At 43.9% G+C, this 64,599-nt stretch overlaps 1 protein-coding gene across 1 annotated transcript; it reads left to right on the top strand.

The window, feature by feature from the left end:
* The first annotated feature begins 25,685 nt into the window (after positions 1-25,685).
* Positions 25,686-47,010, top strand: LOC139764407 (glycoprotein-N-acetylgalactosamine 3-beta-galactosyltransferase 1-like). The gene is made up of 8 exons (XM_071690967.1): positions 25,686-26,018; positions 33,586-33,752; positions 35,982-36,102; positions 37,538-37,646; positions 41,030-41,273; positions 42,282-42,417; positions 44,290-44,450; positions 45,881-47,010. The coding sequence occupies exons 2-8, from the start codon at positions 33,597-33,599 to the stop codon at positions 46,088-46,090; spliced, it is 1,137 nt and encodes a 378-aa protein (XP_071547068.1). The 5' UTR covers positions 25,686-26,018; positions 33,586-33,596; the 3' UTR covers positions 46,091-47,010.
* Positions 47,011-64,599: the final 17,589 nt, after the last annotated feature.

The following is a 64,599-nucleotide window of genomic DNA, read 5'->3' as shown; positions in this document are numbered from 1 at the left end:
GCAGTTGTAATCCACTCACCCAGCTGACCACAGCAGTTGTAACCCACCCAGCTGACCACAGCAGTTGTAACCCACCCACCCAGCTGACCACAGCAGTTGTAACCCACCCACCCAGCTGACCACAGCAGTTGTAACCCACCCACCCAGCTGACCACAACAGCAGTTGTAACCCACCCACCCAGCTGACCACAGCAGTTGTAACCCACCCACCCAGCTGACCACAGCAGTTGTAACCCACCCACCCAGCTGACCACAGCAGTTGTAACCCACTCACCCAGCTGACCACAGCAGTTGTAACCCACCAACCCAGCTGACCACAGCAGTTGTAACCCACCCACCAAGCTGACCACAGGAGTTGTGACCCACCCAGCTGACCACAACAGTTGTAACCCACCCACCCAGCTGACCACAGCAGTTGTAACCCACCAACCCAGCTGACCACAGCAGTTGTAACCCACCCACCAAGCTGACCACAGGAGTTGTGACCCACCCAGCTGACCACAACAGTTGTAACCCACCCACCCAGCTGACCACAGCAGTTGTAACCCACCCACCCAGCTGACCACAGCAGTTGTAACCCACCCACCCAGCTGACCACAGCAGTTGTAACCCACTCACCCAGCTGACCACAGCAGTTGTAACCCACTCACCCAGCTGACCACAGCAGTTGTAACCCACTCACCCAGCTGACCACAACATTTTCCTCGAGGGTCAAAGGGGCGATGATCACCAGACCGACGTCCATCACCACACTCACCTTCTACCAACCAGTGACGTCCAGACACAAGACCTGTGTCCTACCTACTGCTGTGCATGACGTAAACAACCCAAGAACTAGTACTGCCCAGCTGAACAAGCAATTAGCTTAGTTTTACCATAGTTATGTGTGTGTCAACTGCTGTATTACTGCAACACATCCAATGTGAAAACATTCATCACTTAATGTTCACCATTGAATACATAATGTATGTCATCACAATAATACAGTAGTTCAGCCAATATGTAACTTTACATCACATAATGTTCATTAATGAATACATAATGTATGTCATCACAATGATACTGCAATTCAGCCAATATTTACCTTTTACCTCACTTAATGTTTAGCTGTTCACTCTGAATGTGTCATGTATAAACCATAAGACTTGCTCTGTCAACCTTCCTGTATTATGTAGACAGACGTCACACATGTACTTATCCAAAGCCTAGAAGCATCCAGCCCCACCTGGATCTTAACCTCTTGTGTGGTTAATTAACTAGTTATTATCATGACCCACCTGTTAGGTAAGTCCTCACGTGTTTATCTTCAGCCAGATGGCTGCCTGAATTCAGTAAACCGTATGTTATCTTTATATTTTACACACACACACACACACACACACACACACGAGTTCATAAACTGGGCGCGGCAAGCGGCCCACCCTCAACCCAGGGGTTCAGACCTCCTTTGGGTCTGATCGTTAAATGGGAAACTAGTTACGGCTGGTGTTTATGTGTCTGTTTGTGTTTGAGTATATACACATATAGGAGTAAAGACAAGGTGCATATATAAGGTTGAGAGCTTGGGCAACACTAGTGTAAAACTCTCTTCCTTTAATGTGAATGGTAATCAAACGCACAAAGGACAGATGTCAAAGAATCCCTTTCCAAATGCATGTGGAGTGCCACAGGGTCCTGCTCTGGGACCAGTGCTCTTCTTGATGTAAGTGAATAACTGGCCAGAAGTGTACCAGAATATGCTTGCAGGTGATGCATCTGTCGTGTAAGTGAAGCGAAAACCAAGCAGGATTGGATCAACTTACAAGGGGATTCAGAGAGACTCAAAAGTTAGTCTGATACATAGACGGTGAAATTCAACCTGAGCAACTGTAAAGTAATGAGAATGGGACAATATGAAAGAGGGCCTTAGTATGATTACTGTCTAGAAGAAAATAAGTGTCAAGATTCTGTTTGTGGAGTATTGGGAGCTGACGTATTAAACCATGTCGCCAGAGACCCACATTAGGAGAATGGTAATGAGATAAGCTACCTCCTGGCAAATATTTGAATAGCTTTCAAGTATACTCATATGGAAATATCTAACAAGCTGTTTATATCATACGTAGATCCAATACTATAATATGCTTCTCAAGTTTGTTTGCCACACCTAAAGAAATACAAAGAGCAAATGCGAAAAGTTCACTGAAGGGGAAAACCTAAACTTGCCCACCATGAAGGACAGATATGATTACAGTCTTTAAGGTTTAAACCAGATGGATGACATAGACAGAACAGTTCTCCACAGGATGTATGGATAGAACAACCTATGGACAGAACATGAGATTGAACAAGAAACATGTTTATAAAGAGGTAAAGAAGTAGTTTTATGATACAAGACTGGCAGATGAATGAAATAAACTCAATAAGGAAATAGTAACTGCAGAGAGTATACATATCTTTAAAATGTTGTATGATAGTAGAGAATGTTTAAGAGTTGGAGCTCCACTAGTGTGGAACTCTCTCTTAAAACAATGCAAAGAGGTAATCATGAATAGGTAGTTTCACACTAACAGGAGGCTGATAACAAGCTGGATCTTCAGGCAGGAATGAGGAGGAAACTACATCGAAGGACAGATTATAGAAGTGAAGAGGAACAATGGATGTATGTCCGGGAAACCTTCTCACAGTGGGTTGAGGTCACTAGTGGTGTACCCCAGGGGTCTGCACTGGGACCATTTCTCTTTTTTTTTTTTGGCTATGTGAATGACCTGCCAGAAGTAGACTGATGCTCTAATATGTTTGCAGATGATGCCATTGTCATGAGGGAAGAGAAAGGCAAAGAGGATTGCCTTAACCTAAAAGGGGACCTAAACTAACTTCATAGTTGGTCTGATACATACTTGATGAAATTTAACCAAAGTAGGTGTAAAGTAATGAAGTTGGTTCACAGTGAAAGACTGCCTCGATATGAGTATTCTCTCGTAAGAAAAAAGCTGCGGAGTATGAATGTGAGGACGACTTAGGGGAAGAAATCGTCCCCATCTGTCGCAAGTTTCCCACATGTGGGGAATATTAATGAAGATGAGTCGTCTGCTGGTGATATTAGAAAAAAACGTTTAAACATTTTGATAAGGAACTGATCAGCAATCTGCTCACCACCTATATAAGGCCAGAATTAGAATATGCTTCTTAAGCCTGGTGACTGCAGCTGAAGAAACACAAAGAACTAATAGAGAAGATACAAAGGAGGGCAAAGAAGAAGGTACCAGAAATATGGGGGATGAGTTACAAGAGAAAGCTTCGATGCCTAAGATTTGTCCACCATGAAAGAATTTAGAATTCAAGAATTTAAGTCTGTTTGATGATGCCAATAGTGAACAGTTCTTCACAATTGACCAAGACACTCGTTAGAAAAAATGTGAAGTACTTTTATAGTAGAAAGTATTGGGGAAATGGAATAAAGTGAATGATGAATAGTGAATATGGACAGCATACAGAAGTCTTGAGAAGTATGATAGTGGAGAAAGTTCAAAAGATGGGGGCCACTTGAGAACAAAAGTCCCTCCCAGCACGGTTCATATAGGCACACACACACACACACACACACACACACACACACACACACACTTACACACACACACACACACACACACACATGAAAGGTACTCCAAGAGGTAAAAGTCAACATTTAGAAATGAGTCAACAAACGGAAATGATTATGATTCTTGTCGAGATCCTTCTTGCTTTAAAGGAGTCAACATGTCCCTGCTCCTACGCTGAGTGCAGCTTTGTACCTGCAGGTGGTTCATAAAATAAATTCTGTGGTTGTATGATAATGATGATATCATAACCCTTGATCCCTGACAGACAGGGTGTCTGTGTTATCCCATTGCCCATTTTTCAAGGGCTCCTACAGCCCCAGGCCTGTACTACGTTGAGTAGCAGGGAAAGGTGAACCCCCTTGAATCGAGTTCTGTGACGAGACTGTTGCCTATTTCGTCAACGAAAGGTGACTTTGCGCTCATGGAGCCCGAAAACACACACACACATATGCATATATATATATATATATATATATATATATATATATATATATATATATATATATATATATATATATATTGCGTCACGCAGGAAATCCTAACATGCAATCTTTCGAGTCTCATAGACAAACATTCTACTTAGAGTCACACTTTCATTTCTGTTGTATCACTCATCAACTTGGTATTTCCGTTTAGCATGTGGATTTAATGTACTTTCATAGATTTTTGTGGCCCAATAGACATTGAGATCGCTGTTTGCGTGGCTTTATTAGGTCAATGAAAGAAATAAGTTGCTCAAATTTTTGTGGATTTTTTTTATGTATTACGTATATGTTTACAATATTGGTATATTATAAGATGTATTTTACAATAAGCCTGTATTTCTTTTCATGTATTGCGTACATGTTTACAATATTGGTACAGTAGGAAACATATCTTACAATAGGCCGGTTGTCTCACTGAAAGCAGTTTTGCCAGTTGAATACAACACGACAATCTGGCTATTATCTGAGACTTGGCGTTGTATCACTAACCAAGTGAACCTTTCTGTATAATTTGGACGTAGTCGCTTCACTTAACATTATCATAGAGAAAAAAATTTTCGCCAATGAAATTAGACGATTATTTTCTCTTAATACGTATGAATGAACGGATTAGCGTCTACTTCATAAAGAATATCAAAGTCCACAATCTTACGATTAGAGAAAACCAAATTTTTCCATAGTGTTTTACTTAGCCTTCTCATGTTTAACGCGATTTTCTTATACTTGATCTTGTTATATGTAGAATTAGAAGTCCGGCCTGTGTTCATTAAGACATTGGCTCAGGGACCGGGAAAGTCTTCTACAATGCGGCTTTTGTCACAGTAAGGCAGCAGGACGAAAGGAGCTGAGAAGTGGGACGCTAAATGTATTGGGCAATAGAAACCAGATTGAGGGAGTTGCAAACAGAGTTCGTAAAACTCTTATATTCTTGAAAAAGGGTAAATCACTGAATTAAATCAACATATGACTTGAAGACTGATTACCCTTAGTTAAATTAGGTTTCTACTCTGATTTAACTTAATATAGCCTAGGTAACGTTTGGCAGTGGGGGACAGTATTGAAGTGATCCGGGTCAAGTTATCCCCCTGTTGAAATAAATGTTAAATGTTAAATAAATTTTGTGGAATTGATCATCATAATAGGTGGAACGTATCAGAGGTACAGGCATTTACAGAAGCTGATTGACTAAGTCGAGGAGAGTTTAAATGGTTTGGGTGTGTGGAGAGAATAGAGTTAAACGCAGTGAATAGGCGAGCATGACGAAGTGAGAAACTGAATGAACGTATGACGTATTATCAGGAGAGAGAGAGAGAGAGAGAGAGAGAGAGAGAGAGAGAGAGAGAGAGAGAGAGAGAGAGAGAGAGAGAGAGAGACCTATCATTATGGGATTAATTATTAGCATCGGGCAATGTGAAAGTCACACATATTACCATAATTGAAGGTAAGTGCGGAGCCGTGTTATGACAGACGTGTGCACGTTTGACGTGCTATAATAATTCGGGAATGTATATAGCAACAGTGTTGTAATAGAGAACGTGTATATCAGGTCTGTTAGAATAAGGAATATGTATGCTAAACGTGTTAGAGCGGGAGAGTCTGTATATTAGATGTGTCATAATCAGGGAGAGAATGAGTGAGGAAAGATTGACCAAGAGGATATATGTGTCAGAGGTGGAGGGAACGAGGAGAAGTGGGAGACCAAATTGGACGTGGAAAGATGGAGTGAAAAAGATTTTGAGTGATCGGGGCCTGAACATGCAGGGGGGTGAAAGACGTGCAAGGAATAGAGTGAATTGGAACGATGTGGTATACCGGGGTCGACGTGCTGTCAATGGATTGAACCAGGGCATGTGAAGCGTCTGGGGTAAACCATGCAAAGTTCTGTGGGGCCTGGGTGTGGAAAGGGAGCTGTGGTTTCGGTGCATTATTACATGACAGCTAGAGACTGAGTGTGAACGAATGGGGCCTTTGGTGTCTTTTCCTTGCGCTACCTCGCACACATGAGGGGGGAGTGGGTTGTTATTCCATGTGTGGTGAGGTGGCGATGGGAACAAATAAAGGCAGACAGTATGAATTATGTGCATGTGTATATATGTATATGTCTGTGTGTGTATATATATGTGTACATTGAGATGTATAGGTATGTATATTTGCGTGTGTGGACGTGTATGTATATACATGTGTATGTGGGCGGGTTGGGCCATTCTTTCGTCTGTTTCCTTGCGCTACCTCGCTAACGCGGGGGACAGCGACAAAGCAAAATGAAATAATAAAAAAGATATATATATATATATCAGAGGTGGTATAATAGGCGAATCTTTATAAGAAACGTGTTTACATGTATATGAGACGTTCAATAATAGGGGTATGTGTATATTAAACATATGATAATGAGGGTATGTGTACATCGGACATGTTATGATTGGGAAGAGTGTGTGTTAGACATGTTATAATGAAGGGGTGAGTATGATAGACTCCAAACAATGAGGTAGTGTTTATATCAATCTCTTTACAAGAAGACTTTATATGAGTGTGGGTTACCATCACTCGGGATTGAGTGTATATAAGAGAGGTATTTCTATGGGCATTTTATGTACATTCGTCATATCATCTCAGGAGAAATGTATATGTGAGTCTATCATCTTTGGGGGGGACGTGTGTGAGGTGTAACATCTCAGGGGGAAATGATTACCATTTATGTGCTACAGAAGAGAATATGACATTCGTGCCCTAAATGTATGTATACACATACACACGCGCCCTAGTCTATGCCACGTACCCATTTCATCGACCAAGCACCTAGGGGAGGATGAACAGCTGGGTGGACTGTGTACCGACTACCGCAACTAGGATTCGAACCTATGTACTTGACCCTCCCAGCCGCCTTACGGTTACAGGACTCCCCCTCAGACGGATGCCCAAGTAGAAGGTCCAATTGAACAAAGCTGTTACACCAGTGCGAAGTTACATAGGCCATTGTCCTGGTAAGTCAGGCTACATGATCTTGGAAAGTGAATGATCTAGAAGATTGTCCCCCTGGTGAGGAAGATTGTGTCCCTGGTGAGGTGGATTGTCCCTTGGGCCAGGAGGATTTTGCTCAGAAAATTCAGCTGGTGATGGTGTTGTGGTTGGCTGGAGTGCTGGCTGTACCCTCACCACCTCACATCTCGAGGCTTTTTGGCTTTGTGAGGTCGGTGTGTGGTGGAGTGGTTGACCACAGAACGCTTGCGTTTCTTTCGTGTCTCTCTCTCTTTCTCTCTCCGACGGTGGAAGTTCGTGGGATCAGGTCTTAGGTAAGAAGGATTCATTATTCGTTGTCAGAGTTACAAGTGTTTATAGTCTTGGAATGATATATTAACTTGATATTTTACAATTCCTGTGATCACTGAAGAGGGTAGCATGATATTCGAAACTTCTCTTCCTGTGAAACAAGAACTAAACTTTCTGTTTCCCCTGGATCAAAGCTTTCCAGTTAAAAGTTTCGCTTCATCTCACCCTCAACACTGTTTCCATTCATAGTCTATATACTGAGCTGATTCCATTCATCTACAACTCTATCACTAACGTACTGTACTTTTCACATATCTTTATTCTACTCTATTCTTGTTTCGTTTCCTGCTTTGATCCCTTGTTTATCTTTCTTACCTGATTGTTGAATAAGAAGTCTTTCTATGTATGCCCACTTACCTAATTGTATAGTACGGGGTGAAAGTTATACTCTTGTATGCTCCCATGTCTTGAGCTTTCGCTAGCTTTTAGAACTTTTGTATTACTTTAATTTGGCTTATTCCTCACTACTCTGATATCATAAAAGTACTACTTTACCTCTTCTCTTACATTTTTTTTTTGCATAGCTTTTTGTGATGGGCTACGATTGCTTTCTCTCTACATCTCTAAGAGAACAGTACTGTCAGCATCGTCAAACTAGTTATGGAATTCGAAAGTTGTGATCAAGTTACTTTTTACTCTTTTCTATTCCATTAAGGGTATACTTATAGTCCCTGACCCCTCACTGTAACTTAGCTCTCTTTATTCTGGTACCAGATTTATTGCTCTCCTTTGGACCTTCTCTATTGTCTCTCTCTGTGCTTCTTTAATGTGGTGACCAAAACTAAAGAACATATTATAATTTTAGTCTAATACTCGCTGTAGCTACTTTGCCCAACACTTCCTTATACAAGTTCTTAAAAGTAATTCTAATATTTTCCGACAGACAGTTTGTCTCGTTTCAAATCCTCCTGAGGTGGAGTTCTTGCTATAGATTAGGTTCATTGTCAAATCCTACGTCCCTCTTGTAAACAGGATATAGCATCTAATGTTCCGCTGGATGATATTCGTACTGCAGCCTTCTTTCACTGTGTCTCGTTCTCATTACTGTGCATTTAATCGGGTCGAATTCGTTAACTCTGTATAGAATAACTTTAAAAGTTTATTTACATACCTTTGTGAGTAGATGCAATCCACACCGTTTTTAATTCTTGCTTATCCTTGGCTTCACCATCCGCAGACATGTTTAAGCAAAAGTCTAGTCGTCCCGGAAAGTCATTTACAGTGATTAAGAAGAGCTACGGTTCCAGCACCGAGCCCTTTGGTACTTCATTAGTAACTCCAATCTACTTCGATGGGGCTCCTCTGACATGCGATATTCGTTCCCTTTTACCAAGATGAATTTCTATCCATTAAAGCAGTCGCTCCCTTACCCATGCCTGAGGACCCACTATCTTCACCAAACCCTACCGTGTCAAATGCTTTCCGGGAGTCGAGAGACACCCGATCGACCCATCCTTCTGTTGTGTCGAACTCACAGCTCTCTCTCTCTCTCTCTCTCTCTCTCTCTCTCTCTCTCTCTCTCTCTCTCTCTCTCTCTCTCTCTCTCTCTCTCTCTCTCTCTCAGACGTCCGATACTTTTGTTACACGGGATCCCCTTCCCCCTGAACTCATGTTGTCTCTAACTGAAGCAAATAGTCATCGTTTTTTCCATTCTGATGATCGTTTCCAGTATGTACAGACCATACTTTTCAGAAAGCGCTGCTCAATACCCCAGTCTACATGGTTAAAGAGGCACGACATTTCCCGTATCTCATTACTACTGTGCCCTCTTCCAACGACATGGTGAGAAATATTCAAAGCTAATTATCGTCAGATGCAAAATTTTTTCGCATGGATGGATAAACTTGATCACAAGTATTGTGGTCCAGCGGGATGGTTTTTCACGGTAGATGGCACACATGCCTTCGCTGTGGTGGTTTGGCGCAACATCTGTTGGTGTTGTTACACCTTCCACACCTCACATCTGTTCTCACGATCTACACCTGCTCCCATGTTGTTGATCCGCTCCCTCGATGATGACGACATGTGGTCTTGCCTAACTCGTTACCACAGAGGAAGACACGACCTTTTTCGACTGTTCTCCAGCAGATGAAAGATTAGCTGACACGGCCCTCACCGCGGAAGGCCGGCCCTCAGTGTCTGCACTTCCTCAGGCGAATGATGTCCTACAGTTGAGTGAGGGGCAACTTCTGACCACCCGAATGAATGAACCCATGTCCAGCCCCTGGCCTGGTTGTCATAACCTCCCAGCGTTGCTCCAGACTAATGAGTCGAGCAGCTGTCACTTTGGTGAGGGATAAAGATGGGGGAGATTTGATTTGCTAATCATGAGATTCAAACAGACTGGCGCAGGGAGGTGAAGTTGCCCTGCGCATCTTTTGAGTCTGTTTTGAAGGGATCCAGCTTGCCTCTCGGTCTGTCATCACGTCGACATGATACGAACCAAACCTGTCGTCCAATTATCTTTCTTATTTACGTCAGTTATTCCTTATTGTGTATTGAAGAAGCACAGAAAGGTACTACTAGTGTTGTCATGTGTCTGCTCCTCCCGCGATACTCTCATTAAAGTCTAACATGAGCAAAGACGATTCAGAATCTACTTATCCGATGTGAAAACACTATTCTAAAGTTCTAACATGAGCAAAGACGATTCAGAATCTACTTATCCGATGTGAAAACACTATTCTAAAGTTCTAACATGAGCAAAGACGATTCAGAATCTACTCATCCGATGTGAAAACACTATTCTAAAGTTCTAACATGAGCAAAGACGATTCAGAATCTACTTATCCGATGTGAAAACACTATTCTAAAGTTCTAACATGAGCAAAGACGATTCAGAATCTACTTATCCGATGTGAAAACACTATTCTAAAGTTCTAACATGAGCAAAGACGATTCAGAATCTACTTATCCGATGTGAAAACTATTCCAAACTTGTCATCGACCTCCTCACATATGCTTTACTTTGTCCTCCACAACTTTCCCCTCCGCCACAGCCCAGCGGGAAGTGTCATCTGGAGAGGGTGGCCCATGGGACTGCGGCTTGAAACGGTGACCATCCACCAAACCAGCGAGGCAATCTCGTCCAGCCCCGCGCCCGTGGCCAGGCCCGCTCCTATCGAATCCTGACCAGCTGACGATTTACCCCTGGTGTGTTTGTTTGTTTGTTCGTTTGTGTGTGTGTGTGTGTGTGTGTGTGTGTGTGTGTGTGTGTGTGTGTGTGTGTGTAACCAAAGGAAAACGAGGAAGCTTTGGGAGGAAAGGCAAAAGAGGTAAGCTTGGAAACCAGACCCCGGTGCCACACCTAGTCAAAAGCATTTCGCTACATGGATGGCTACAGTACAGGATATCCCCAGAGTGTCTGGGGGGTGATAACCAGACGTTAGGTTGGACACGGCAGAGTCTCACCGATGACTCCCGTCTGGCAGAAGCCATACTGGTGGTCGTAGAGAAGACTGTAGGGTTTTAGATGCTCAGTGAACTGGAGTTGAAGAGAGAGATTCGAAGACACTTGGAATTGGCGTAAGCCAGGAGTAACAGGACGTTAGTTAGTTAATTAGTTAGTTGACTAGTTCGTTAGTTAATTAGTTAGTTAGTTAGATAATTAGTTAGTTGATTAGTTAGTTAGTTAGTTAATTAGTCAGTTGATTAGTTAGATAGTTAATTAGTTGACTAGTTCGTTAGTTAATTAGTTAGTTGACTAGTTCGTTAGTTAATTAGTTAGTTAGTTAATTAGTTAGTTTAGTTAGTTAGTTAGTTAGTTAGTTAGTTAGTCAGTTAGTTAGTTAGCTAGTTAGTTAGTTAGTTAATTAGTTAGCTGATTAGTTAGTTGGTTAGTTAGTTCATTAGTTAGTTAGTTAGTTAATTAGTTAGTTGATTAGTTAGTTAGTTAGTTAGATAGTTAGTTAGCTGATTAGTTAATTAGTTAGTTAGTTAGCTAGTTAAATAGTTAGTTAGTTAGTTAGCTAGTTAGTTAGTTAGTTAGTTAGTTAATTAGTTAGTTGATTAGTTAGTTAGTTAGTTAGTTAGTTAGTTAGTTAGTTAGTCAGTTAGTTAGGGCGGTCACCCATCTCTGGGTTAGGCCGTGTCAGTGTATTCTTCAAGCTGAAGCAAAGTTTTTTGGCTTTTGAGCCAAAGCGGAAAACCCGCACATCTCGCCTCGCACCCTCCTGCATGTTCGTGTCCCAAGCCTTCCAAGCATCTTGCCTCGCACCCTCCTGCATGTTCGTGTCCCAAGCCTTCCAAGCATCTTGCCTCGCACCTTCCTGCATGTTCGTGTCCCATGCCTTCCAAGCATCTCGCCTCGCACCCTCCTGCATGTTCGTGTCCCAAGCCTTCCAAGCATCATGCCTCGCACCCTCCTGCATGTTCGTGTCCCAAGCCTTCCAAGCATCATGCCTCGCACCCTCCTGCATGTTCATGTCCCAAGCCTTCCAAGCATCTTGCCTCGCACCCTCCTGCATGTTCGTGTCCCATGCCTTCCTAGCATCTTACACCATTCCACATAGTCCTACGTAGTGGCTCTCAACTTGAGTGGGTGAGGGGGGGGTGGTGTCAATGGCTCCGTGGAAGGAATGCTGGTATACGAAGAAATGAATGAAGTTTGTGTCGTTGGGGGAGCGACAAGCGGGAGAGGGAGAAGGTCGTAGGTAGTGTGACAACTCAGAAACGAGATGGTGTTTGTTAATGTCAGGGAGATTATAGTTCCTGGGGTGTACGCGGTGTAGGGGCACTGGCTATCATCCTCACTCTGGAAGAGTACTGTGCTCAACAGTGTTTACGTCTGAGGGGACGAGGGTCACCCTTTGGTGTGAGAGCCAGGCTGGTGTGGGAGCCAGGTTAGTGTGGAAGCCAGGCTGGTGTGGGAGCCAGGTTAGTGTGAGTGCCAGGCTGGTGTAGGAGCCAGGTTAGTGTGAGTGCCAGGCTGGTGTGGGAGCCAGGTTAGTGTGAGTGCCAGGCTGCTGTAGGAGCCAGGTTAGTGTGAGTGCCAGGCTGGTGTGGGAGCCAGGTTAGTGTGAGTGCCAGGCTGGTGTGGGAGCCAGGTTAGTGTGAGTGCCAGGCTGGTGTGGGAGCCAGGTTAGTGTGAGAGCCAGGGTGGTGTGGGAGCCAGGTTAGTGTGAGTGCCAGGGTGGTGTGGGAGCCAGGTTAGTGTGAGTGCCAGGGTGGTGTGGGAGCCAGGTTAGTGTGAGTGCCAGGGTGGTGTGGGAGCCAGGTTAGTGTGAGTGCCAGATGCGGTGCTAAACACCGAGGCAGCTGTGTTTACATCTGAGCCTCAGCACAACAGATGTCGTGTCGTCAAAGTTGCTCGCTCACTCCCCTGCCTGCCCTCTGCCCTGAGCAGTGTCTCTCCCGCTGTGACCAGGGCAGCAGGTAGGTCCTGTCCTCACCACACCCAGGATAACACACTCCACACCTCAGTGAGGACACGATGTCTGGGGACGCGAGCGAATGTCTAGATGTCACCATGGGAGGAAGGTGACTGTAAGGGTACGTTCACACGAGTACGTTCTATGCTTGCCTGGTTCAACCTGACCTTAGGTACCTGGAGAGGAAGACTATCATGTGCCAACTGATTCAGCAGAGGTTTATGAACGGTTACAATGATGGTCGAAATGGATTCTAAAATGCCTTGTTGGTACAAGCTTGTATGTACTAAAAGGTAGCCCTCGATGATATATATACATACATATATATATATATATATATATATATATATATATATATATATATATATATATATATATATATATATATATATATATATATATATATGTATATATGTTTACCAAATGGCGTCCTAGCTTTGTCTCTTCGATGTATATCAACTGACTGTTATATTTCTCTCTTGTGTCTCCCCTGATGATGTGATCATTACACGAAAGTGCACTTGGGAACTTTTCGTGTTTCATTTTCCCCGTGGACTCATAAGAATATATATATATGGCTAATGCTCCTCAGTCAGGAGGGCCAGAGCACTGCAGGCGAGGTATACGGGGGCGTCGCAGACCCAAGAGGAATGCATAGCTGTGGCGGCAATCACGGGGTGATGTCAGGGGGGCCAAGGGTGGCCACTGTTGTTGTACTGTAACCCTAGTTTGGTGGTGACCCTGGCCAAGGGCGTCCCTTGGCTCTATACTCCACCCTAGTCTGGTGGTGACCCTGGCCAAGGGCGTCCCCTGGCTCTATACTCCACCGCAGTCTGGTGGTGACCCTGGCCAAGGGCGTCCCCTGGCCCTATACTGCACCCTAGTCTGCTGGTGGCCCTGGCCAAAGAGGTCCCCTGGCTCTATACTCCACCGCAGTCTGGTGGTGACCCTGGCCAAGGGCGTCCCCTGGCTCTATACTGCACCCTAGTCTGGTGGTGACCCTGGCCAAGGGCGTCCCCTGGCTCTATACTGAACCTCAGTCTGGTGGTGACCCTGGCGAAGGGCGTCCCCTGGCTCTATACTGCACCCTAGTCTGGTGGTGACCCTGGCCAAGGGCGTCCCCTGGCTCTATACTGAACCTCAGTCTGGTGGTGACCCTGGCTAAGGGTCTCCTTGACTCTTTACTCTATTCCAGCATTTTATTAGAAAATGTAAAGCTGAATGGAGAGGTTGGATATGCCTGAAGATCATTTTCCCTTATATCTTAACCACAGAAAACAGGAAGTGATTTACTGTGATGAATCACCCAGCAAATTGCGTCTCTCCACAGGTGTTCCACATGGCTCAATTCTAAGACCTTTACTTTTTCTGGTTACGTTAATCATACAGATGATTCTAGCACGAAGTTAGAATATATTGTATAGGTAGATGATACAAACGTTTGATCTGACAAAAATGTCCTTACATTCATATCTGAACTTTAGAATGAGCTTGTGAAAATAAATAACTGGGTTCGTTCAAATCAATAAGCATTAAATGGCACTTAAGTTCACCTTCTGCACCTCCACGGAAGAGCTAAGGTTCAGACATTCCAGTAACGTGTGCTTGGAGGTAATGGTATAAGTAATCGGTTACCATTTAAGTTCCCAGGTGTAATGACTGGTAGCAAAGCAACATGGTAGGATCATATAGCAAATATGAAAGCAAAATTAGCTAGCATATGAGGCGTACTGTATGAAATCCATGAAATGCTTAGTGCATAGACGCTGTGGGGAGTGTTTACCATTCCTTGATATACCGTCACCTATCGCATAGTGTAAGGTTCTGGGGTCCAGCTTGTATAACACACGAAAATACTTCGTTATACAAGCGTATAACGTTCCTGACCATGATGCATTCACAGGCCACCCAGGGTCGAGCACATATGTTCGAATCCTAGTTACGGCAGTCGGTCCACAGTCAGCCCAGCTGTTCATCCACTTCTAGGGTTTGGTCGATAAAATGGGTGCCTGGCTCAGGTTAGGATATATATATATATATATATATATATATATATATATATATATATATATATATATATATATATATATATATATATATATATATATATATATATTAGAAAGGATCATAATTTTGAGCGTAATCAAGATATTCCTATGAGTCCACGGGGAAAATGAAACGATAAATTCCCAAGTTCACTTTCGTGTAATAATCACATCATCAGAGAAGACACAAGAGAGAAATACAACAGGCAGTTGATACACAACGAAGAGACGTAGCTAGGACGCCATATGGTAAATATGCGATTGTCCAAGACAATGTTTACCATATGGCGTCCTAGCTACGTCTCTTCGTTGTATATCAACTGACTTATATTTCTCTCTTGTGTCTCCCCTGATGATGTGATTAAGTGCACTTGGGAACTTATCGTGTTTCATTTTCCCCGTGGACTCACAGGAATATCTTGATCACGTGCAAAATTGTGACCCTTTACAATATATATATATATATATATATATATATATATATATATATATATATATTGTGTGGGAGGCAAGTTGTTAGAAGCAGTGAAAAGTTTTTATCGAGGATGTAAGGCATGTGTACGTGTAGGAAGAGAGGAAAGTGATTGGTTCTCAGTGAATGTAGGTTTGTGGCAGGGCTGTGTGATGTCTCCATGGTTGTTTAATTTGTTTATGGATGGGGTTGTTAGGGAGGTGAATGCAAGAGTTTTGGAAAGAGGGGCAAGTATGAAGTCTGTTGTGGATGAGAGAGCTTGGGAAGTGAGTCAGTTGTTGTTCGCTGATGATACAGCGCTGGTGGCTGATTCATGTGAGAAACTGCAGAAGCTGGTGACTGAGTTTGGTAAAGTGTGTGAAAGAAGAAAGTTATGAGTAAATGTGAATAAGAGCAAGGTTATTGGGTACAGTAGGGTTGAGGGTCAAGTCAATTGGGAGCTAAGTTTGAATGGAGAAAAACTGGAGGAAGTGAAGTGTTTTAGATATCTGGGAGTGGATCTGGCAGCGGATGGAACCATGGAAGCGGAAGTGAATCAAAGGGTGGGGGAGGGGGCGAAAATTCTGGGAGCCTTGAAGAATGTGTGGAAGTCGAGAACTTTATCTCGGAAAGCAAAAAAGGGTATGTTTGAAGGAATAGTGGTTCCAACAATGTTGTATGGTTGCGAGGCGTGGGCTATGGATAGGGTTGTGCGCAGGAGGGTGGATGTGCTGGAAATGAGTTGTTTGAGGACAATGTGTGGTGTGAGGTGGTTTGATCGAGTAAGTAACGTAAGGGTAAGAGAGATGTGTGGAAATAAAAAGAGCGTGGTTGAGAGAGCAGAAGAGGGTGTTTTGAAATGGTTTGGGCACATGGAGAGAATGAGTGAGGAAAGATTGACCAAGAGGATATATGTGTCGGAGGTGGAGGGAACGAGAAGTGGGAGACCAAATTGGAGGTGGAAAGATGGAGTGAAAAAGATTTTGAGTGATCGGGGCCTGAACATGCAGGAGGGTGAAAGGCGGGCAAGGAATAGAGTGAATTGGATTGATGTGGTATACCGGGGTTGACGTGCTGTCAGTGGATTGAATCAGGGCTTGTGAAGCGTCTGGGGTAAACCATGGAAAGTTGTGTGGGGCCTGGATGTGGAAAGGGAGCTGTGGTTTTGGGCATTATTGCATGACAGCTAGAGACTGAGTGTGAACGAATGGGGCCTTTGTTGTCTTTTCCTAGCGCTACCTCGCACACATGAGGGGGGAGGGGGATGGTATTCCATGTGTGGCGAGGTGGCGATGGGAATGAATAAAGGCAGTGTGAATTGTGTGCATGGGTATATATGTATGTGTCTGTGTGTGTATATATATGTGTACATTGAGATGTATAGGTATGTATATTTGCGTGTGTGGACGTGTATGTATATACATGTGTATGGGGGTGGGTTGGGCCATTTCTTTCGTCTGTTTCCTTGCGCTACCTCGCATACGCGGGAGACAGCGACAAAGCAAAATGAATAAATAAATAGAAATATATATATATATATATATATATATATATATATATATATATATATATATATATATATATATATATATAAATATATATATATATATATATATATATATATATATATATATATATATATATATATATATATATATATATATATATATATATATATATATATATATGTACATATATATATTTATTTTCTTTTTTTTTTTTTTTGCTTTGTCGCTGTCTCCCGCGTTTGCGAGGTAGCGCAAGGAAACAGACGAAAGAAATGGCCCAACCCACCCCCATACACATGTATATACATACGTCCACACACGCAAATATACATACCTACACAGCTTTCCATGGTTTACCCCAGACGCTTCACATGCCTTGATTCAATCCACTGACAGCACGTCAACCCCGGTATACCACATCGCTCCAATTCACTCTATTCCTTGCCCTCCTTTCACCCTCCTGCATGTTCAGGCCCCGATCACACAAAATCTTTTTTACTCCATCTTTCCACCTCCAATTTGGTCTCCCTCTTCTCCTCGTTCCCTCCACCTCCGACACATATATCCTCTTGGTCAATCTTTCCTCACTCATTCTCTCCATGTGACCAAACCATTTCAAAACACCCTCTTCTGCTCTCTCAACCACGCTCTTTTTATTTCCACACATCTCTCTTACCCTTACGTTACTTACTCGATCAAACCACCTCACACCACACATTGTCCTCAAACATCTCATTTCCAGCACATCCATCCTCCTGCGCACAACTCTATCCATAGTCCACGCCTCGCAACCATACAACATTGTTGGAACCACTATTCCTTCAAACATACCCAATTTTGCTTTCCGAGATAAAGTTCTCGACTTCCACACATTCTTCAAGTCTCCCAGAATTTTCGCCCCCTCCCCCACCCTATGATCCACTTCCGCTTCCATGTTTCCATCCGCTGCCAGATCCACTCCCAGATATCTAAAACACTTCACTTCCTCCAGTTTTTCTCCATTCAAACTCACCTCCCAATTGACTTGACCCTCAACCCTACTGTACCTAATAACCTTGCTCTTATTCACATTTACTCTTAACTTTCTTCTTTCACACACTTTACCAAGCTCAGTCACCAGCTTCTGCAGTTTCTCACATGAATCAGCCACCAGCGCTGTATCATCAGCGAACAACAACTGACTCACTTCCGAAGCTCTCTCATCCCCAACAGACTTCATCCTTGCCCCTCTTTCCAAAACTCTTGCATTTACCTCTCTAACAACCCCATCCATAAACAAATTAAACAACCATATATATATCTTTTTTTCTTTCTGTTAAACTATTTGCCATTTCCCGCGTTAGCGAGGTAGCGTTAAGAACAGAGGACTGGGCCTTTTTTGGAATATCCTCACCTTGCCCCTTTCTCTGTTCCTTCTTTTGGAAAATTAAAAAAAAAACGAGAGGGGAGGATTTCCAGCCCCCCGCTCCCTCCCCTTTTAGTCGCCTTCTACGACACGCAGGGAATACGTGGGAAGTATTCTTTCTCCCCTATCCCCAGGGATATATATATATATATATATATATATATATATATATATATATATATATATATATATATATATATATATATATATATTTTTTTTTCTCATACTATTCGCCATTTCCCGCGATAGCGAGGTAGCGTTAAGAACAGAGGACTGGGCCTTTTTTGGAATATCCTCACCTGGCCCCCCTCTGTTCCTTCTTTTGGAAAATTAGAAAAAAAAAATAAAAAAAAGAGAGAGGGGAGGATTTCCAGCCCCCCGCTCCCTCCCCTTTTAGTCGCCTTCTACGACACGCAGGGAATACGTGGGATGTATTCTTAATCCCCTGTCCCCAGGGATATATATATATATATATATATATATATATATATATATATATATATATATATATATATATATATATATATATATACCTTAAGGTTTGGCCGAGAACCTCGGAGCTTAACAGACCTGGTTTGTGAAACTTATGTTTGTTGTGATAAACAGATTACATTACGTAGACTCTGAGTCTGTTGGAGACTCTGCCCAAAGGCGTCTTCTGGCTCTATACTCTACCTCAGTCTGGTGGTGACTCTAACCAAAGGCGTCTTCTGACTCTACACTGTACCCCAGTCTGGTGGTAACACTTGCTAAGTGGGTGGTGGTGTGGGTGGCAGTGAAAGTGATGGTGTAAGTAGCAGTGTGGATGACAGTGTGGGTGGTGGGGCGTTGCTATTACTGTGGGTAATGACGTGGGGAAATAACGGTCGTTACTGTGGGTAATGATATGGGGCAATAACGGCCGTTACTGTGGAAGGTGAACTAGTCCCCTAACTCACTACGAGAGCGCGTCACAATATTCGTAACATGGGATAGAATGAGCGTCACATTATTCGTAACACAGGATAGAAAAAGCGTCACATTATTCGTAACATGGGATAGAAAGAGCGTCACATTATTCGTAACATGAGACACATTCTCTGGTCGAGGATGTTTACAAAGGCATCAGTTTCAGGTGTGACTTGTGAGTGAGGTGATGTGGCCCAGACAGTTTAGCGTTGCTGTCAGCCGCTGCGCCATAGGTTGTAGCACGTAAATAAACATAAGAGTCTTTTTCGGGGTGGCAGTGTGTGGGTGGCGGTGTGTGGGTGGCAGTATGTGGGTGGCAGTGTGTGAGTGGTGGTGTGAATGATAATGTGAGTGGCTGTGTTGGTAATGATGTGGGTCGCAGAATGGGTGGTAAAGTCGCCTCCTCATCCCTCACAGATATTGTCATAATGTCGGTAAAGTAACATCATTATCTCCATTACGACTGTTTACACCGTGACCGGCAGTTTATTCGTGTGAGGTTGGTATGATAATCATCGTGTGTATATACTGTCGTTCAAGTGGCAGCTAAGGATTGCCCAACTCTGACGAGGATAAGGCCAGGGAGGGTCAACCTCGACCCATCATGCTCCTCTCGTCGGTCGAACATCTTGTTTAGAGGAAGTTACCCAGCTGTGTTTGTTTGCCTGGAAACCTGGCCTCTGTGTATGTTACTAGCCATCGCAGGACCACCACCATCTGCCATGGTAGGGACCAGTAGCATCACCAGCTGCTGTGGTAGGGCTCAGTGCCTGGCCCTCACTTGCCTCCGGCCACATATGTTAGCGTCATGCACATATACATGTACGTCTGCCTCACCGGAGACTTATATGAAAACATATGTCACATATGATAACATATTCCTTCTTTGAATGACATATATCACGATATAAACTGCATCGACTCACATATACCTATATACATTCACATATATCCGTTTGGCCACATATACCTATATAGAAATATCCAATCACCTTACTCTTCAGCTCTTCTGTCAACAGTTAACTAATTACTACTATAACCTTCCAGTTCTGGAACACCTTAGCTGTGAATTCTCATCCAAATGGCTACCTAAATTTAATAAATCGTTATCTATCTATATACATAATCACACATGACAGTAATGATTCACATATACAAAGGTTACAGAGGGACGCAAACATGCAACACCCGGCCAGGTATCTGGGAGGGTGTATGAGAGAGTGGATGACGTCAGAAGGAGAGAATAAAGCGAAGAGAGTAGGAAAGAAAGGAGCAGATGACTCAGAGGGAAATACCGGGGAACATTATATGTAATTGAAGAGGCGCAAGTAAATTGTAGACGTGGTCTTGAAGTACATGACAAGTCTCTTTCTAAACACTTCTGTCGTGTAGCTGGTGTGTTGTTATCCTATGTGTCAACAGTCGTGTTGACCGAAAAACCATCTTGGCAATATAACGAACATTTGCTTACGAGTTTATATCCAGTACTGAAGCATGGAATAGACTAATCTAGCATGACATAGCTACTTAGATCGCTATTGTTAAGACCTTTGATGATTTTGAATACCTGTATCAAATCAACCCCTACGATTATCACTGATAAGAAAAATGGAAGGAGTGGCTTGAACCCTTAGTAGACGAGGATTGGGAACCCATTGTGGACGATAGAATGACAAGAACAACAACGCTGAACAAGTTGTTTGGTTCTGTGATGACTTTGAAAAACAACAACACGAATTTTGAGACAGTGATAAATAGTACTCACACAATACCAGAATTTTTATCACAGTGAGAGAAGTACTAACACAGATAGATATAGAGAAGTACTAACACAGATAGATATAGAGAAGTACTAACACAGATAGATATAGAGAAGTACTAACACAGATAGATATAGAGAAGTACTAACACAGATAGATATTGAGAAGTACTAACACAGATAGACATAGAGAAGTACTAACACAGATAGATACAGAGAAGTACTAACACAGATAGATAAAGTGAAGTAACAACACAGATATCAAACATGTGCATCTGACATAAACGATTTTGCCGAAAAGAGAACTTAAATTTTCTAGGTGGTGACCTTAGCAATGGTTTAAATTCTTGTCTCAAATGATGGTTTTCAAGCTGATTGTGTCGTAATTTTTGGACAGGGACTTACTGATCCTTTTTTTTTTTCTAAATATCAGTTACACTGGAGCACTTTTGATTCTCTGGAACTCTTCCTATGGCAGATTTTATAGTGAGAAAGAATCTTCAAAGGTTTGACCATCTCAACTTCCTTCACTGTATTCCTTTAAAAATCATCAAGAACTACAGTTTCATTGACTCATTTTACTTTCATATCATGTAAGGCTAACGCCACAGTTTGACTGTGTATGTCAGTAAGCTGCAAAATGCTATCTTCTCCCAGCAGTGGGTCTGGATATGGAGCACAAGCTGTGTCTTCAGTGGTGAAGGATAAAAACAAAAGAAAAATCTATCTAAATTTTGGCCATGGCTTCATTGTCTTGGCCCAATTCACCGTTTCCGTAATCAGTGCGCCAGTTATCTAGGTAATGCCATTTGTTCCTTCTAACACAACTATAGAATTCTTAAGGTCGCTTTTGATATAAGAGTAATATGTACTTTATACTGATGTTTACTTTGACATATAGCCTCTTCAGTTTCTTCTTTGCAAATCTACGTATCTTATCATCTTGTTTATTGCTCTTGCTGTGTGTTATTTGCTTTCACAACATGCAAATATTTTTTGTTTCATTTATCCAAATATACTATTTTCTCAAATGTAACTCCTTGAAAAGAAAATTAGCTGATAGCCATATACACTTACTTATAAATGTGCAACATCAAATATACTCGTATGTACGCATATCAGATACAACTTTCCCATTATCTTATAGACCAATGTATAATCAAAGAAAGACAGAAATTCATTTGATCTAACATATGATTACTAAAATACCTGCCAAGTCGTTGGACTGGTAGGTAAGCAAATCAACTGACTTCTAAACACGAATCAACAAATACCTAATTACTGTTATGATTCAGTCTATAAACATCTGGAAACCTGCCTGTATAGTACCTATTTTGAAACCCTATAAGCTTTCTCCTGACTTTCCCTCTTCCTATCGCCCTATATCTCTACTGTCACCGGTGTCAAAATTCCTCGAAAAAACTATCCACAACAGAATCATGGCTTTAGACCCAAGTACTATACTACTGCACTGAACATGGGTCTCACACAACACGTCCTGGACTGCATCAAGAAATCACAGCCCACCTCTGTACTGTATTAATGACATGAGGCATTAAGAAAGCATTTGACACTGTTCCTCGAGTCATCCTCATTCCAAGTACACTGAAAAACAACCCTTTACAAAAATGACAATAAGTGCTTAATCAGCTTCAATTGTCGGCAGAACTAGTCGGACTCATTCACAAAAGCATCACCTCCTAATCCCTCAAATTCTACAGAGGGATTCCTTGAAGGAATAATTCTTTCTCCAACTCTCTTCATTATCCTGCATAACCTCCCATCAACACCAGTTGTAGGCCATCCTGTGAAAGGCTTCTCACATGCAGACGTCCCACAATCACATCCCATCACTTCGACACGACTCGGCCAACAGAAGACATTCATATTTACATTACATTTAGAACGATGACTCACCGAAGAGCTAATGTTTTCATCATTGCACAAATCCACTCTCATCCCCTTAACCTCAGCCAGGCACACGTCCAACCTCTTACTCTCTTATAAGCCAACCACTGCCACTCAGCAGAACACCCACCACACTAGGTAACACACACAACACATAGGACATTCTCATCCCACGTCACAGACATCAGCACATCACTTTGACAGTAAACAAACTTAATTCCCTTTTGAACTAAACGTAACAAAAGAAGTGATCGCGGGAAACAAGACCTTTAGATTAATCGCTGGCTGTCTGGCAACTACGAACTCTCATCGCTTGCGTAAAGATGAATTCGCAAATACTCTTTTAGGTCTAGGTGGACAAGGCGTATGGCCAAGATGGCTTTCCTGTTCGAGTGCTAAAGGAGTGTTCTTATGAGCTACTTAGCTCCTATTATTGCTCATCTATCTCGTCTCTATCTAAAATACTAGACTTTTCCTTCCTCTTGGAAGCATGCCTTGGTGTAGCCCATCCCTAAGAAAGGAGACCGCTCCTAAACCTTCAACTATCAGTCCATTCTTCCCATTTCCTCTTTATCCAAAGCCTTTGAAGCTTCCCTTTACTCTCACCTTCGCATACATTTAGTTCAAGTGGCGATCTTTCTTATGTGACTCACCTCTGGTTCTCCTCTCTCAGGAATTTTGGTGAAACTTTGGTCGTGGCTCTTGACATCTCAAAAGCATTTGACAGAGTGATGCATAAGTTTTTGCTTTCTAAATTCCTTTGATTTTTTTTTTCTGCTTCTTTCTTTTCCCGAATGGATAGTTTCCTCTCTGGCTCTACTATTGCAGTTGTCGTCGATGGATGGAATTCCTCCTATCTATCAATAATGGTGTTCCTAAAGGTTCTGTCCTGTCACCTATTCTCTTTCTTCTATCAGTAAATGATAACTCTCCCGTCTCTAACTTATTCACTCCTCAGCTGATGGTACTAATTTACATACTTCAACTCACTTTCTCTCCCTTCTCCCCTCTAACGCTCGTTCTCTTTCTCGTATTGAACGCATTTCCTCTCTCATTTCAGACATGTGTAATATCTCAGAATGGGAAAGCAGTCTGAATCATATATAATGATAGTGAAAAACACTTCTTCCCAATATTTTTAAGAGTCTCTCGTTTTGGTCTGTTCGCTATCAAAGGAACAAAATCTAGCCCTGTGATAACATTACCATATCCTCCACAGTGTCCTAAAAACTCCACTTAATCAACATCAGAAAATCTGGTTTCAACGTTCGCCCCTTCGCTCTCACTTCTACCGTCTCCAAACACGTCGAATTACTTAAATTCTCACCTCCTTAAAAATACAGAATCCCTTTCCCTTCTCCCATGCCACCAGTGTGGCTTTCGTGGGGTGGGGTCAACTGGCGAGTCCTGATATGGCACGCAACTCTGGTACTCCTCTTTTGAGGAATTTGTTGAATGTTTTGCTGTGGTTCTCGACCAGCATCTGACGCAGTGTAGCACAAGCCAAGGGTTTCTAAACTTCCTCTGTTTTTTCGGTTTGCGCTTTATGCTTTCAGGCAAAGTTCCTTGTCAGTCAGCCAATAGGAGTGGCTGATGATGGACCACCTTGTGATTACTCTTTCAATAGTGAAGTCCTTCAGGGCTCTGTCCTAATGCCTACACTCTTTCTTTTCTCTATGAATGATTTTCTATCTTTAAAATGTAACGCGTGTGTGTGTGTGTGTGTGTGTGTGTGTGTGTGTGTGTGCATACATACAAGAGTAAAGACAAAGTACATGCACTCAAAGTTTAAGAGACGAGTGTAAAACTCGCGCCCGCTAACACACAAATAGTAAACTCATGAGAATGTAAGCTTTTGTTTATCATCATCACAAACAGATGTTTAATGTCCTCCACCGTCACAAACAGCCTCGTTAGACTCCCAGTGGTCTATAGTTGTTTGAACTGCGTTTATGTCGAGAGTGAAACACACAGTTGTAACAACTTAAACTAACCTGTGACAAAAGAAACACAAATTGGACAAGCTTATTTCATATTCATAACCACAGAAACACATTTAGCAACAGAAACACATATAGTTAGAGAGAAACAGCCCTGTGTTGGTCTATTGTCAACAAGAGGCTGGGAACCCCGTTCATTGGTCAACATGAGGCTGGGGGCCCCGTTCATTGGTCAGAATGAGGCTGGAGGCCCCTGTTAACGGTCATCATTAGGCTGTGGGCCCCGATCACCGGACTGCATGAAGCTGGAGGGCCCGATCAACGGTCAACATGAGGCTGGAGGGCCCGGTCAATGGACTGTATGAGGCCGGGGGAGACGGACACCGGCCGGCGTGAGTCTGGGGGAAGAAGAATAGAGGCGTGTTGAGCTATCTCCCAGCCTGGGGAGGCCTCTGTTGATGTTCTACGTCACGAAGAATCCATCTCTGGTGTCGGAATCGGTTTTTTCCCGATGAATTATTTTATTTCCAGAAATATCGAGTCCTGGACGCTCTCCTCCCCAGAACTGATCCATGAGAGAGGCGTATGAGATGATCACGTCTCGTGACAACATTCCATGTAAGATGTATACGTATATTTTTCCTTTAAATAAGTAAAATTCATCAGTCGGCAGTACGGATTCACTTAATGGGCGGGGCGTCAGCACACCTTAGAAACGTTCACCTGACGCGTTCGTTTCCCCTGTCCAGGTCTTCAGCTTCGCCAAGGTGTTAGAGTATTGGACATTACAGCCTGCTTCTTGAGGGAGGACCAATGGAGTTATGGAGTGAATTCCAAGAGTAATACAACACTGAGGTTTATGAAGATCATCAAGGGGTATTGCTTTACAATAAAGGATGATGCTGATAAGAAGGCTGGAACACAATTTACGGAGGCAACCCGCGGACAAACTCCCCCCCGAGGCGAACTAAGCAGCGGAGCGAAAACTGTTCCTGCATGTTTACAGACGACTCGCCCTAGTTGTCGTCCGTGCTCGAACCAGGGGCGCGGACACCGCCGGTGTGATCGGGGGATATACACACGTGAGATACAAAACGCGAAGCTCAAAGCAAAATCATAACGGGTGGAGGTCCTCAGTACGCAGAAGCGAAGGACGCCATTTTGGGGGCTCTCATTATCCAGGTGTAGTCTCCTAGTGGTGGGTGGGTGCGGCCATCTCCACCCACACGGAAGAAAACTGTAAACCATATCAACACAACCAGTCTACCTGGACCGTAGCTGACACACAGGTAAGAACAGTCTTACTGTACTGTTCTGGTCACTGACAGGTTCAGGGGACCACAGTAGCTTAGATAGAACTGCTAAAACGTAATTTTAGTTGTCACTCGCTATTGTTCTCCATTTGTGGTTGAGTGGGTACACCTGACTAAAATGTATATATATATATATATATATATATATATATATATATATATATATATATATATATATATATATATATATACCTGGATATTCTGGCTCTTAGGAAGACAAAGCTCAAGTGTAAAGGGGAAGAATGGCTTGAAAACGTCTTGGGAGTAAAGGGTTAGTGAGATGACAAGGGATAAGGAAGGAGTAGCACTACTTCTGAAGCAGGAGCAATGGGAATGTGTGAAATTGTAAGGAAGTGAAATGAAGACTGATTTGTGGAAAAATTAAAGTGGATGACGAATTATGGGTGATTATTGGTGCTTATGCACCTGGTCATGAGAAGAAAGATCATGAGAAGCAAGTACTTTGGGAGCAGCTGAGTGTGTTAGCAGTTTTGATGCATGAGACCGGGCTATAGTGATGGGTGATTTGAATTCAAAGGTGAGTAATGTGGCAGTTGAGGATATAGCTGGGGGGGGGGGGGGGTGGGGCTGGGGGTGTGGTACTCAGTATTACAAATGGAAATGGTCAACAGCTTGTGGAGTTGTGAGCTGAAAAGGAACTGGCGATTGGGAATACCTAGTTTAAAAAAGAGGGATATGCATACGTATACGTATGTGAGTAGGAGAAATGGTCAGAGAGCATTATCAAATTACGTGTTAAGTGATAGGCGTGTAAAAGAGAGGCTTTTAGATGCAAATGTGGTGGGAGGGGCAACTGATGGGATGTCTGATCACTGTCTTGTGGAGGCGAAGGTGAAGATTTGTTAATTTTTTTTTTTTTTTTTTTTTTTGCTTTGTCGCTGTCTCCCGCGTTTGCGAGGTAGCGCGAGGAAACAGACGAAAGAAATGGCCCAACCCACCCCCATACACATGTATATACATACGTCCACACACGCAAATATACATACCTACATAGCTTTCCATGGTTTACCCCAGACGCTTCACATGCCCTGATTCAATCCACTGACAGCACATCAACCCCGGTATACCACATCGCTCCAATTCACTCTATTCCTTGCCCTCCTTTCACCCTCCTGCATGTTCAGGCCCCGATCACACAAAATCTTTTTCACTCCATCTTCCCACCTCCAATTTGGTCTCCCTCTTCTCCTCGTTCCCTCCACCTCCGACACATATATCCACTTGGTCAATCTTTCCTCACTCATTCTCTCCATGTGCCCAAACCATTTCAAAACACCCTCTTCTGCTCTCTCAACCACGCTCTTTTTATTTCCACACATCTCTCTTACCCTTACGTTACTCACTCGATCAAACCACCTCACACCACACATTGTCCTCAAACATCTCATTTCCAGCACATCCATCCTCCTGCGCACAACTCTATCCATAGCCCACGCCTCGCAACCATACAACATTGTTGGAACCACTATTCCTTCAAACATACCCATTTTTGCTTTCCGAGATAATGTTCTCGACTTCCACACATTCTTCAAGGCTCCCAGAATTTTCGCCCCCTCCCCCACCCTATGATCCACTTCCGCTTCCATGGTTCCATCCGCTGCCAGATCCACTCCCAGATATCTAAAACACTTCACCTCCTCCAGTTTTTCTCCATTCAAACTCACCTCCCAATTGACTTGACCCTCAACCCTACTGTACCTAATAACCTTGCTCTTATTCACATTTACTCTTAACTTTCTTCTTTCACACACTTTACCAAACTCAGTCACCAGCTTCTGCAGTTTCTCACATGAATCAGCCACCAGCGCTGTATCATCAGCGAACAACAACTGACTCACTTCCCAAGCTCTCTCATCCCCAACAGACTTCATACTTGCCCCTCTTTCCAAAACTCTTGCATTCACCTCCCTAACAACCCCATCCATAAACAAATTAAACAACCATGGAGACATCACACACCCCTGCCGCAAACCTACATTCACTGAGAACCAATCACTTTCCTCTCTTCCTACACGTACACATGCCTTACATCCTCGATAAAAACTTTTCACTGCTTCTAACAACTTGCCTCCCACACCATATATTCTTAATACCTTCCACAGAGCATCTCTATCAACTCTATCATATGCCTTCTCCAGATCCATAAATGCTACATACAAATCCATTTGCTTTTCTAAGTATTTCTCACATACATTCTTCAAAGCAAACACCTGATCCACACATCCTCTACCACTTCTGAAACCACACTGCTCTTCCCCAATCTGATGCTCTGTACATGCCTTCACCCTCTCAATCAATACCCTCCCATATAATTTACCAGGAATACTCAACAAACTTATACCTCTGTAATTTGAGCACTCACTCTTATCCCCTTTGCCTTTGTACAATGGCACTATGCACGCATTCCGCCAATCCTCAGGCACCTCACCGTGAGTCATACATACATTAAATAACCTTACCAACCAGTCAACAATACAGTCACCCCCTTTTTTAATAAATTCCACTGCAATACCATCCAAACCTGCTGCCTTGCCGGCTTTCATCTTCCGCAAAGATTTTACTACCTCTTCTCTGTTTACCAAATCATTTTCCCTAACCCTCTCACTTTGCACACCACCTCGACCAAAACACCCTATATCTGCCACTCTATCATCAAACACATTCAACAAACCTTCAAAATACTCATTCCATCTCCTTCTCACATCACCACTACTTGTTATCACCTCCCCATTTACGCCCTTCACTGAAGTTCCCATCAGTTCCCAGTTCACAGATTTGTTAATATTTTATGAAAAGAGGAAGCAATGTCGGCGAGAAGGGGGTCTTGAAAGTAAGTAAGCCTGGAAGAGACTTAGGGAAGAAAGACTACGAGCGATTGAGTGTATAATGGCAAAAGGTGAGAGAAGGCATGGGAAAGGTGGGAGGTGGGCAGATTAAAAAGGGTAGTGAGTGGAGGGAGGGAGAAGTAAAATTGCTAGTGAAACAGAAAAGGGAGGCGTTTAAGAGGTGCCTACAACGAAGGAATGCAAATGACTGGGAAATGTATAGGAGAGAGCGGCGGGTCAAGAGTGCAAGGGTTGAGAAAGAGGGCAAATGAGAGCTGGGGTGAGTGAGTACCAATATGATTTAGAAAGAGTTAGATGTTTTGGAAGGAGGTTCATCATAAATGAAAAATAAGAGAACAAATAGGCACATATGTGATGGAAGCAAAAGGGGCAGGGAGAAGATGGAGTGAGTATATTGAGGACTGTTGAATTTGTTTAATGATAGAGTGGCAAATGCAAGGTGTTTGGATCGGGGCAGTACGCAAAGTGAGATTCATGGAGAGTGGATTGGTGAAGAGAGAACAGGTGGTGAAAGCCTTACGTATGATGAAATATGGCAAGGTGGAAGGAGTAGATTGTGCTGATGTTGAATTCAAGAGAAGAGGCGACTATTGTTGCTTGGTTAGTTAGCATTTTCAGTGTATTATGGACCATGGTGAAGAACCTTAGGATTGGCGGAAGGCACGTGTAGTACCATTATATAAGAACAAAGAGAATAAAGGTGCTTGTTCAAGCTAAAGAGGTATAAGTTTGTTGAGTGTACCTGGTAAGTTGCATGGGAGGAAAGTGACGGAGCGGGTGGAGACATCTACAGAGCGTCAGGCTGGGGAGGAACAGTGTGGTTTCAGAAGAGTTAAAGGATGTGTAGATCAGGTGTTCACTTTGAATATGTGTGAGAAATGCATAAAGAAGTAAATGGATTTGTAGGTGGCATTTATGGATCTGGATAAAGTATATGATGGAGATGTTTTCCTGTCGGAGGAAAGCTGAAAGAAGCAGTAAGAAGTTTTTCTCAAGGATGTAAAGTATATGTACGAGGATTACGAGAGGGAAGTGAATGGTTCCCAGTGAAGGTCGGTCTGCGGCAGGGATGTGTGATGTCACCATGTTTGTTTGATTTGCTTAAGAATGTGGTGGTGAGGGGAGGTAAGTGAGAGAGCCTTGAAGAGAGTGGCGAGTATGCAGTCTGTTAGGGATGAGAGTGTCTGGGAAGTGGGCCAGGTGTTGCTTGCTGATGATAAAGCACTAGGAGCAGATTTAAGTGCGACCGAAGAAGTTGGTGACTGAGTTTGGAAGGTGTGTGAAAGGAGGAAGTTGAGAGAAGACATGAATGAAAGCAAGGTAATTAGGTTTAACAGAGTTGAGACACAGTTTAGTTGGGGTGTGAGTTTGAATTGAGAAAACTTAGAGGAAGTGAAGTGATTCAGATACCTGGGAGTGGACATGGCAGCGAATGGAATCATGGAAGCGGAAGTGAGTCATAGGATGCATGACGGGGGACAAGGATTTTAGCAGCACTGAAGAATGTGCGGAAAGGGAGATCATTATCTGGGAGGGTAAAAATGTGTATGTTTGAAGGAATAGTAGTCCCAACATTATCATATGGATACGAGGCATGGGCTGTAGATAAGGCTTCGTGGAAAAAGGTGGGTGTCTTGAAAATGATATGTTTGAGGACAATATGTGGTGTTAGGTGGTTTGATCGAGTGAGTAATGAAAAGGTAAGAGATACAATGATCAAAAAATGCATGGTTGAGAGAAATGAAGGGGTGCTATATGGTTTGGACTTACGGCGAGAATGAGTGAGGAAAGGTTGACAAAGATCATATATGTGTCAGAGGTGGAACGAACAAGGAAGACCGGGAGACCAAATTGGAGATGGAATGATGGAGCGAAAAAGATTTTGAGTAGTCGGGGTCTGAACATGCAGGAGGGTGAAAGGCATGCACGGGATAGAGTGAATTGGAACAATGTGGTCTGAACCAGGGCATATAAAGCATACGGGGTAAACTATGAAAAGATGTGTGTGTGTGTGTGTGTGTGTGTGTGTGTGTGTGTGTGTGTGTGTGGCCTTTTTGTAGCTAGGGAGCTACGGTTTCGGTGCATTACACTTAGTAACAAGAGAATGGATGTGAGCGGATGCGGCTCTTCTCTGTCTGTTCTTGGCGCTACCTCACTAACGCGGGGAAACGTTATATCTTTATGAGGCTCTTTCCGATCGGAAACCATAGGTCATGAAGGGTTGTGGTGTGTGTGCGTCTATGCGCAAAGAGTGCATGGCCATTGAGTAGTTAGAGCTTGATGTCTTCCTTATGGGAGATATCTATAGGGGTCATAAAGGGTCTTGGGATGTGTGGAATCGGTGTTTGTAGTGTTGTAGTGATGGGTGATGTCCAAAGCGTAAGCGAAAGGGTGTGACTCTGTCTGGGGAGTATGGTTTCTGATTGGTGTGTGTGCGTGTGTGTGTGTGTGTGTGTGTGTGTGGTAGTGTTGAGACAGATTCGATAAAACGATTTTTTTTAGTGTTTGTCTGGTTATTTCATTGTGTATGAGCTTTGTCATTATTTTAATTTGTTGAGGATGGATTGATCTGTGAGTAGGTTGCTGAGGTGTGAGGTCGGGGTAAGCAAGTTATATCAACTTGGGGGCTGGTTCGAGGCCGTCCGACGAAATTAGTATTGATAAATATTGTAATGATGTTTGTGAATGTGTGTGTGTGTGTGTGTGTGTGTGTGTGTGTGTGTGTGTGTGTGTAATTGCCTACTTGTACGAGGAAGGAGGTTCACACTTGGGCCCAATCTCATGAACCTTTTCTAATGTCATGAATTTTCTGAAATCTCTGCATTGTTTCCCTATTCAAGCTGCATCATTCTTACACTGTGAAAGTAATTTTCACATTCATTGGTTTTTCTAACAATTCTCTTAATTTATTTCACGTTATTGCTAATGGAAGAGACAGGAGGTGTGTATGGATGGTACCTGAAGGGAAGGAGTGCGTGTGATTGGGAAGTATACAAGAAAAAGCGGCTGGTGGTGAAAAGAAAGGTACAAGGGCCGAAAAGACGATAAATGAAATGGGATGAGCGAGTATTGATGAATGTCAGGAAATATGCTCGAAATATTTTGATAGGAAGTGGCTAGTGTAAGGTGAATGAAAGAACAAATAGGAGCATCGGTCACGGGAGCAGAGGGAGAAGTGGGAACTAGGGAAGAGGAGGTAAAAAAAAAAAAAAAAAGAGCTGGAGTGATTATTTTGAAGGACTGCTGAATGGGCCATTGGTAGGATGGCAAAGATGGGTTCGTTTGGTTATAGTTGGTTGCACAGCAAGAGTCGTGGCGAATGGTGTGGTGAATAGAGAGCAATTGGAACATTGAATAATGGGTGGAAAGGAAATGTCTGAGGATAATATGTGGTGTAAAGTGGTTTGACTGATTAAAAAATAAAAGGATAAGAGAGACGTGTGATACGAAGAGTGTAGTTGAAAGAACCTGAAGAGGGTTTGTTGAAATGCTTTAGATATATGGAGAGAATGAGTGAGGAGAGGTTGACAAAGAGGATTTATGTGTCAGAGGTGTAGGGCACAAGAATGAGAAGACTAAATTAGAGAGATGGAGTGAAAATAGATTTTGAGTATCCAGGGTCTGAACATGCACGAGGGTGAAAGGCGTGCACGGGATAGAGAGAAGTGGAGCTAAGTGACATACAGGGGCCGACTTACTGTCAGTGGACTTAAAGGTATATAAAGCAATCGGGGGAAACGAAGGAAAGGTTTGTGGGGCCTGGTTGTGGATAAGGGGGTAATGATATTGGTGCGTTACACATAATCGGATGTAGCCATTCTTTATCTGTTCCTGGAGGTACTTTATAAAGAAAAAAAATGCTGAAAAAGCAAACGGCATTATGTAGTGCATGTAATAGTGATTTGGACACACACTGTTGCCTGTGCCGTTCCGGCTACCATAAAAGCGAGCTTAAGTTAATCACTTTTGTTCTTATCATCTTACAATTCATCCTACGTGGCCGCGATTAGGGTATATTTTTGCCTGTGCCTTGTCCGGGCAACTTTAACATATGCTTTCTCTGTTTCCATAAATGCCACACAGAATTTACACTTTCTCTGTAAATACAGCAAGCAATCAAGACAAAGATCTGGTGTACGTATCCTCTGCTCTGACACAACTTTACTCTCCAATTTACTGCTCTGCAACGTTATAAACAAGACTTATATCACAGTAATTCGAACATTAGGGAACTGTATCCTCCCCTTACCCCCTGGGTCATAAACATGTCCAACAGTCTTACTTGCCAGCGAACAACACTGTCACCGCATTTCACACTGTTGATGGATGAGTTTGTTTGTTAATCATAACACAGTTGTTACTGGTGGACGTGATGTTACCTGACAGTTGTTAGTGGTGGAAGTCGTCTGTGTCTAGCCGCTGGTGTTGGAAGTCTGTCACCTTCACGTCATAATGAGAGACACTTAAGCCGTCACGGGCCCCTGTACTTGGCCCAGCTGTTACGGACCCATGTTGTTGGCATTGTTGTATGAGACCACCTCTTATACCACTGGCCATATTGTTTCTTCCACACTGTGATATCTTGTTTATTTCTTCGCGTGTTTTGAGCAAGGTTATCTTACCCTACACCACGGGAGAACGAGTAGGATCAATTCTAGCATATGGCCTTGTTTCAGACGCCAGTAAGATGGGGCGACGTACCGTAGCACTGGCCATGTTTCGGACCATCTCGACCTTCTGCCTCGGCTTCGGCTTAGGCGTCGTCCTTCACCTGTTCGTCAACATGACGGTCAATCTCTCAAATCCTAACGACGTGATGGATACCAGGAGAACAGACTTTAAGGTAATTGTATTATCAGTGATGATTTATAGGATATGTTTTTATCTTTTGCAAATTGGTCGAGAAGAAGAACGGAGAACGTCACCATAACATTTGCTTGACGACCCATCCGGTACTTGATGATAATCACATTGTTTATCCAACTCAGAGTGAAAGTTTCCCATATATATATATATATATATATATATATATATATATATATATATATATATATATATATATATATATACATTACTTTCCCTGGGGATAGGGGACAAAGAATACTTCCCACGTATTCCCTGCGTGTCGTAAAAGGCGACTAAAAGGGGAGGGAGCGGGGGGCTGGAAATCCTCCCCTCTCGTTTATATTTTAATTTTCCAAAAGAAGGAACAGAGAATTGGGCCAGGTGAGGGTATTCCCTCAAAGGCCCAGTCCTCTGTTCTTAACGCTACCTCGCTAATGCGGGAAATGGCGAACAGTTTGAAAGAATATATATATATATATATATATATATATATATATATATATATATATATATATATATATATATATATATATATATATAATATAATATAATATACTTGATCGCCGTTTCCCGCGTCAGCGAGGTAGCGCCAGGAAACAGACGAAGAATGGTCTATCCACTCACATACATTTATATATACATTAACGCACATACACTCACATATACGTACATATACATACACATATACGGACATGTGCATATATACATATGCATATATTCATACTTGCTTGCCTTCTACCCATTCCCGGTGCTTCCCGCCTCACAGGAAACAGTATCCCTGACCCCCGCTTCAGCGAGGTAGCGCCAGGAAAACAGACAACAAAGGCCACATCATCCACACTCAGTCTCTAGCTGTCATGTGTAATGCACTGAAACCACAGCTCCTTATCCACATCCAGGTCCCACAAAACTTTCCATGGTTTACCCCAGGCGCTTCACATGCCCTGGTTCAGTCCATTGACAGCACGTCGACCCCGGTATACCACATCGTTCCAATTCATTCTATTCCTTGATATATCAACTAACTGTCATATTTCTTCCTTGTATCTGCTCTGATATGATTACTGCACGAAAGTGCACTTGGGAACTTATCGTGTTTCATTTTCCCCGTGGATTCACAGAAGTGAGTCACAGGGTGGGGGAGGGGGCGAAAGTTCTGGGAGCGTTGAAAAATGTGTGGAAGGCGAGAACAGTATCTCAGAGAGCAAAAATGGGTATGTTTGAAGGAATAGTGGTTCCAACAATGTTATATGGTTGAGAGGCGTGGGCTACAAATAGAGTTGTGCGGAGGAGGGTGGATTTGTTGGAAATGAGATGTTTGAGGACAATATGTGGTGTGCGGTGGTTTGATCGAGTAAGTAATGAGAGGGTAAGAGAGATGTGTGGTAATAAAAAGAGCGTGGTTGAGAGAGCAGAAGAGGGTGTATTGAAATGGTTTGGGCACATGGAGAGAATGAGTGAGGAAAGATTGACAAAGACGATATATGTGTCAGAGGTAGAGGGAACGAGGAGAAGTGGGAGACCAAATTGGAGGGAGAGGGATGGAGTGAAAAAGATTTAGAGCGATCGGGGCCTGAACATGCTGGAGGGTGAAAGGCGTGCAAGAAATAGAGTGAATTGGATCGATGTGGTATACCGGGGTTGACGTGCTGTCAGTGGATTCAACCAGGGCATGTGAAGCGTCTGGGGTAAACCATGGAAAGTGTTGTGGGTCCTGGATGTGGAAAGGGAGCTGTGGTTTCGGTGCATTATGCATGACAGCTAGAGACTGTGAACGAATGTGGCCTTTGTTGTCTTTTCCTAGCGCTACCTCACTAACGCAGGAGACAACGACAAAGTATCATAAATAAATGAATATATATATATATATATATATATATATATATATATATATATATATATATATATATATATATATATATATACACACACACACACACGAATATAGTGCACTCTCACAGAACACATAATGTCCACCTTGACAGCTCATACACAACGCTTAGCGGTTCAAATCTTGTCAAATATAGTATTATATGATATATATATATATATATATATATATTAGTGACAGATTATTAGCATTATATGATATAGAAAATAATGACCGCTTGTTAGCATTATGTGATAGACATATTGGCATTACAAGATATACGTATTGTTGACAGCTTGTTGTATATGTACGTGATACGAGAGTGTGTTTGTCTGTGTTTGTGTGTATGTGATGCAGGTTCAGGCGAGAGTGTGGCCAGAGTGGACGGGTGAGGAGGAGGAAGAGGAGGAGGAGGAGCGGCGATCGTCATGGCCAGTCACCTCATACCAGGACCTCCAGCATCCCCTCCCACTCACAGGTGAGGATCCTCCACACACCAACCTCGAGTATGTAGTGGGACAGAGGGAGGCTCTCTGTCTGGGGGAGGTGAGGGGGTTTTATGTGGGGAGGTGAGGCCTTCTATCTGGGGTCGGTGAGGCCTTCTATCTGGGGTCGGTGAGGGCTTTCTATCTGAGGGAGGTGAGGAACTAACCTGGGGGAGGTGAGGAACTAACCAGGGGGAGGTGAGGAACTAACCTGGGGGAGGTGAGGAACTAACCTGGGGGAGGTGAGGAACTAACCTGGGGGAGGTGAGGAACTAACCTGGGGGAGGTGAGGAACTAACCTGGGGGAGGTGAAGAGCTACTCTGGGGGAGGTGAAGAGCTACTCTGGGGGAGGTGAAGAACTAACCTGGGGGAGGTGAGGAACTAACCTGGGGGAGGTGAGGAACTAACCTGGGGGAGGTGAGGGCTTTATCTTGTGAGGTGAGGAATGTATTTGGGAAAGTAAGGGATGAAGTAAGGACTTTCATCTGGAGAAGGAAGAAAGGATTTCATCTGGGGAAGTGAAGACATTTATCTAGGGAAAGTGAGGGCTTTATCCGGGGTGGTGAGATGTTTATCTCGGGAAGTTAGGACTTTTATATGGGGATGTGAGGGGTTTATCTGGGGGTAGTGGGATTTCTTTTCTTTATATAGGGTGTGTCTTTTGTCTTAGACCAATGTTCGAGAATGGTGCTTGTGAGGTATGTTCATAGGGTTACGTGAGGTATACAAATTGGTGAAGGTGAAGCATGTTCACAGGGTTACGTGAAGTATATTCATTGGTGAAGGTGAAGCATGTTCACTTGGGTACGTGAGATATATTTATTGATGAAGGTGAAGCATGTTCGCTAGGGAAGGTAAGGCGTGTTTACTGGTGAAGGTGAGGTATGTTTACTCGGAAAGGTAAAGGAAATATACTGGTGAAGGTGAATTATATTCACTGGAGGTGGTGTGGTATGTTCAGGGGAGAAGTGAAGCCTGTTCGCTTAGGAAGGTGAGGTATATTCCCTCGGGAAGGTGAGATATTTTTACAAGAATGGTAAACATTTTCACTGGAGAAGGTGACACATGTTTACTGGAGTAGGTGCGACATTTTCATTATGGAACATGATGTTTCTATAAACAGGAGAGGCAAGTTCACTGGGGAAGATGAAGCTTGATCCTTTCTTAAGGTGAATATGATCACTAGGGAAAGTGAACATTGTTTGAAAGGGAAGATGATGCCTGTTCAATAGTGAAGTTAAGGCATGTTCATTATGGCTTTATCACTGGGGAAAATGAGGCATGTTCTGTAAGGATGGTGAGCTCTATTCCCTAAGGAAAGTGGTTCATGTTCATTTAGGAAAATGAGGCATAGTCACTTGGGGAGACTCATCATCATTACTACTGAAGCACACGTAGTAAAGTCATATTTGGGTGGTCATCGACAGGGGCGCCCCGAATCCTGTGCTATGTGCTGACGGGCCCTACCACCCACCACACTACCCGCCACGTCAGGGACACCTGGGGACAACGCTGCGACCGGATCCTCTTCTTCAGGTAAGCATTAGCTTGCTGATGAGTACCCCTTCTTCAGGTAAGGTCTGGCTCGCTGACGAGGACCTCCTTCTTCAGGTAAACACTGGCTCGTTAAGAAGATCCCCTTTTTCAGGTAAGTTCTGATTCGCTGACGAGGACCTCCTTCTTCAGGTAAGCTCTGGCTTGCTGACGAGGACCTCCTTCTTCAGCTAAGCTCTGGTTCGCTGACGAGGACCTCCTTCTTCAGGTAAACACTGGCTCGTTAAGAAGATCCCCTTCTTCAGGTAAGCTCTGGTTCGCTGACGAGGACCTCCTTCTTCAGGTAAACACTGGCTCGTTAAGAAGATCCCCTTCTTCAGGTAAGCTCTGGCTTGCTGACGAGGGCCCCTTCTTCAGGTAAGCTCTGGCTTGCTGACGAGGGCCCCTTCTTCAGGTAAACACTGGCTCGCTAACAAGATAACCCCCTTCATGTAAGCTCTTGGTCACTAGCGAGGACCCCTTCCTCAGGTGAATACTGGCTCGCTAACAAGATCCCCTTCTTCAGGCAAGCTCTTGGTCGCTAACGAAATCCCCTTCTTCAGGTAGGTATTGGCTCATTCATAAACGACACACCAGAGTAAGGTGCCCTTAGTGCCACCTGAAGGGCAGTTCTTGTAGTGAGAGAAGGCCGGGTATTGGTGTATCACGTGTTAGTAACACCTTCGACGTAATGGTAGCAATGAGAAGCCACTCAGACTTAGGGCAAGACTGATAGTTCAAATTTCATTTATATCAAAACATTTTTGTGAGAGCCATTAAGAAGCAGAACATAAGATGGGACATCCGGGTGTTCTGAGGTCCACTGAACGTAGCTACTGATGACGTGACTGACAATATTACTTCCGTTTTCATGTTTGATCTTTCCATTTTTTTCTCACAAGAAGAAAAGAAAACGGGGGACGTGCAGCCCGCTCATGCATAACAACCCTATCTCACTGGAGGATTTTGTCCACAGAGCCTGAGATGATGATCATGAGCAGTAACATATACGTTATCTATTATTGTCTCTGATACATTGACCTTTGACCTCTCAAGATGGCTGAAAGAGGTGTTCATAGATAAGTCACTAGTTTTACGTGGATTGTCTGAAGTGTAATGATTGTTAGTCAAACTTTGACAGAGATTTGGTCAGTTATAAAGACGGTAAGTTTAAAGTCGACCTTTGACCTCAAAAAGATAGTCAGATAAGGTCATATATGATACCTACTTAGTGTAAGATAAATAAAACACATTTTATTTGCCATGTTCAATGAACAGTGACTGAAAAATTGACGAAATGATGATAAAAAGATAAAGTGGACAATAACATCACAAATATATCCTCTGCGTTGTATATGGCTTGTGGAGAGGGATGTGTATACAGCCTTTCGTCGTATTGGATTAAGCACAACAGGAACAGTTGACCAATATATAAATCTTTGTGTAGTTTGATCTTTGTTTCAAGAATATCCCTTAAGAAGTCTTAAGATATAAATGAAAAGATCGTTTAAGGTCGTGTTTGTTCATGTGATGCTAAAAGTGCCCTCAACAAAGTCAGGCATTGATACACCTGTGCTTTAGATTTTGAGAATGTCACTTGTCGTGCTTTAGATTTTGAGAATGTTACTTGTCGTGCTTTATATTTTGAGATTGTCACTTGTCGTGCTTTAGATTTTGAAGTATAGGATGTCAGAATGTCACTTGCCATGCTTTAGATTTTGAAGTACAGGGTGTCACTTGTTGTGCTTTAGATTTTGAAGTACAGGATGTCAGGATGTAATTTGCCATGCTTTAGATTTTGAAGTACAGGCTGTCAGGATGTAATTTGCCATGCTTTAGATTTTGAAGTACAGGATGTCACTTGTCGTGCTTTAGACTTTGAAGTACAGGATGCCACTTGTTGTGCTTTAGATTTTGAAGTACAGGATGTCAGAATGTCACTTGCCATGCTTTAGATTTTGAAGTACAGGATGTCACTTGTCATGCTTTAGATTTTGAAGTACAGGATGTCACTTGCCATGCTTTAGATTTTGAAGTACAGGATGTCAGAATGTCACTTGCCATGCTTTAGATTTTGAAGTACAGGATGTCACTTGTGCATTAGATTTTGAAGTACAGGATGTCACTTGTGCTTTAGATTTTGAAGTACAGGATGTCACTTGTCATGCTTTAGATTTTGAAGTACAGGATGTCAGGATGTCACTTGTCATGCTTTAGAATTTGAAGTACAGGATGTCACTTGTTGTGCTTTAGATTTTGAAGTACAGGATGTCAGGATGTCACTTGTCATGCTTTAGAATTTGAAGTACAGGATGTCACTTGTCATGCTTTAGATTTTGAAGTACAGGATGTCAGGATGTCACTTGTCATGCTTTAGAATTTGAAGTACAGGATGTCACTTGTCATGCTTTAGAATTTGAAGTACAGGATGTCACTTGTTGTGCTTTAGATTTTGAAGTACAGGATGTCACTTGTCATGCTTTGGATTTTGAAGTACAGGATGTCACTTGTCGTGCTTTAGATTTTGAGGTACAGGAAAGAGTTTAGATATATTTTCCAGGGCGTCGTGATGTTTTGGTATATATTTGCAGGTTTGGAAAGTTATAGGAAGAAGTTGGAGGGTGAAGTGACTTTCCTGAATATGATTACCACACATTTATGGTCTTATCATCTGCTCTCTGTTATGCTAAAAACTTTCTCGTGTTCGTATGTAAAATGTACATCAGTATCTGGCATTTGTTAGAAAGTGGGGATATGATATAATTCAAATTATACCCACAATAGTCAAAGAAAAATCAGAAAAATCCAGGCAGTTCCAAAACTCACATACCAAAAGATCGTAATTACACTTGAATGATATAATCATGGGATTATATATGAATTATATTTGCGTTTCCTTCTTCTGTTTCCCATGTATGTATGTATATACATGTGTATGGGGGGGGGGGTTGGGCCATTTCTTTCGTCTGTTTCCTTGCGCTACCTCGCAAACGCGGGAGACAGCGACAAAGTATAAAAAAAAAAAAAAAAAAAAAAAATTGCGTTTCCATGTGTGGCGAGGTGGCGATGGGAATGAATAAAGGCAGACAGTGTGAATTGTGTGTATGGGTATATATGTATGTGTCTGTGTGTGTACATATATGTGTACATTGAGATGTATAGGTATGTATATTTGCGTGTGTGGACGTGTATGTATATACATGTGTATGGGGGCGGGTTGGGCCATTTCTTTCGTCTGTTTCCTTGCGCTACCTCGCAAACGCGGGAGACAGCGACAAAGCAAAATAAGAAAAAAATAAAAAAATATATTTGCGTTTCATGTAACGTCTCGTTGACGTATGTGTGTCTCGTACCCTACACGTCCTCGTGTTGTCTCGTCCACACAGCACGCAGGAGGACGAGGACCTCCGGCCTCAGGTGGTGGACGTCCCTGAAGGTTATGGATACCTGTGGGCCAAGACCAAGGCTGCCTTGACCCACCTACATCATCACTACCCTCACTACCACTGGTACCTCAAAGCTGACGACGATACCTTCGTCATCGTCGAAAACCTTCGCTACTTCCTCAGGAACCTCGACCCGGACGACCCCGTCTACTACGGCGTCAAGTTCCGCCAGCACGTCAAGCAGGTGAGTCAGGTGGTGTGCAGCTGGTGAGTCAGGTGGTGTGCAGCTGGTGACTCAGGTGGCGTCCAGCTGGTGAGTCAGGTGGCGTCCAGCTGGTGAGTCAGGTGGCGTCCAGCTGGTGAGTCAGATGGTGTGCAGCTGGTGAGTCAGGTGGTGTGCAGCTGGTGACTCAGGTGGCGTCCAGCTGGTGAGTCAGGTGGCGTCCAGCTGGTGAGTCAGGTGGCGTCCAGCTGGTGAGTCAGATGGTGTGGAGCTGGTGAGTCAGGTGGCGTCCAGCTGGTGAGTCAGGTGGCGTCCAGCTGGTGAGTCAGGTGGTGTGCAGCTGGTGAGTCAGGTGGTGTGCAGCTGGTGACTCAGGTGGCGTCCAGCAGGTGAGTCAGGTGGCGTCCAGTTGGTGAGTCAGGTGGCGTCCAGCTGGTGAGTCAGGTGGTGTGCAGCTGGTGAGTCAGGTGGTGTGGAGCTGGTGAGTCAGGTGGCGTCCAGCTGGTGAGTCAGGTGGCGTCCAGCTGGTGAGTCAGGTGGTGTGCAGCTGGTGAGTCAGGTGGTGTGCAGCTGGTGACTCAGGTGGCGTCCAGCAGGTGAGTCAGGTGGCGTCCAGTTGGTGAGTCAGGTGGCGTCCAGCTGGTGAGTCAGGTGGTGTGCAGCTGGTGAGTCAGGTGGCGTCCAGTTGGTGAGTCAGGTGGTGTCCAGCTGGTGAGCCAGGTGGCGTCCAGTTGGTGAATTAGGTGGCGTTCAGCTTGCAGGAGACGTAAACCAGCTGTTTCCCACCTGTGCCGTAGGTCCAATATGGTTTACGGTTCATATTATACATAATGTATGTAAACATCTGTGCCCTTATATCCTTCTTAAACCAAGACTCTTGAAACGATGCATAACTGGTCGTTAAATGACTTATCAATAAAGCATCTCCTCTTGAAGAGTGAACTTTGACCTCTATATGTCTCTCCTCGCGGGTAGTAATGATAACAACCTTTGACCTGGCCGTGTATGAATGACCCGTGTCTCCCACAGGGGTACATGTCTGGTGGCGGAGGGTACGTGTTGAGCCGCGAAGCGCTGAGGAGGTTCGTGACCCAAGCCTTGCGTCTGCAAGACCAAGGCAGTTGCCCCACCAGGACCAGTACAGGCGCAGAAGACCTTCACCTCGGTCAGTTTGTGTTCTCTTAGCCTCCCTGACACTGATCTCTGACGACCTTAAGATGGGTCCCTGCCCAACTATACATTCTGACGTTACTATCGTAAGATGGGTCACTACCCAACTATACATTCTGATGTTACTATCGTAAGATGGGTCACTACCCAACTATACATTCTGATGTTACTATCGTAAGATGGGTCACTACCCAACTATACATTCTGATGTTACTATCATAAGATGGGTCACTGCCCAACTATACATTCTGACGTTACTATCATATACTGGGTCAATGCCCACTATTCATTGACGTAACTACTATAAACTGGGTCACTTTCCACCATACATTGACGTTACTATCATAAACTGGGTACCTGCCCACCACACACCCTTACGTGACTACCAAAGTCCTTTTGGTTTTTCAAGAAAAGAGAAAGATGTGTCTAATTCTGCTGGCAGACTGAATGAAGAGTGACAGTTAGAATACTAATAATATTTCGAGGGAAATTTTCAGGATATTTACGACCAACGAAGCAGTTTTTTTGTGAGTGTAGCTCTTCACTGACAACAAATGTTGGCAGGTGGTAGTGACTTTGTAGGCAAAACTGTCTACTGGCGACAGATGTTGGCAGGTGGTGGTGGTACGCTACTGTCTACTGACAACATAGGCTGGCTGGTGGCAGGGTACTTGCAACCATGGCTGTCCACAGACAAGACAAGAGAGGTCAAACGTGGCTCACATCATTGCAGGGATGGGTATGTTGTGGACACACACACACACACACACACACACACACACACACACACACACACACACACACAGAGTGGTATTCAACTCTGTGCCACAAAGATCCAGGACGATCGTCACGCTATGTATCGATGTTTGATGCCTTATCCCCGTCGCTGGTGTGTCCAGGTCACAGACCGAATCAGGAGGACCTGCATGAACTAATCTAGCATCAGGTATTCCGCTGTGTTGCCCCTGGTCATACATACATCATGCTGGCTTTGATAGACCATCATACATACATCTTGCTGGCTTTGATAGACCATCATACATACATCTTGCTGGCTTTGATAGACCATCATACATACATCTTGCTGGCTTTGATAGACCATCATACATACATCTTGCTGGCTTTGATAGACCATCATACATACATCTTGCTGGCTTTGATAGACCATCATACATACATCTTGCTGGCTTTGATAGACCATCATACATACATCTTGCTGGCTTTGATAGACCATCATACATACATCTTGCTGGCTTTGATAGACCATCATACATACATCTTGCTGGCTTTGATAGACCATCATACATACATCTTGCTGGCTTTGATAGACCATCATACATACATCTTGCTGGCTTTGATAGACCATCATACATACATCTTGCTGGCTTTGATAGACCATCATACATACATCTTGCTGGCTTTGATAGACCATCATACATACATCTTGCTGGCTTTGATAGACCATCATACATACATCTTGCTGGCTTTGATAGACCATCATACATACATCTTGCTGGCTTTGATAGACCATCATACATACATCTTGCTGGCTTTGATGGACCATCATACATACATCATGCTGGCTTTGATAGACCATCATACATACATCTTGCTGGCTTTGATAGACCATCATTAGAGTTAAGGAAACTTGAGTGAAATATGACTCTTGTAAGCACCGAGTCCAGAGGCAGCCGGTGATTGTTCTGAGTGCTCTGTGTTACGTGTCTACAGCTTTGTTGCATTTGCTTTTGACAGGTTGGAGGACCAAGCAGGTGAGGCGTAGTTTAGATGAATTTCTATTAACCATTAGAGTCCAGAGTTTAAGATTGTTACAGTATAATGAGGATAGGAATATCTGTTTCCACAGGTCGGTGTCTGGAGAGTGTTGGAGTGAAGGCTGGTGACAGCCTGGATGAGATTGGAAAACCCAGGTTCTTCTCTCATAACCCCATGTCGCTCTTCTACAAGCTGCCGCTCATCAATAGACTCCACTGGTACTGGAGTTACATCTGGCACAAACACGGTGTGGTGAGTGTTGGCTGCTGCTGGTCAGTGTTGTGTAGTGGTGGTGGTGGTGTTACGATTGTGGTGGTGTGGTTGGGGTGTTGTTGCTGCTGTTTTGATAGTGTATTGGTGATAGTGTTGTGCGGTCAAGTGTCATATGTGGTAAACGACATGTTTGTACAGTACGGGGAGGGAGTTCAGCAGTAGTAGGACCCCATTCTCTAAACATCCTTTGATATGTCTAATATCATACGACTTTTCAAACTTTTGTGTGATGTCAGTGTTCACAGTTTTATCATTCAGCTTATTTCGTTTATTCAGTGATAATTGTGTTATGAAATAACGTCTTTGCTTCCTTTCTAACAAGAGTCTTGCTTGATTTCATGATATGGCCTCGGGTTGTTCTGTTTTGGCATGTTGCAAAGAACTCTTCACTGATGACATCATCATGTCTAGTTCTAAAACTTAAAGCTTTTGATTAAGTCATATTTCAATCTTTTCATCCTGATGGTGAATAAGTGTTTGACTCGCAGCCATTTCCTGTAATTCAACTTTCTTAAGTCTGGTAGCATATCCGTTCTCCTCCAATTGACCTTCTCTATTAGCTCTATTTTCGTTTTTAAGCGCGGTTACCAAATTCAAAAAGCATATTTTAGTTTTGGATCTTTCCTTTCCTTATCTATGTCCTTGAATCCAATTCTAGTATCTTCCAACAGCTAGTTTGCCTCTTTTACAGTTGATGGCGATGGATACGGTGCATTTGTCTACGCGCAAGTCAAGGTCACACACAATTTCCTGCAGCTTATTTCCTTTTTTGATAATATTCATATTGTGGCATTCTTTCACAGTATCCCAACCTCAATACATTTGCATTGGAGTTTGTCTAGGTTCCCTGGTAGCATCATCCTTAAACATGAGAGCAATCCTTCTGTTAAGTCTTTTACATAGACCAGGAGGAGCGATGGTCCCAGCACTGGACCCTGTGGCACTCCACTGGTAACATCCAACCTATCTTGAGAAAACTCCATTGAAATATGTTGCTGTGTTCCCTTCCACTAAGGTAATTTCTATCCATCGAAGAAACCTCCAACTTATGCTCGACCGAAATTCTAGCTTCTTAACCAGCCTCCTATATGGCACAGTGTCAAATGCTTTCCGGCAGTCCAATTACAGCCTCTCCCTCATGATGTCAGCCCTCCCTCTCATGATATCAGCCCTCTCCCACATGATGTCAGCCCTCCCTCTCATGATGTCAGCCCTCCCTCTCATGATATCAGCCCTCTCCCACATGATGTCAGCCTCTCCCTCATGATGTCAGCCCTCTCTCTTCATGATATCAGCCCTCTCCTACATGATGCCAGCCTCTCCCTCATGATGTCAGCACTCTCCTCCATGATGTCAACTCTCCCTCATGATGTCAGCCTCCTTCTCATGATGTCACCCTCATCCGCCAGGGTCCGGACTGCTGCAGTCGCCACCTCATATCCTTCCACAAGGTGGATCCACGGATGATGTGGACGCTGGAGACTCTGCTGTACCGCATCCACATCCACCGAGACCTCCAGCCTCCACATCTCAACACCTCCACCTCCCCAGTAACTCCATCGCCCGCCTCAAGCTCCACTCCTTACCCGGCCTCACGTCCCTCTCCTCCTCCGGAGTGACTTAAGGAGGACCTCGGGGTTACAACGTCGAAGTCACCATCCAAGTCTTGAGTCTGCAGTTCGATCTCATCCTCTTCTACCGCGGGCAGACGCTAACAGGACTGAGAGGTGACCACAAGCGATGATGTGCTTGTGTGGTGACGGGGGAAATGGTACACAACTTGTGTCTTTGCCATAGTCTGCCTGAACACGTACTGTCTCGTTTGATGTATGTGTCAAAGTTGTTAGCATTACAGTGATTGTGACGCTAGAACTTGTAGTCTGAGTGACTGTCCTCTCGCGTTTATCAAGTCAAATGTTCGTCCATTTTCCTCGTCGTAAGGGGGTGGGTGAAACCATAGATATAAAGGGTTGGAATACAAGAGGCTTTCATTTACTGAGATCTGAACATGCAGGAGGGTGAGAGGCGTGCGTGGGATGAATTGAATTGGGTAGATATGGTATACAGGGGGCGACGTGCTCTTAGTGGGCTAAATGTGGGCAGATGGAGTGGTTAGGGGGGTAACTACGGAAAGATCTGTGGGACTTGGCTGTGAATGGAGGACTGTGGTTTCGGTGCATTGTATATGACAGCTACAGAGAGATATGAGCATAATGAGGCCGTCCTTCGTCTGTTCCTGACGCTATCTAGTTGCATCGGAAACGGTGAACTACTGTGAAATAAAAAGAAAAGAATCCATACATTAATGCATAGATACATACATATGCGCGTTACCGGACTCCGCCTACTCTTATAAAGTGACCTGCGGCGAACTGTATCACCGGCTGTTGATGTAAGGGAATACACTCTCTTCCAGAAGCTTTTCACTCCAAAGGAGTTCCACATTTCCCTGCCACGGGATGTAGCGCAGCATTGAAGCTGCCGGAGTAACTTCAGAGGAAGGGGTCCAGGAATTAGATGATCATGATGATATATATATATAAAATATATATATATATATATATATATATATATATATATATATATATATATATATATATATATATATATATATATATATATATATATATATGCTACTAAGCAAGAGGAAAATTAAACACCTGTATTTCCCTTGACGATGTATTATCATACGAAACTGCATTTGAGACTTAACTTGTTTCATCTTTTCTCCTGGTTACCAGCAATTACCAGAATTCGCGCATCACTGTGACCTATTGCAATATATATATATATATATATATATATATATATATATATTATATTATATATATAATATATATATATATATATATATAAATGCATATGTGTGTATGTGACTATATTTGTTCTGTTCGTCTGTATGAAAGTAATGGTTATCATGCAGGTAATCTTAAGTCTGTAAACAAGTCCAATTATGTGGGCATTATTAGAAATAAAGTGTTTTTACATATGAACTTAAGAACCATAATTCCCTTTCGATCGCAACAAATATAAGTGTATATTGATTATAGTAGTGAGCGAGAGGCGTCTTCTTATTCTCACTGAAGGATTGGCCGTCAACAAAGAGATATGATCAATGGTCAAGCCTCAGGATGGTTGGAAGTAAGAAGTGGGGTGCCACAGGGATTAGTCATGGGACCGGTTCTTTTTCTCATAGTTACATTAATGATATTGGAAATGGACTGTATCGTAATCGTAGTTTGCATATGGTACGAAGCTGGGGAAATAAATCTATAAATGAAATTGATTGCCTACACGTACGAACTGACCAAGACAAATTGATGGATTGGACTCATAAGTGGTAAATGATGTTCAATATCGATATCTACGAAGTTTGACATGTATATATTTGTAATAAAAACAAGAGCGTTTGTTAAAGTATAAATTCTGTAAAGGCCCAAAAGGTCAATGAGGAAAAAGAGGCATGTGTGATAATCACTGTTGACTTAAAGTCAAGTTACTAGTGCACAAAAAGTGGAAAAAGGGCGAAGGAAACTAAGCTTCATAGGTAGGGCTTACGAATAGAAGGTTAAATTCATCTTCACTTTGTACACTTCACTAGTGTGTCCTCACCACTTTGTACACTTCATTAGTGTGTCAGGACACCACTTTGTACACTTCATTAGTGTGTCCTCCTCACTTTGTACACTTCATTAGTGAGTCCTCATCACTTAGTACACTTCATTAGTGTGTCCTCATCTTGGCATAAAGTCAATAGCAGAAGGAGAACGTACAGTAAATTGCCGAGCTACCAAGTTGATTCCTGGACTTCGAAACAAATGCTATGACAATAAACTTAAAGACTCAAGTTTATCGAACTTAGACGAGAGAAGGTTAAGAAGTGATCGAATACAAGTTATTCATAATTATCAAAGACTTCGCGGTAATCTCGATGTAAAAATGCGTTTTTTTTTTTTTTTTTTTTAAGTTGATCATAATTTGATATCTCTCGTGATAATTGATACAAAGTTGGGTCAAAAGTATGACCTGGAATGAGGTGAAGTCCTTTTTCTTCAACAGGAATGAATTGCCAATTAGGGTGGTTGAAAAGCGATGCCATACATTCGTTTAAGAATATAATTCATGATCCTTTCAAGTCCACGACTTACATCATTTGCCTTTCTTTAATTACATGAAGTTCTCTTTGAAACAGATTCATGCCATTTTAGTTATACTACGATAATCTGTGAGTTTCTGATACATTCTACTATCACAACATCTTGGAAAAGACTACGTAGATAGAGGTGCTTTTTGAATTCCATTTCATTCCCTTGTTACTGATATCAACGTTTGAATGGCGAATCTTTTTGCTTATAAAAGGAAGAAACTTGAGCGAAATTTACCAAAATCTAATTTGTTGACATTATTCTTTTGATTACTTCGGCTATGTTGACAAACAACTATATCTTTGTCAAATGACCTGAAGTTTGAGGAATGTTTACTGACTTCTTCTCACGACGAATAAGGAATAAGAAATTATCAGTTTGAAAATATAAAAAGTTAAATTTGATGACTCTAATCCTAATATGTACCTCGAAAGCTATTGAATTCTAAACGTCTGGTTGATTTATAACACATGATCCTACACAGTGATGGTGTATATAGAGCATTCGATTCTCCCTAGTGTTGTCTACACCAACACCTGGTGCAAGGAGGTTCACACCCACATTCCATCCTTCACACACTAGAAAATGGTATGTGTTGTTGTGCCGAAGTGTCATGAGTTATACGCGAGTGTCATGAAATTTATATATCGGGTATCGAGCATTTCCTAATCATTGACTTTGGAAATCACAAACGCTTACGAAATCTTGTATTGAGAGATGATGATAATCCCGTGCCGTGAAGGTCAGGTCAGGTCAGGCCAGGGTAGGCGGGAGGTGAACAACTTTCCCACAATACTGGGGCACATACTTGATGGGGGGGGGGGGGGGGTAGTGAGTAGGGCGGGGCCAACATAAACGTGACGGAGGAGTAACCCCGCCCCATTACCCCCCCCTCCCCCCAGGACACGTGCCCGCACCCAGCGCCACCGCCCCAGGACACGTGCCCATACCCACCACATCCGCCCTAGGATACGTGTCCACACCTAGCGCCACCGCCGCAGGACACGTGCCCACACCCAGCACTATGCCCCAGGACACGTGTCCACACCGTGAGGAGGGATATGCACAATCACCATCGGAAAGAGAATATATGTATGTATATATATAAATATATATTATATATATATATATATTTTTTTTTTTTTGTCGCTGTCTCCCGCGTTTGCGAGTTAGCGCAAGGAAACAGACGAAAGAAATGGCCCAACCCCCCCCCCCCCCCCCATACACATGTATATACATACGTCCACACACGCAAATATACATACCTACACAGCTTTCCATGGTTTACCCCAGACGCTTCACATGCCCTGATTCAATCCACTGACAGCACGTCAACCCCGGTATACCACATCGCTCCAATTCACTCTATTCCTTGCACTCCTTTCACCCTCCTGCATGTTCAGGCCCCGATCACACAAAATCTTTTTCACTCCATCTTTCCACCTCCAATTTGGTCTCCCTCTTCTCCTCGTTCCCTCCACCTCCGAATCATATATCCTCTTGGTCAATCTTTCCTCACTCATTCTCTCCATGTGTCAAACCATTTCAAAACACCCTCTTCTGCTCTCTCAACCACGCTCTTTTTATTTCCACACATCTCTCTTACCCTTACGTTACTTACTCGATCAAACCACCTCACACCACACATTGTCCTCAAACATCTCATTTCCAGCACATCCATCCTCCTGCGCACAACTCTATCCATAGCCCACGCCTCGCAACCATACAACATTGTTGGAACCACTATTCCTTCAAACATACCCATTTTTGCTTTCCGAGATAATGTTCTCGACTTCCACACATTCTTCAAGGCTCCCAGGATTTTCGCCCCCTCCCCCATCCTATGATCCACTTCCGCTTCCATGGTTCCATCCGCTGCCAGATCCACTCCCAGATATCTAAAACACTTTACTTCCTCCAGTTTTTCTCCATTCAAACTCACCTCCCAATTGACTTGACCCTCAACCCTACTGTACCTAATAACCTTGCTCTTATTCACATTTACTCTTAACTTTCTTCTTTCACACACTTTACCAAACTCAGTCACCAGCTTCTGCAGTTTCTCACATGAATCAGCCACCAGCGCTGTATCATCAGCGAACAACAACTGACTCACTTCCCAAGCTCTCTCATCCCCAACAGACTTCATACTTGCCCCTCTTTCCAAAACTCTTGCATTCACCTCCCTAACAACCCCATCCATAAACAAATTAAACAACCATGGAGACATCACACACCCCTGCCGCAAACCTACATTCACTGAGAACCAATCACTTTCCTCTCTTCCTACACGTACACATGCCTTACATCCTTGATAAAAACTTTTCACTGCTTCTAACAACTTGCCTCCCACACCATATATTCTTAATACCTTCCACAGAGTGGGGGAGGAATGGGATGTATTTAGGGAATCAGTGATGGATTGCGCAAAAGATGCTTGTGGCATGAGAAGAGTGGGAGATGGGTTGATTAGAAAGGGTAGTGAGTGGTGGGATGAAGAAGTAAGAGTATTAGTGAAAGAGAAGAGAGAGGCATTTGGACGATTTTTGCAGGGAAAAAATGCAATTGAGTGGGAGATGTATAAAAGAAAGAGACAGGAGGTCAAGAGAAAGGTGCAAGAGGTGAAAAAAAGGGCAAATGAGAGTTGGGGTGAGAGAGTATCATTAAATTTTTAGGGAGAATAAAAAGATGTTCTGGAAGGAGGTAAATAAAGTGCGTAAGACAAGGGAGCAAATGGGAACTTCAGTGAAGGGCGCAAATGGGGAGGTGATAACAAGTAGTGGTGATGTGAGAAGGAGATGGAGTGAGTATTTTGAAGGTTTGTTGAATGTGTTTGATGATAGAGTGGCAGATATAGGGTGTTTTGGTCGAGGTGGTGTGCAAAGTGAGAGGGTTAGGGAAAATGATTTGGTAAACAGAGAAGAGGTAGTAAAAGCTTTGCGGAAGATGAAAGCCGGCAAGGCAGCAGGTTTGGATGGTATTGCAGTGGAATTTATTAAAAAAGGGGTTGACTGTATTGTTGACTGGTTGGTAAGGTTATTTAATGTATGTATGACTCATGGTGAGGTGCCTGAGGATTGGCGGAATGCGTGCATAGTGCCTTTGTACAAAGGCAAAGGGGATAAGAGTGAGTGCTCAAATTACAGAGGTATAAGTTTGTTGAGTATTCCTGGTAAATTATATGGGAGGGTATTGATTGAGAGGGTGAAGGCATGTACAGAGCATCAGATTGGGGAAGAGCAGTGTGGTTTCAGAAGAGCAAATGTGAATAAGAGCAAGGTTATTAGGTACAGTAGGGTCGAGGGTCAAGTCAATTGGGAGGTAAGTTTGAATGGAGAAAAACCGGAGGAAGTAAAGTGTTTTAGATATCTGGGAGTGGATCTGGCAGCGGATGGAACCATGGAAGCGGAAGTGAATCATAGGGTGGGGGAGAGGGCGAAAATCCTGGGAGCATTGAAGAATATGTGAAAAGTCGAGAACATTATCTCGGAAAGCAAAAATGGGTATGTTTGAAGGAATAGTGGTTCCAACAATGTTGTATGGTTGCAAGGCGTGGGCTATGGATAGAGTTGTGCGCAGGAGGGTGGATGTGCTGGAAATGAGATGTTTGAGGACAATGTGTGGTGTGAGGTGGTTTGATCGAGTAAATAATGTAAGGGTAAGAGAGATGTGTGGAAATAAAAATAGCGTGGTTGAGAGAGCAGAAGAGGGTGTTTTGAAATGGTTTGGGCACATGGAGAGAATGAGTGAGGAAAGATTGACCAAGAGGATATATGTGTCGGAGGTGGAGGGAACGAGGAGAAGTGAGAGACCAAATTGGAGGTGGAAAGATGGAGTGAAAAAGATTTTGAGTGATCGGGGCCTGAACATGCAGGAGGGTGAAAGGCGGGCAAGGAATAGAGTGAATTGGATCGATGTGGTATACCGGGGTTGACGTGCTGTCAGTGGATTGAATCAGGGCATGTGAAGCGTCTGGGGTAAACCATGGAAAGTTGTGTGGGGCCTGGAAGTGGAAAGGGAGATATGGTTTCGGGCATTATTGCATGACAGCTGGAGACTGAGTGTGAACGAATGGGGCCTTTGTTATCTTTTCCTAGCGCTACCTCGCACACATGAGGGGGGAGGGGGATGGTATTCCATGTGTGGCGAGGTGGCGATGGGAATGAATAAAGGCAGACAGTGTGAATTGTGTGCATGGGTATATATGTATGTGTCTGTGTGTGTATATATATGTGTACATTGAGATGTATCGGTATGTATATTTGCGTGTGTGGACGCGTGTGTATATACATGTGTATGGGGATGGGTTGGACCATTTCTTTCTTCTGTTTCCTTGCGGTACCTCGCAAATGCGGGAGACAGCGACAAAGCGAAATAAATAAAATAAAAATGAAATATATATATATACATATATATATATATATATATATATATATATATATATATATATATATATATATATATATATATATATATATATATGTGTGTGTGTGTGTGTGTGTGCATATGTACATAGGAGTAAAAATGTATATATGAATATATGAGACGCGGCAAAACAAGTGCACAACTCTCATTTCGTATGACGCGAATGATAATCACACACACACTCACACACACACACACACACACACACACACACACACACACACACACACACACACACACACACATACACATGTATGTTAGTAGGGGACGCTGCAGCACAAGAAAAACATGCCCCAGTCAAGGCCATCTCAGATGAACTGGAAAAGAATTAGAGAAAAAGAATTTGGAAAATAGATATCATTCCCTGTGGTTAGAGGAGAGGACATACTGCTCACGTCTCTCCTGCGTCCCTGGGGTTAGAGGAGAGGACATACTGCTCACGTCTCTCTTACGTCCCTGGGTTTAGAGGAGAGGATATGCTGACCACGTCTCTCTTACGTCCCTGGGGTTAGAGGAGAGGACATACTGCTCACGTCTCTCTTACGTCCGTGGGGTTAGAGGAGAGGACATGCTGATCACGTCTTTCTTACGTCCCGGGGGTTAGAGGAGAGGACATCTGCTCACGTCTCTCTTACCCGGGGGTTAGAGGAGAGGACATGCTGGCCACGTCTCTCTTACGTCCCTGGGGTTAGAGGAGAGGACATACTGCTCACGTCTCTCTTACGTCCCTGGGGTTAGAGGAGAGGACATGCTGACCACGTCTCTCTTACGTCCCTGGGTTTAGAGGAGAGGACATGCTGACCACGTCTCTCTTACGTCCCTGGGGTTAGAGGAGAGGACATGCTGACCACGTCTCTCCTGCGTCCGTGGGGTTAGAGGAGAGGACATGCTGACCACGTCTCTCCTGCGTCCGTGGGGTTAGAGGAGAGGACATGCTGATCACGTCTTTCTTACGCCCCGGGGGTTAGAGGAGAGGACTTACTGCTCACGTCTCTCTTACGTCCCGGGGGTTAGAGGAGAGGACATGCTGACCACGTCTCTCTTACGTCCCTGGGGTTAGAGGAGAGGACATGCTGACCACGTCTCTCCTGCGTCCGTGGGGTTAGAGGAGAGGACATGCTGACCACGTCTCTCTTACGTCCCTGGGGTTAGAGGAGAGGACATACTGCTCACGTCTCTCTTACGTCCCTGGGGTTAGAGGAGAGGACATGCTGCTCACGTCCTTAAACTTCAAGGCAAAGCCAGGATGATAAGGAAGAGCAAGAGACAGATTAACGAACAGGAACAAGGTAATTACGAGGCAGATAATTTAGCAAGAAACAAGTTTGAAGCGATACCTTACTCGCAAAAGGCACAAGTCATAAACAGTTACTTAAAAGCGGACAGGGTGAACATTGCTGCCTCATCTGGAAGAAAAATTGGTAATCTTATAAGATACAAAGTGGACAAGACAACACCAGTGACATAACAGCTGTGGTTCATATGATCCCTTGCAGTAGATGCCAACGAACCTATTTCAGTGAAACAGCGAGTGGGTTAGAAAGGAGAATGACGGGGTACGATGGAGTCTTAAGGAACCATAGAATGTCGATTAAACTTTCATGAGAAGGGGCATCCACCTACGTGTGACAGTCCTGGTGTTTTATCATTGGCTAGTAGAGAAGGGCATAGGAAGCTCTAGAAGCAGCGCACATACTAGGTCTGGTTTTGTCAGTTGGGTAGAGATGTCAGGTCACATTGCGAGATGTGAGTTGTCGGCACGAAGGAGGGCGAGGGTAATGCCCCAGCCTAGCCAGATGGAGAACGAGAACCAAGCAAGTAGGAGGCCAGCCGGGTGAGGAATGAGGCGTGTATATAAGCTTAATGTTTTCCTGATGTGTTACTCGACCTGAGGAAAACCTTGTGGCGAAACGCCTAACATATTGAATGTATATATGATAGTGTATATGAACGCGCACTTTTCATAGAACACATAACACATTATGCCCTTCACCTGAAAGGATTTGAACTATTTGAACAATATGAAATATCAGTACCAAAAAATTGTACCCACATCTAAGCAAATTCGATATATTGCAACCAAATCAATTTCAGTCTCTTTCGAAGCTGAACACCATCAATGCAGTCCTAACATGTTTGCCAGTGTGACTGGAAACAGAATTATGCTCTGATTTACTCTTTTTTCTTCTGCAATCCATTTCATGTTGCTACTCATTGCATTTTCCCTCAGAAACTGAATCATAATAGTTCTCTTGGTAGCGTTGCTCACTGTATTCATTCCTTAATAACGGGGGGGAAAAAATCATTACGTCTTGACCATGGGCCAACTTCTGGTGCTCAGCCTTGAAACAGAGGTGTGCCCCAGGGGAATATCCAAGGTCCTTTGCGCTTCTTAATTCACCCAGATGACGTGCATAAGTCAGACCTGTTCTGTTTGTAGATGTTGCAACACTGTCACACTGTGATGTAAGTACAGATGTTACTACGCTGTCACACTGTCACACTGTGATGTATGTAAAGATGTTACAACACTGTCACACTGTGATGTATGTACAGACGTTACTACACTGTCTCACCGTGATGTATGTACAGATGTTACAACACTGTTACACTGTGATGTATGTGCTGACGTTACTACACTGTCACACCGTGATGTATCTACAGATGTTACTACATTGTCACACCGTGATGTATGTATAGATGTTACAACACTGTCACACCGTGATGTATGTACAGATGTTACAACACTGTCACACCGTGATGTATGTACAGATGTTACAACACGGTTACACTGTGATCACTGTGATGTATGTACAGATGTTACTACGCTGTCACACTATCACCGTGATGTATGTACAGAAGTTATTACATTGTTACACCGAAATGTATGTACACATGTTACTACGCTGTTACACTGGCGTCAAACTGCCCATTAACAATGAATTCAAGGAATTCGACCACTGGCTTATAACGAATACATCAGCACCAAATATAGAACAGGATTTCTACTTGATTTTTGAGCAGTGCTAGATCGCATTTGGGAATAAGAAGAAAAAGTCTATAAACATTAGAACATACGGAGGCAAACTTCTCTGTATATACGAGTTTGTTGATGATAAAGTTGAATGTGAATGCCATTTGAAGTATATCACACATAAAATCTGTTGAGGTAATTTTCATATAACATGTGTCCCTCAGTGAACTGTGCTAAGTCCCTGTCAAAGTTAACTTCACCCTTTTTCCCTTAGTGAACTGTATTAAATCACTGCTACTGTCCACTTCACCCTCACTTCCCTCAGTCAACTGTGCTAAATCACTGCCACTGTCCACTTCACCCTCACTTCCCTCAGGGAACTGTACTAAATCACTGCTATTGTCCACTTCACCCTCACTTCCCTCAGTGAACTCTGCTAAATCACTGCTACTGTCCACTTCACCCTCACTTCCCTCAGTGAACTCTACTAGATCACTGCTACTGTCCACTTCACCCTCACTTCCCTCGGTGAACTGTACTAAATCACTGCTACTGTCCACTTCACCCTCACTTCTCTCAGTGAACTGTACTAAATCATTGCTACTGTCCACTTCACCCTCACCTCCCTCAGTGAACTGTACTAAATCACTGCTACTGTCCACTTCACCCTCACTTCCCTCAGTGAACTGTACTAAATCACTGCTACTGTCCACTTCACCCTCACTTCCCTCAGTGAACTGTGCTAAATCACTGCTACTGTCCACTTCACCCTCACTTCCCTTAGTGAACTGTACTAAATCACTGCTATTGTCCACATCACCCTCACTTCCCTCAGTGAACTGTACTAAATCACCGCTACTGTCCACTTCACCCTCACTTCCCTTAGTGAACTGTACTAAATCACTGCTATTGTCCACATCACCCTCACTTCCCTCAGTGAACTGTACTAAATCACTGCTACTGTCCACTTCACCCTCACTTCCCTCAGTGAACTGTACTAAATCACTGCTACTGTCCACTTCACCCTCACTTCCCTCAGTGAACTGTGCTAAATCACTGCTACTGTCCACTTCACCCTCACTTCCCTTAGTGAACTGTACTAAATCACTGCTATTGTCCACATCACCCTCACTTCCCTCAGTGAACTCTACTAACTCACTGCTACTGTCCGCTTCATCTTCATTTCCCTCAGTGAACTGTACTAAATCACTGCTATTGTCCACTTCACCCTCACTTCCCTCAGTGAACTGTACTAAATCACTGCTACTGTCCACTTCACCCTCACTTCCCTCAGTGAACTGTACTAAATCACTGCTATTGTCCACATCACCCTCACTTCCCTCAGTGAACTGTACTAAATCACTGCTACTGTCCGCTTCATCTTCATTTCCCTCAGTGAACTGTACTAAATCACTGCTATTGTCCACATCACCCTCACTTCCCTCAGTGAACTGTACTAAATCACTGCTATTGTCCACATCACCCTCACTTCCCTCAGTGAACTGTACTAAATCACCGCTACTGTCCACTTTTCTCACGGTATGTGGGCCTGGGGCTCAAGATGGTGCTTTGGATGGATTCTTCTTATTGTTCAGGTAAAAAAACCTCTCAAGATGATGTTCTGATCTAGCAAGAAGAACCCACACACCGTCCCTGTACCTTACATAATTCTCCTGTATTATGCTCAACAACTGAGGCTTAGAAATATACTAGAAATACAGCCTACCTTAAGATCATCATGAATCGATTTGCCAACAAGCAGTTCATTACATTTAACACCACACTTACATCCAGTTAAGAACCCACGACACAACGAGTACACTTGGGTCGACCTGTGCCAGTAATGGCGGCACACACACACACACACACACACACACACACGCAACCTAGTTCACGATATTACCACTATGTTCAAGAATTAGATTCCACGTGTGTAATCCACTTAAACACACACACTACAACCTGCATATTGAAGATGGTAGGCACCTGTCATGCAAGTGAACCTGTAGTGTGTCCTTAGCGGCTCAATGAATGCCAAACATATCACACACAGTGGCTGATCTGTGTCTACACTCCTGCTCTGTTGGCAACTGTGTATAATCATGCTCAAAGATGTACTATTTATCTTCATGAAGCTCGATCAGGTTTTGGGAGTAGATGATGAGTGAGCGAGTCAACAGAGATGATGTAAGAGACCATCAGTTGGTGATGGGTGATTTAAATACGAAGGTGAGTGAGTAATATGGTAGCTGAGGGTATAATTGAGTGGGCATGGGATATTTAGTGTTATGAATGGAAAAGGAGAAGAGCTTGTGGAGTTGTGTGCTGAAAAAGGACTGGTGATTGGAAATACCTGTAATAAAAAGAGGGATATACACGAGTATACGTTTGTGAGTAGGAGAGATGGTCAGCGGGCATTTTGGATTACATATTAGTTGATAGGTGGGTAAAAGAGAGACTTTTGGATGTAAATGTGCTCAGAGGGGCAGCTGGTAGGATGTCTGATCACTATCTTGTGGAGATGAGGGTGAAGATTTATAGAGGTTTACGGAAAAGAGGAGACAATGTCGGGGAGAAGAGAGTGGTGAGAGTAAGTGAGTTAAGAAAAGATTTGTGTAAAGAAATACCAGGAGAGATTGAATGTAGAATGGCAAAAGGTGGGAGCAAATGAATTGAGGGAAGTGGGTGAGGAATGGAATGTATTCAGGGAAGGAATTATGGCATGTGGAATAGATGCATGTGGCATGAGAAAGATGGGAGGTGGGCAGATTAGAAAGGGCAGTGATTGGTGAGATGAAGAAGTAAAGTTGTCAGTGAAAGAAAAAAGAGAGATATTTAGGCGAAGGAATGCAAATGATTAGGGGATGTATAAGAGGTGCAGGTGTTGAAAAAGAGGGCAAAGGAGAGTTAGGACGTGCGAGTATCGGTTGACTTTAGGAAGAATAAGATGTTCTCGAAAGGAGGTAAGTAACAAGAGAACAAGTATGAACATCAGTGAAGGAGGGAAAAGGGGAAGTGGTAAAGGGCAGCGTTGAAGTGAGGAGGAGATGGAGTGAGTCTTGTGAAATTGTTTTTAAATGTGTTGATAAAAGAGTGGCAGATGTAAGGTGGTTGGGTTGGGTGGTATGTGAAGTGAGAGAGTCATGGAAGTGGTTTCGTGAGGAGAGAAAAGGTGGTGAAATCCTTACGGAAGATGAAGTGTGGCAAGGCAGCTGGAGTGGATGGTATTGCAGTGGAATGTATTAAGAAAGGGAATGACCGTGTTGTAAATTGGTTGGCAAGCATTTTCAGTGTATGTATGACTCATGGTGAGGTGCCTGAAGATTGGCAGAATACTTGCATAGTGCCGTTGTACACAGGCAAAGGGGATAAAGGTGAGTGTTCAAACTACAGAGGTATAAGTTTGTTTAGTATTCCTGGGAAATTATATGGGAGGGTATTGATTAAAAAGGTGAGGGCATGTACAGAGTATCAGATTGGGGAAGAGCAGTGTGGTTTCATAAGTGATGGAGGAAGTGTGGATCAGGTGTTTGTTTTGAAGAATATATGTGAGAAATAGAAAGACAGATGTATTTGTATGTAGCATTTATGGATCTGGAGAAAGCATATGATAGAGTTGATAGAGATGCTCTGTGGAAGGTCTGAAGAGTATATGGTGTGGGAGGAAAGCTGCTAAAAGCAGTGAAAAGTTTTTGACAAGGATGTAAGGCTTCTGTATGAGAAGGAGGAGAGAAGAGTGAAGGATTCCAAGTGAAGATTGGTCTACGGCAGGGATGTGTGATGTCAAAATAGTTGCTCATTTTATCTATGACCAGGTTGGTGAGGAAGGTATATGAGAGAGAGTCTTGGAAAGAGTGGCAAGTATACAGTCTGTTGGGAATGATAGAGCCTAGGAAGTGAGTCAGCTGTTGTTTCCTGAGGATAGAGCGCTGGTGAGATATTCGAATGCGACATTGTAATTGATGATTGAGTCTGGAAGAGTATGTGAAAGGAGGAGGCTGATAGCGACTGTGAATAAGGGTAAGTTAGCTAGGCTCAGCAAGGTTAAGACACATGGTTGTTGGGGTGTGAGTTTGAATGGAGGCTAATTGGAGGATGGGAAGTGTTTTAGATGCCTGGCAATGAATGGCTCAGTGGAAGCGGAAGTGAGTCATATAGATGCGAGGTATGGGATGTAGATAAGGTTGTGCGGAGGAGGGCGGAGGTGTTGGAAATGAGATGTTTAAGGACAATATGTGGTGTGAGGTGGTTTGATCGAGTAGGCAATGCAAGGGTGAGAAGAGGTTTATAAATAGACAGTGTGTGGTTGAGAGTTGAAAAGGGTGTGTTGAAATGGTTTGGACATATGGAGTGAATGAGTGAGGAAAGATTGACAAAGAGGATATATGTGTCAGAGGTGGAGGGAACGAGGAGAAGTGGGAGACCAAATTGGAGGTGGAAAGATGGAGTGAAAAAGATTTTGAGTGATCGAGGCCTAAACATGCAGGAGGGTGAAAGGCTTGCGCGGGATAGAGTGAGTCGGAACGGTGTGGTATACCGGGGTCGACGTGCCGTCAGTGGACTAAACCAGAGTATGTGAAGCATCCGGGGTAAACCATGGAAAGATCTGTGGGGCCTGGATGTAGACAGAATGCTGTGGTTTCGTTGCATTATATATGAAGGTAGAGAATGGACGTGAGAGGATGTGGCCTTTCTTCGTCTGTTCCTGGCGCTACCTTGCTGACGCAGGGGGTGGCGATCAAAGTCTGGGGAAGATAAGAGCATCTAAGTTATGATTTTTTTTTCTTTTATGCATTTGCTCTGCTTCCTGTGTGGCGGGGGTGCTGCTGACAATGGATGACGGCGAACAAATATGAATATGTACTTGTGTATATATGTGTATGTATATGTATGTGTATATGTATATAGATGTATGTATACATGTATATGTATATGTACGTTTATGTGCTTGTATGTATATATATGTGTGTATATGAGCGGATGTACCTTTCTTCGTCTGCTTCCTGGCGCTACCTCGCTAACGCGGGAAAGGGCGACCAAGTATGAAAAAAAAAAGATAAAAAATAAATGTATGCGTTGCACAGCGAGAGAGAGGAGAGAGAGAGAGAGAGAGAGAGAGAGAGAGAGAGAGAGAGAGAGAGAGAGAGAGAGAGAGAGAGAGAGAGGACAACAGAAAGAAACAGAAAGTACCATCACAGAGACGCCACCCTCAGTAGTGAGGGTGGGCGGAGTGGGGGCCCACATCCTGTTTTCTGTGATAGTGGAGCAACTTTCTCCTGTGGCGTGTGGCGGCTAAGGTCAAGGTTCCCGTGGTCACTGGGGCTGCTGACTCGATGGAACAGCACCACCTCCCCCCCTCACACACTCACACGCGCATGCGCCACCCCCTCACACGCGCATGCGCCACCCCCGTGCCTCCAGGGTGGGTGAACGGGTAGAGAGAGAGAGAGAGAGGGAGGCGTGGGGGTAATCAACTGAGGTGGGAGGCGTCAGACGATGCGAGATGGTGGTACGAGACGGTTGGTCACATGGGCGATAATGAGACAGAGGGTTGGTGGAGGTGTTGGTGAGGTGGAGAAATGGATTTGGTGGGTGGTTGTCGCTGGGTTCGTGGTGGTAAGGGGACTGTGGGGGTGGCGTGGGCAGGAAGGTGGCGTGGGACTAGCGTGGGCAGGAAGGTAGCGTGGGCAGGAAAGGTGGTGTGGGACGAGCGTGGGCAGGAAGGTGGCGTGGGACTAGCGTGGGCAGGAATGTGGCGTGGGACTAGCGTGGGCAGGAATGTGGCGTGAGCAGGAAGGTGGCGTGGGCAGGAAGGTGGCGTAGGACTAGCGTGGGCAGGAATGTGGCGTGGGACTAGCGTGGGCAGGAAGGTGGCGTGGGACTAGCATGGGTAGGAAGGTGGCGTAGGACTAGCGTGGGCAGGAATGTGGCGTGAGCAGGAAGGTGGCGTGGGCAGGAAGATGGCGTAGGACTAGCGTGGGCAGGAATGTGGCGTGGGACTAGCGTGGGCAGGGAGGTGGCGTGAGCAGGAAGGTGGCGTGGGACTAGCGTGGACAGGAATATCTAAACACGTATCGTATATCGTAGATCTGTAGACTATCGTAGATCGGTATACGTGTTGTCCAGGTACACACGAGTGGGTATTGTTGACGTGTGTGTGTGTGTGTAGATATAGTAGTAGTAATAAGACTAAAAAAAAGAGAGGGTAGGGGGTCTAAACAGACAAGCTCTCTCTCTCTCTCTCTCTCTCTCTCTCTCTCTCTCTCTCTCTCTCTCTCTCTCTCTACACACACACACACACACACACACACAGTGGGGTGGGCGGTCCATAAAGCACTGACAGTGTTCACGATGGTGGTGATGGGGCCTGTTTCCGTGAGCAGTTTCTGCACGACCTCAGATGAGCTGGACATGATTGTGGTGTTGGGCGAAGGATCCTCACGTCGCAGGAGGTAACGGTGGCCAGGACGTCGAAGTAGCTTGTCACGAAGTGTTAGGTAGTGAGGTACAGGTGATGGTCAGAGTCAGGGAGGAGAAGGAGTGCGTTGGGCGACTCATGGTAACAGGGAGGGAGGGAGGCTGTCCTTGCACGTATGCCCTACTCCCAGCAGGAAGGCCGAGCGAGGAAGACATAGGTGAAGCTGGCAAGAACGAGAGTGATGTCGAGATCCATGAAGTCAGGTGCTGGTAGTCCAGTTGTCTTGAATCTACGTAGATTATGAAGACGAGATCTGGAGGAACTGATGATGGTAGTGACCTGTTTCCTTTCCAGCTCTTCGTTTATCGTCCATAGTGACACTAAGAAGCAGGGTGGACTGAGAGGAGACGAGGCTAAATGAGTCATTATGTGGGTCGAACAGAGTTCGAAGCAAGGCCGAGGTTGATGACTGAGTTCTTGGTTTCGTTGATGATGAAGTTGTTGTCAGGGGAACTTCAGTTATGAAGGCTATTGATGATGTTCTTGAAGACGATGTGATGACGAGAGATGTCGTCAATGTTGACACTAATGGCAAAGTCATCAACGAACCACCATGACGCAGGTGAGGCCATCAAGGCTTCATTTCCAAGGACGAGGAAGCACAAAGTTCCCATCATTGTGGCTAGTGGGAAGCCACGAGTGAGAGACTGGTTAATGGAGTTGGCCTCTTGAAGTACACAGTACTGACGACACTCACAGAGGAAGTCTGCTCGCCATGGAATTATATTTAACAGCGGCCCAAAGTTCATGGCATTGTTAATGGATGTATTAGAGAATCGGCCAGATCAAAAGTACGAGAGTGCTTGCGTCTCGCGAGATTACAACAGATGGAGTCCAGGAGGCTGACGAGGAAGATGAACACCAGAGAGCGCTTGCGTCTCTCGAAGTTGCAACAGATAAATTCCCGGAGGCTGACGAGGAAGACGAAGATCACTGAGGGCTTGCGTCTCCCGAGGTTGCAACAGATAAAGTCCCGTAAGCTAACGGGGCAGAGAATGGCACAGGAGGTCTTCATATTACCAAACTGATTATGGTTCTATGGAAACTGGAATATCTGTGTAATCCCCAATCAAGTGAAGCATTCAAAGAGTAAACTGACGGACTGGATGATGGCAGTGGGTCGTGACTCTCTGAGATATTGAGACAGACTTCGGTATTGGGGAGATGTGTGATGTCTGCCAATTTCCAGATCACGTTGAATTGGGGAGAGGTGACCTGATGATTAATCCATGGGGTGTGGCTGGCTCAGGGAAGAGCTTGTAGGTAAGTCAGTGGATGGGGTAGAGGGCTTAATCATGAGGTGGCTTCATACTCACGCGCTGACTCAGTGAGTGCTGGAAGGCTATAAGGATGATGGCTGGAAGGAAGGTGGCTGGAAGGAAGGTGGCTGGAAGGATGGTGGCTGGAAGGAAGGTGGCTGGAAGGCAGGTGGCTGGAAGGAAGGTGGCTGGAAGGAAGGTGGCTGGAAGGATGGTGGCTGGAAGGATGGGGGCTGGAAGGATGGTGGCTGGAAGGCAGGTGGCTGGAAGGATGGTGGCTGGAAGGAAGGTGGCTGGAAGGTTGGTGGCTGGAAGGATGGTGACTGAAAGGATGGTGACTGGAAGGAAGGTGGCTAGAAGGAAGGTGGCTGGAAGGATGGTGGCTGGAAGGATGGTGGCTGGAAGGAAGGTGGCTGGAAGGCAGGTGGCTGGAAGGAAGGTGGCTGGAAGGAAGGTGGCTGGAAGGATGGTGGCTGGAAGGATGGGGGCTGGAAGGATGGTGGCTGGAAGGCAGGTGGCTGGAAGGATGGTGGCTGGAAGGAAGGTGGCTGGAAGGTTGGTGGCTGGAAGGATGGTGACTGAAAGGATGGTGACTGGAAGGAAGGTGGCTAGAAGGAAGGTGGCTGGAAGGATGGTGGCTGGAAGGATGGTGGCTGGAAGGATGGTGGCTGGAAGGATGGTGTCTGTAAGGATGGTGACTGGAAGGATGGTGGCTGGAAGGAAGGTGGCTGGAAGGATGGTGGCTGGAAGGATGGTGGCTGGAAGGATGGTGTCTGTAAGGATGGTGACTGGAAGGATGGTGGCTGGAAGGAAGGTGGCTGGAAGGAATGACTGTAAGGATGGTGAC

This window comes from Panulirus ornatus, chromosome 49 (genome assembly GCF_036320965.1).
Source record: "Panulirus ornatus isolate Po-2019 chromosome 49, ASM3632096v1, whole genome shotgun sequence".
Lineage (NCBI taxonomy): Eukaryota > Metazoa > Arthropoda > Malacostraca > Decapoda > Palinuridae > Panulirus > Panulirus ornatus.
This window is presented reverse-complemented; position numbering and strand designations above follow the sequence as displayed.

Excerpts from the sequence above, each read along its gene's own strand:
- LOC139764407 (XM_071690967.1), top strand. The coding sequence starts at position 33,597 with ATGGGGCGACGTACCGTAGCACTGGCCATGTTTCGGACCATCTCGACC. Across the intron at positions 37,647-41,029 it reads GACCGGATCCTCTTCTTCAG|CACGCAGGAGGACGAGGACC; the intron begins GTAAGCATTAGC and ends TCGTCCACACAG. Across the intron at positions 41,274-42,281 it reads TCCGCCAGCACGTCAAGCAG|GGGTACATGTCTGGTGGCGG; the intron begins GTGAGTCAGGTG and ends TGTCTCCCACAG.